The sequence below is a fragment of the Neolamprologus multifasciatus genome, chromosome 5, assembly GCF_963576455.1.
Source record: "Neolamprologus multifasciatus chromosome 5, fNeoMul1.2, whole genome shotgun sequence".
NCBI classification, from domain to species: domain Eukaryota; kingdom Metazoa; phylum Chordata; class Actinopteri; order Cichliformes; family Cichlidae; genus Neolamprologus; species Neolamprologus multifasciatus.
This window is the reverse complement of record NC_140443.1, coordinates 13,661,955-13,722,929: the sequence shown is the minus strand read 5'-3', so window position 1 is coordinate 13,722,929 and position 60,975 is coordinate 13,661,955. Positions and strand designations below refer to the sequence as shown.

Below are 60,975 nucleotides of genomic sequence, written 5' to 3'. Positions count from 1 at the left end.
GGACCTGATACTATTTATATAGTTTGTAGTTTGCAGTTTCCCATAGGAAACACCTTGTGACCAGTGCAAATAAATTATATTGGTTGTGCCTGCAAACTGGCGGTTCTCTTATTGTACAGTGAAAGAGTTCGGCTTTGTAATGATCTTGAAACCGAAGATACCCTGGGATAATGACAGTTTCAGAAATTTATGACGGCTGTCTCAAAATCTGTCTGCACAATTCAGTCTTCTGGGTCTAATCCAGGGGTTGGAGTCTATCCCACTTGTCATATGGTGAGCAGTAGGGTACATCCTGAACAACCTGCTAGTCTATAACAAGGAAACAGAGAGACAATCAATATAATCAGCATTTTTCTACCAATGATAACTTTCAGACAATTTAAACTCACAAAGTGGATTCAAACCCAGGACCTTCTTGCTCTGAGGTGTGTGTGTGTGTGTGTGTGTGTGTGTGTGTGTGTGTTTTCCTTGGAGAATTGGCTGTACCCTATCATACTTATTATTGTTAAACTTTTATTGTCATTTCTAATACAGTTTTAGCATTACTCCAGCCATCTTTGTTTCGACCCACAGTAATAGTTTTTAAACTTGAGAACATCTGTTGCTTGTTCATCTGCTTAACTTTTTGCACCTGCTGCTTCTCACAGCAAGAGCATGACTCATTCCATCTCCCATGACACCAATCGTCAGATAATCTAAACTATGACAAAGATGTCACAGTCATGGTCTGACTATTGCAAGCTGTGTTGTAGTTCAGGTTGCGTTTCATGGACCAGAAACAACTTTGTGCAGCCGATCAGGAGGGATATATCTGTGACAACCTGACACGTGATGGTTGATCTGGAAAGAGTTTTCTCTGTAAGCTCCTCATGTATTAGATTCTGAATTTTTACACATTTTCTAATCAAAGCCCAGTGGGAATAATTTAATCTCCATGCTTTGCTGAATCTGGCAAATTGTATTTGTATTTAGTTGCATTGTCAAATTATGTTTTCAGCTTGTTGATAATCAGGGCCCATGTTTTCAATGTACACGATCACAATGGGTTAGCATCAGGGTGAATAGGCAGTGCTGCAGGATTTTAACAGGATGTTTTGGTTTGACTGCGCCAGGAAAAAGAAAACAGTCGTTTTTGGATCTGTTTTCATGTTGATTTATTGTTAGTACAGTCATATATCCAAGGCTCTGACAAGAGCTCTAGACCAACATACTGGTTGTTATGTCTGACCTTTAATGCATTTCTAACTTGGCAAATTGTTCAAAATTGACTACCTGACATTACGCCTAAATCCTGACAAAAGCCCACAAAGTATTTGAGAGCTAGTTTATTTTCAGTCCATCATCAATATGCTAGTTTAAGAAAGTAGTACATCTGTTATTGTCTTCCCTTATCTTTCAAATGTACATGAAATTGGCAATCACGTAATCTTCATGATTTTAATTTTATGCTCTGGTTATGCTGGTATTTTGTGTGTGTGTGTGAGAGAGAGAGGGGGTGGGGGGGGGGGGGGAATGCAAATGAAAAACACATTGGAAAACCTTTTGCAGAACCACCATGTTTAAAATGTAGACCATTTACCATCAAATCGGGGCAGTCAACAGTATGAAAGAAGGTTGTTCCTCCTGTTGCTGTAATCATGTTTTAATTGCTCAGTTATGTTTTAAATATACTCTGTAAAAAAGGTCCTGTATCCTTAAAGGGCTGGTGTGAGTATCTCTGACCAAACATGAGAAACAGACTTCATTAGGATGGTCTTAGGGTCAAAAGTCCTCTAGTGGGCCCTTTGCTCATCCTGGAGCCTGATTAAAATTTGCTATAGAAGACCTAAATTGGCAAGTCCACCACTGGCACCTTGTGCTTTTCACAGATGAGTGTAGGTTCACTCTAAGCACATGTCACAGATGTGAAAGGGTCTGGAGAAGCCATGGAGAATGAGGCATATTGATGGATGGACACCAAGACTTCAACAGACTCAGCAATCGCAACCTGACTGCTATTAGGTGTCAGTGCTAAATGCTTTGACCCACTGTCAATTGAATTAAGCTCAGCTTTATTTACTATATAGTGCCAAATTACATCAATCATCTCAAGGTTTTTGTCAGACACTACTAGAGATGGACCGATCCGATATTACGTATCGGTATCGGTCCGATACTGACCCAAATTACTGGATCGGATATCGGCGAGAAATAAAAAATGTAATCCGATCCATTAAATATCAAAAAAGCACCTCACAAAGCTTGCTACACGGCGTAACTCGGCTGCTAACCGTAGCACGTAGCAGCAATATGAGTCACGTGATAGAGCCGCTGTGTGTATTTGTAGCCTTGCTAGCAAACCAGCATTTCATCTATGAGGAAGTTTTCCCAGAGAGAAGTAAAGCAAGTGTGTAAGTTCATCTCTGAATGTTTGTAAAGCATTCCCACCTTAAGCTTAACAACAGATATATGGAGCAACTGCCTCTCTCTCTCTCTCTCTCCTGTTACTTCAGTCATGAAACTGCTTAATGATCAGCTGATCGGCTTTTCTGTCGAGAGTCCGTCTCTCTTCTTAGTTTTTGGCCCACTTCTCACCAGAAAGAGGAAACCAGCGGCTGAACAACAGCAGCACCTTTAAGCTTGATAAGCTGTTGTTAGAATTTATTTAATATTACTTTCTACACCAGGATCTTTTTCTACGTAGCTGACGGCTGGTAACTGTGCAGGGGCGGATCTAGCAAAGTTTAGCCAGGGGGGCCGATAGGGCATGAACAGGGAAAAGGGGTCACAAAGACATACTTTTCTTTCTTGTTCTCATTTAAAATATCTAGCTTTTAATAAATAATTATCTGACTCTTACACCCAAAGTTTTAATCTGATGTAAAATACATAGAAGTCCATTACTGTATATAGTAACTGTTAAGTCTAATATACCCTAGTAAGCTATACTACTTTTTCCTTTGGGAAGATACCATCTGTGCAGTCTGCACTTCTGTTGAAGAAAGATGTTGAATCTATTTAATTATTCTTGAAAAATAATTTCTTTCTGTGCATTTTTCCCCCTGCATCAAATTAAATTTGATTACATCGATTAAGCATCATGAGCTGGAGGGTGGAGGGTGGTTCCCTATTTTTTTTTTTTGCTGGGAGTTTGCAACCCTATTAGTTAGGTTGCTTAATATTTCTGCTAAGTACTCTTTAAAATACCAGAATAGGGAGGATGGAGCAGGTTTACGTTTATTAGATTGATCAGTGTTGCTGAACTATGAAATATTTTGTTGTATTTTTTACATACAGGTATAACAGAATAGCTTTAGTGTTGTTATTTATTTAAACTTGAGTATAAACTTATACAAAATGCAGCAAGATATTAAAAAAAACGTTTTATTGATTAAAAAACACACTATATCGGATTCATATCGGTATCGGCAGATATCCAAATTTATGATATCGGTATCGGTATCGGACATAAAAAAGTGGTATCGTGCCATCTCTAGACACTACACCGGCGCAGCGGGTCATGGGGTCCTGCTCGTCATCAGCTACACAGAGCCTCATGTGGTGAGAGTATGAGGCATTTCCTGGAGTCTGAAGTAATTGATGACACTGACCAAAAAAAAAAAGTCTGGGAAATTATGTTTTGATTCATCTGATGCAACTCAGATTGTGCAGGAACTCGGTGCCCAGATCTGGGAGGAGATTCCTCCAGAACACCATTTGTTGTCTCATTTAGCGCTGATGTTGTCAGGAAAGCCTGAAGCATACAAACTACTGAGCATTGTGAGTTGGTGCAGTAGCTTGCTGCATCAGTTTTCACTTTGATTCTCTTCAAATTCTGCCCTCTGTAGATTGATCATTTTCATTTTGATCAAACTACTGTTCATCAAACTGTTGCATCCTTCCATTCCTCCACTGTGTTTGTGTGTGCAGCTGTGTTGGTGTTTGTGTATTAGCAGGACACACCCCAGATTTCCGCCTTTCGGTTTCCACACACCATTTTTTTGTAATCATGCACCTGCCTCTGGTGACTTTATTGAAGCTGCTTTTTAAGGACATTAGCTAAACATAATTTTTTGCTATATTGTTCGCAATAGTTAATGTTTCTTATCTTCTTTAACTTATGCTCAGGTTTTGTCTGGTGGACCTGTGGATAAGGAGCAACATGCAGTTATTGTTTGGAGTGAACATTTGGATTGGAGATTTTTTTAGACACTGAGGAAAGCCTGAAGAGAGACTGGGACCGTCATTACTGTCGATTTTTTTTTATTCACTGTAATTAAATGCACTAAACTTTGACCTAGAGACTGCATTTGAGTCATACTTATACCAAGAACCTTGACAAGCTCTTGTAAATTATTGATTTGAACTTAAACTTTGATATTTTTTATGACCCTTTGCCACTGACAAAGTTAAACAAAGAAAGTGTAATAGACTGTAAAGTTGTTCAGTGGCTTGTATTTTATATTGAGGCAGCATTCAAAGTATTTGTAGGTATTCACAAACAATAGTGCAAATGAATGTGAAAAACCCGGATGTCATAAAAAATCTGGATACCTTCATCTCATATTAAAGTTTTCCATGTGGTCACTTACAACAAAATTAAGACCTAATTGATTACCACAATCAATAATGCATAGTCACTCATCCTTAACTTTTTTCAGTCTAGTTAGCATTGCCATGAGCACCAGTCCAATGGTCAACAATCCAGAGCAAACACTTGTGCTCAATGTGCTTTACCAAATCTGTTGTAATGAACTAAAACACATGAAAGGGGCCAAATCTTTTCATTATAATGCATTTTAGGACAATCACCATCACTTACTATGACCTTAAAAATGAATATAAAATGGAAATATCACTTTTCATTGGCGTGAATATAATGTTCATAAAAGTAAAATTTATGGGACAGCTGTTAAATGGGTTTATGTTAAATTTCACAGGTGTACCTAACGTTCCCAGTCAGTTTGCTTTATGATGCTTTGTCAGCCTCTTTACAGAGGCTTTCCTACACAGACCAAGTTTTTTTTTTTTTTTTTTAAAAGCATCTCTCTGCTGCTCAAAACATCCTTGTAAACCCGAAAAGCCCTAATCATAATCATTATTTCATGTAAAATTACAAGTACATATTTTATAGAGTGCCACAGCATTTGGGTCATGTTTAGCTAGATATTATTGCAGTCTCTCTTTACTGGCAACAAGAAATCAAAAGGTCTTGAATCACGAAGAGCTAATTTCTATCACAATATTTTCCTTACATATCAGTTAAATATATCATATATCTTTACTCCAGCAAACAATCTAAACATGAAGCACTTCTCCTCTCATAAATCAAATTTTTATTCCTATAGCTAGGTTGCGAGTTACTGGTGAAACAACCCTCTGCTCTGTATTGAAAACGTCACTGCACCGTATTTGACACTTTGTTCTGTGAAATATTGTATTTCACAGAACTTGTTACCTCAGACTCCTCTGACTATTTTTTAACACATGTTCAGTAAGCAGGGTGCTATGCATCAACATGTTGTAAAGTGGAAGAATGAAAGCATTTCAAAATGACATTGTATTTAACACATTTACACATATTCTAAAAATCCATTGCTTGTGTTTTCTTTCTGTTTCTGTAGCTCCTCTTGTCACATGTCACAGGTCACTTTGGCCCACTATTCAGTGTGGACAAGATTCCTTTGACATTGCCCTGTGCTCATGTATAAAAATGTCTATATAGGGAATAACAGAAGCAGGAGTATGTATTTATTGGTATAGTATGTGTTTATATATGATTTAATATGTGTTTTGCCTAAATATTCTTTCTTCTGTTTCTTACTAAAGGTCACGAGAGGCAACAACAAACACATTCGACACGCAAAGTCCTGATGTCACATTTAGTGGACTTCTGCTAACAGCTTTGAATAAAAGGATCCATAAAATAGCAAACTAAGAGGAATTTATTGTGATCTGCTCTCTGTCAGTATTTCAGTATCTTTCGCCTGTCCCTTCAGAACTCAGAACTGCCTTCCAGCTGTCTGTGATAATCCTTCCTGCTCTATCCAACTTTTTTTCCAAACCAGATGCCTTAACACACACTTTAGACTAGTGGAATGCTGCAAAAATATTCTGACCCAATAAAGTCAGTCTGAGTCAAGTAATGATGGGGGAAATTCTCCTTAATAGTAATTTTGACAATTAGAAATTAAAGTATCCATAAATAAATAATATACGTTTATATATATATTTTTTTTTTCTTTTTTTGTTGTCCCATTTGGATCTTTAGCCATCAGAATTGTTGTCTTAAGGCCAAGAAAGATGCCAAGCAGATTTATTTTACCAAGTGGATCATCATATGCCATATTGGTCCATTTGATTGACATTTATTATAATTATGTATTTATTTTATTTTAGGTTACTACAAACAGGACAGACATGACTTGGGGATAGGACAGGGAGAAAGAATGAAAGAAAGAGAGGAAGAGAAAGAAAAACAGAGGGGAGAAGAGACGGTGAGAAAGGGCAGAAGAAAGAAAGAAAAACAAACAAAACACCTGGATCACCTGTATGGAGAAAAAAACCCAGAAGAGAAAACAAACAAAAAAGAGCAACATAAATACAACACCATCACAATAAACTAGCTAGCAGTAGATAACAGTAGATACTAAATATTAAACGCTATTGTGCAGCACGCAAGATAGACAGTGCACATGTTTATATTTGTAGGAGATCAGAATTTATTCCTTCCTCAAAGTTTTTTCTCCTCATGTGAATTTTATTATTATTATTTATAGCAAACTTACTTGTTTGAATTCAGTGGTGCAGATGTTGGACAAATATGTCTGAGCAATCCGGTCAATACTCACAACATGGGATTATTTATTTGAATGTATTTTTCCTCACTGTAAATTGCTTTTAGCCTTTTTAGATTTTCACAGCTTAACTACGGCAATAAAAAAAGAAAAGAAAGAAAGCTACCCGCTTAACCTGATAAAATGTTCAAGCTTACAAAATATTGTTTAACACATATGGCACCAATCACACAGAGTTACATTTTCATGCTAAAAGTACGATATAATTTACTTTTACCCTCTGAAGTATCTGGAAGTATCTGAAGTAGCTTTTTAGCTACTGTGTCCAATTTAATTAATTTCATTCAATTTATCTTTCATAGCTGTTTCAACAACAGCTGTCTCAAGGCGCTTATTTGTGTATTTATTGTAAAGTAAAGATCCTACAATATGAGCGAGAGCGAGAGACAGTGATGAGGCGCTGAGTGATGGTGAGGAGGAACAACGTCCTTTTAACTGGAAGAAACCGCTGCCTGAATCAGGTTCAGGAAAGGGCATTGCCCTGACCAACTCGGCTGAGGGGACAAAGAAGAGCACAGAGAGACAACGAACAGCAAACAGGCCAAAAACAAACAAAATGAAAGTAGAGACAAAAGTTAATGACTTGCAACTATGGCGCAGGATTGTCTGTTTTTTTTTCAAAGGCACTTTAAAAAAGTGGTTTAAAAAGAGTCATGACACTTAACCATAGAGGTGTACATGACTGGGACAATTTTTTCATCAAGTGATGTTTTAAAGAAAAAAAAAAGCCTAAAACCTATAGCTACGGTTAGACTGGACTTTTCTGGATTACAGCTACATGTGCTTTATGAATAGCGCCAGATAAAGAATTGCTTTTCTATAAGCTTTAATTTCCATCACAGAGTTCACATTAAAGAGTGGTTGTGCTTGTAATAATAATATAATAAGGGACCGTAATGTGTATGCACATTTATGTCTTTTTTGTGCACACAGTTTTAGTTGTGAATCTGCATAGTTTTATGTATCTGGTTCTTCATCTAACAAGCCTAATATTAATCTAATATTAATGTGGAACATGAGCAGAGTCTATAAAGAAAGTGATATTACTGTGCCTTTGAAGAATTAAATTGACAATTCACTTCAAGTAAGTTAGAATGAGTTTCCCCTGAAGCATATGTATGAAGCATATGCAACTCTGTAACTAATTTGGCAAGTGAAACATTATTCCACAGAGAGAAGGCAAGATAGAGAAGGAGCTGCAAGAGCACAACAGATGAAGGAATGAGGCAATGAAGATAGATATTATCAGACTGAGAGATCATAGAATCCACAAGTTGTTGTTTTTTTTTTTTTGAAAGAATGAAGAATGTATATCAAAATTAGTCTGTTATTGGCATCCAATAGCATCGGCCAATATGGAGCAATGAATATCAATGGCTGGATCCTATGGGATACTATAATTTTAAATATTGATTTCTGTATACTAACCAGTTAACTCAATATTTAAAATAAACCTATCAAAAACTGGTTTGGTTTGAATTTGGCTGATTTATGCTGATTGCGTCCTTTGAATGATCAAAATAGGAGAGTTGAAAACAGGAGACCAGGGCAGAAAAGATCAAGAATTAGAAAAGATAAAGAAAAATACCTCTTCTGAAAAAATGAAAAACAAAAAAACAAAAAACTGTACCATACAAGGTGATGGCCAGGAGCAGCTGTGGTCACTTTTGATTCATTGGAGGTTCAGGGAGGAGATGCTTTGTTTTCCCTGTTTACTTCTTTGGGCCAGATTTTCCTTCCAGTGGAAATATATGATCATCCAGGCTGACACTCTCTTGTAATCAATCATCACACGACAGCAGTTATTACTAACATCTCAATATTCCTTATTAGTCATCTCCAAAGGGAATGTGAAAAGTCATGTGTTTATCATAATGTAGCAATTACTTGGAAATCACAACATAAAGGTCCCTGGAAATATCTTTCATTCTTGCTCAACAGACGGTAATTTAAAACTGGGGGAGGACTCCACCACTGAATTTATTTCCCTCAGTAACAAAGCACAGATGATAATAAAACACTGATTAAACAAGATAATTAATGATATGCTGGTGAAGAGAAAATGCTTCTGGAGAAACCTGGGCTTTGTTTTAAATAAGATTTAATTGAACTATATATATATATATATATATATATATATATATATATATATATATATATATATATTTCAATTCATCACACAATTTTATTAAAAAAAGATTGTAGGGTTTTTACCATATACAACGCTTTGAGGTGACTGTTGTGATCTATTTATATATAAATAAAACTGAATTGAATTGAAGTGAACAGTAGGTTGAGACCATTGTACATACAGCTCAGTATAGTACATTTTTAAAAAGTTTGATAATAAAACGTGTCCAACAACCAGTATTGTCCTGTTTGCAAATACACTTAGACCTTTTGAGTCAGTAAGACATTTAGTGAAGTAATAGAAACAATGTCTATACACCCCAAAGACATGAACTCAAATAAATCAAATTCAGGATTTAGTCACTTTTTTATTAATTTACTTGTAAATGTAAATTCATACACCTTCATTTCAGAAAACAGGCATGATTTTGTAGACTGTGCGCTAAATAGAACAGAAACAATACTTTTATTTTGAAATAATTGCTTTAACATTACAAACATTTAATCCTTAGAAAGCTTAGTAAAAAATACAACCGTTTTTAACTATACTGTTGCAGTCATGTATTCATGTGAAAAATAAATTGATTATTTATGGAGAATGTAAATTCTTTTTATGCATGCTGTAAGCTCAAAGTAAAATAAAAACTTGCTTTATAACTTTTATTTGAGAGTTTCCTAGCAGTGCTGTAAGCATCACACCCTGTAAGAGTTTAGGAAAGTTCCCTGTGGTGCAATCCTCTGTGATAAAGTGCTTTCATGCAGTGAATTTTAGGGAAAATTATAAACCAAGGGGGAGGAGTGATTAACCTCTCATGGTGTTCATTGCAAGTGGTTTGCTGGAGCATAAACATTTGTTCTCTTAGCCTGGAACTGGGTTAGGCTGCCGGTGGCTATTCAGCAGCGAGGGTTACCCATTCGGCAGTAACAAACAGTTCTGAACAGTCGACACTGGCAGAAAGCACAATAATCACAGCACACGGTTCCTTGAGATTTACAGCTTCCCCACAGGGAAATACAGTTGGCAGGAGGAGGAGGCCGCTTCTTCACACCATATTTGTTCTGAAAGAAAAGGAGAGAGAGAGAAGAAGAAGAAGTTATAACATAGAAAATCATATTTTTAAAACAGGTTGCTGTAAAAAAAATTAGAAACAATATGTTTATGGAGTCGCTGAACTGTGCAGCTTATCCCCCTTTTTTCTACATGCCTGCACAGAGTAGGAGTTGCTCTGAGTCTCATTGCACATGTGCATAGTGAGAATAAAAGGCATTCTATTCTATTCTATTACAAAAAAAATCACAACAACAACAACAACAACAACATCACAACATCACAACAACAAGCACTATTAATGATATTATGTTGCTGAGTGTTTTGACTGAGAATTGTGGCATTTATTAAGTGTGTTTATAAAAGCCAGGCACAAGGACCTGAGGCAAGAGAAAAGAACTGCATCCTGACTGCCAACAGAAAACCACACAGGGTACATTTCTGCCCCTTGAGTGCACAGAAGAATGCATGAGAGGAAAAGCATCTTTGCCAGTAAGTTTTTTCCTTTCTCCTTTTCCACGAGCAAGAGGGTGTGATAAGATCTCCCTTGCTCCCTTGCTCTTGTTTACCTTTGATTCTCTGGAAGCGGGCACTGTTCTCACTGTTCTTTCATATGGTCAATTTAAAAGGTCACTCTAAATACGGACATGCCTTGATTGGTTGTATGGTTTGATCACTGACACATATAGTCACTGGTTGCAACATTCAGTCCAGCTTGTTCAGTTAATGATAGTAATCAAATCATGGTATATTATAAAACGTTTCATATGTAATATGTTGTTATAAATCTTTCTTTTAATTATTGAATTCTTTAATTTTAATTTGGTTGTTTTACCTGTATTCAAAATTGATTTGATCAACTAAATTACATAATTATTTAAACATAGTTTCCATAGCAAGTTCACTTGTGTAGGGTAGACAGTTTTCATTTTCATTACTTCACTTTAAAAACTAGTATATTAAATGAAAAACTATAATATAATATACTATAATATAATGAAGCTATATGATAAAAAGTAATGGAACCCAGTATTATATCAATACCATGGTATAATAATAATAATAATAATAATAATAATAATAATAATAATAATTTTTGCAACAACCTTTTTCTGTTTCTTTGGTTTCTTGCTCTTCTTTGCAGATTTTGGTAACTCTGGAAGAGAAAATTAAGAATTGCAATTATTAGAAAATGTATTAGAAAAGAAAAGTGTCATCAGCATAGATGAAACATGATTAGCATTGTAAAAAACACAGTTTGCAGTGTCCTTTCAAACTTACCTACAATAACCACAGGGGGTGAGTCTATTTCTAGATTTTGAGACAAAGCATTAGATGCAGCAACTCTGCTGGTGGAGAGTCTCTCATCTGGGATCATGTGGGCATAGCCGAGGAAGTAGTCTGTCGCAGCCAGAAGAAAGCAACTTAGCAGCAGTGAGATGTGCATCTTTCTGTGAAAAGAAAAACGAGTAATGGATGTCTGTTAGACAAACAGCACACCAGGAACTCACTCTGCAGGAGCGGGAGATATAGGAGAGGTGGAGGAAGATCTCAGCCTGGGCGTCTATTGTCTTGTGTAGTCTGGAAGATGAGTGGATGACGGGGTGGGTGCAGTTTTCTCTGTGGTGGGGTCGGGTGGGCTGTCCTGGGCTTTGCGGGGCCAGGCGGCGCTGCCGAACTAGGCCCCAGTCCAGAGAGGCCTGGGCCCCCCTTTCCCTGGTGGCTTGCAGAGTATCCCTTTTCCCGCTCCACCACAATCACCCACACATGCAGGGCCTTGGGGTAAAGATGTGTCACCAGGGTGCAGGGGAGGCATCCCCCGCTCTGTCCCCTTCTGGCTGCCTGTGCCTCAATTTTATCCCACAACTTAGACATTCACATTACTCACACTCTCATTACACATACATATAGGATCTTGGGGGTGGGCACGCTACACAGTATCCAAAAGACCATCAGGGTGTACAACCTGGCGTCGTTGCCCACCTCTCAATTTTAAATACATGTAGACATTGAGGGCTATCAGGAGGGGCTATGCGCTTACCTGCTGCTCTCTGGCAGGTAGCTCCATGTCCTCCTGGGTTTTAAATGCACCTTAGAACACACATGCATCAACACTACATATGAGCGGGCAGAGGGAGGTTTGGAGTCTTCACACACCCCCGTTCTCTGCGGCCTGCTGGCCGTGTGTGTGTGTGGGATGTTGTTTATTATGTTGCCCTTTTTTTCTTCTGCTTGTTCTCTCTTTTTTCTTTCTCAACAGGTGATCCCCTTTCTTTTCCCCAGTCAAGTCTATCCCGTATTTAACAAGTGAAAATAAAATAAAATAAACAATAAAAGGTGAATCAAATAGACCATTACGGCAAGGCTGGGATGGTCCATTTGGTAAAGTAAATCCGTTGGGCATCTTTCTTCGCCTTTAGACAATAATTCTGATGGCAAAAGAGCCAAACGGGACAGGCAAAAAAAAAAAAAAAAAAAAAAAAAAAAGATAAACAGCACATCTGTTTATCGGTAATTTTAGTAACTAATTTTTAAAAACATCACTAGAAAAACAGTAAATTGGCCTGATGAGAAACTTCAAATAAGCTTTCTCATCATATTTTTTAATGAAAGATATTTGTATTTAAGATATTATATTTAATACATATTTTACTGTGATAAATCTGTTTACTTTATTCTCTGCTTTATCAGTTTGTCTGCACACAAAGTAAAAACAGACAGCAAAGAAAAATGAAATGAAAGTAGCTCAAAAATGATGCTGTTCTTTGAAACACAAGTCAATCCTTAAAAGCTCCTACAATGAAATGCAAATATTTCAAGCACAGTCAATGGGTTTTTTTCTCCTTCCATTTTTTTTAGGAAATAAACAATTGTGACAATGGTACAGTGGTATTTTTTTTTAAATAAGCTAAATTTTATTAAAGCTTAAAACGTGCGTAAAAAAGTGAATGGTCACTTTGACTCTCGGGTAGACTGTGCTTCAGTTTTGGTGACTGCTTTTAGTATTTTCTCCATACTGTTGTTACTGAGCACTTAGTTGCACTCCACCTGGTCACTTTTGACATTTCAGCTGAGTGCAGTCAGGATAATCTACAGAGAACCAGTAATCAATTTTCTTATTTAGGATCGGGGGGATTTCAGCTATTCCAGCAACCACTGAATTTTTGGTCAAGCTGTCTGTCCAACAGTAGACAGGTGAATTTCAAATCAGCAGTTAGCTTCAGAAGCATGTCTTTGGACTATGGGAAGTAACCAGATAACCTTAGGGAAAGCTACACAGGCTCAGCAAAAAAAAAAAAAAAAAAAAAGGCTCCACACAGAAAGGCTTCAGCTGAGTAGGAGGTTTTTACTCTGTTACTGTATTTCAGTGTGTTTCAGATTAGCAATAAATATACATTTTACATTCCAAAATAATGTTTTTCTGTCTGTACAAAAGGTTTTGCTGTATTTTTCATACTGATCAAATACTAATTAATATAAATAACATCGTAGATACACTCTGCACAGAAAGCAACAGCTCTGGTGGGGAGTGTAATTTGAACTGTTGGGAAGGATTACTACTTTGAGGTCAGTGAGAAGGTTTAATCGGGCTCTATGTTTTTCTTCTACTTTTCTTTGTGATCATTATCTGGACTTAAATATCACAGTTTGTACATTTCTAAAGGTTTGGTGTGAGCAGTGTCTATTTTGTTTTCAGGGAAAGGCTGTAAAAATAACTTGCATGCAAATAATTGATGAGAAAAAGGAAGAAACAAGGAAATTATGAATGTTAACAGAACTTTTACACAGTACTTTAAAAGTATACATAAAATAAACCTAGACTGAATTTTGTTGTTTTGTTCATACTTATTTTTAAAGTTTTTGTACATTATAGTTGTATGTTACACCTTTTTCTGGCTTTTAATTTAGGATGACTAGAAATGTAAGAATGACCAGTAGTGCAATATGACATTATTATTATTATTATTATTATTATTATTATTATTATTATATGTAATCATATCAGTGTCACACAACCAAAACAAATCTAAATTATGAAATCTATCCTCAAAAAATCCCAAATCCCAAACAGTCTCATGAATTTTATTTTATGCATGTTATTCTTAATTTGAGATTGCCTTCCTATTTTTTTCTGTAAATGAAATCCATATCATAAATGGAAAACACCAACCAAATTCTGTGCACCATCCCAGTTACTCCTTCCTTTGGCAACTGAACAAGAAATGTCCATACCCTCTCCACTGTAGTTCACCTCTGTGCTTTAAAAGACATGGCTCTTATAACATATGCTTGAAATATTGTTCAAGACTCTGAACACTCTGAACTCTTATTGTATCCAGCATCCTCAAAACCACACCCTCCTGTAGTATCAAAGCTGAGCCAACCAATGAAAAATAAACTTTTGTAGAAGCTGAAACGCTAAGCTCAGCTAATAGTTTTATTCATCACAGACTCAAGAACTCTTCCAGCTGATTCTGCCTTGACATAAATAGCCTAGGCTGTATAAATCCCATATGTTCAGAGACCAAACCAAAATAGTTTTAAAAACAGTTTTATAGCAGTTTTTTTTATAGGGGACTTGCCTTTAATATCAGGTTGTTTTTGTACTGACTGCTAGTAGTTTATTTCGATTTATTCTCCATCACATGGTGGTTAACCTGATTTTAAAACCTGTTTTGAAAAACATCATCATTTTTATTATTATTTAATATAAATTAAACAAGTTGGGGCATATTTCCTATTTTGGTTAATTATTTCCAATACAATTTCCAAATATAATTACAAAATTGATTGTAATTAACCATCACAGGATGGTTTTCCACCTTGCCCCAGTCTAGCTTAAAATAGTCCAGGCCCAGCTTTTTTTTTCTTTTTTTTTTTTTGCATGGTAAAGGTTTAACTGACATATGTGGATGTGGTGACAAAATGTGTTCACTGACAATGGTTTTCACTACAGAATGGTGTCTGTTTTTAATGCTGTGCTTCGTGAGGGCCCCTAAATTCTTGGCAATTTTATGCTGAGAAATGTTATTCTTACATTATTGAACTATTTGACCACACAGTCTTTCACAGAGTGGCAAACCGCACCCCATCTTTACTTCTGAAACACTCTCTGAGATGCTCTTTTAATACCCATGTTTAATACTCATGTTACTAATTTGCCAGATTAGTTGTCAGATGTTCCACCAGATGTTCTCTGCATTGCACAACTTCTCCACTTTTAATTGCAATTAAATGCTGCTGGCGTCAAATTCAAGACTCGGTAGACATGTTTTTAAAACACAAAAAAAATATTTTTTTAAATTGTCCCTTATTAATATTTTACAGTGTGCTGACATTTCTGGAAACATTAAGCTCAAATAAAATAGGTGAAATCACTTCCCTTTGCTTCAATCCAGATAATCCATGCTTTTACCCACAAATGTGGATTTCTATTAGACATTGATAGCACTGAATTTACCATCAGTATATATTAAGTTATGCTTTAGGAGGTCTTACAGTAAAGTGACTTGCATTCATTATCAATATGAGGTCTGCTAATGTTCACCATAATCCTTTTCTTGCATTCCCTGCCCAAACAGCAGCTGCAAAATGATTTAATCTCTCAAAGGAGTAAGGGTTGAAAATCACGACCCTTGCCAACTAAAATTCCTGAGTACTCATTTTGTAACTAGCCAAAATATGTGGAATAAACAAACAACTAAATCAACTAAAACAATAAGATATACACAAGCATTTTTCACAAAGAAGATCTGAGTCATTAGCAACTGGGTTTACTCATGCCAGGTGAACTTGAATTCAAAGGTGACCATAATCACCGTGATATAATAAAAACACATTTTAGCACCTTCTCCCACAGATCTGATAAAAATTAATTTTAAATTGAGTACAACGTTAAGAGCTAAGCATTTCCTTTGAAAGCAGGGCAAACATAAAAGGAATGCCAAACACATACACTAAGTCAAACAGCACCTAAAACCACCTTAATATGGCTCCTTTCCTGCATCTGGATAGACTTTAGCACATCAGCTGAGGATCATGGATGCTGCTTCTCATGAGGTTTTGGAAACCACATTATAGTGCATTGAGACATTTCAAAGCGGAATGATTTAAAGAGGTGAAATGATGACAGTAAATGCCAAGGGAAGGTTAACAATCAACAAAAAATATGTACAGATGTGCAGGCAAAATATGAAGTGCAAAGTCTTTTTTCTCTCACGGCAGTATTTTGTTCTTAGAAAAAAATCATACAAGGTGATTTGTAGGCTAAGACAAGGGTGATACAAATTTATTTAATTCATAAATTCATAAAACTTTAGGAGCATATTTCAGTATGAAGTAGGTCTAATGACTTCTTAAGACATTTTGTTTATATATTTTTGTTAAAATCAAATCAGCAAATAATTGTTTATTGCAAAGGTAATCATTTATGTGGAAAGGGATTTTTTTTCCTTTCCCGACTCAGCTCGTCCAATTAAACTAAATTCAATTTTATTTATACACATGCCAAATCACAACAACAGGAGCTTTATATTGTAAGGCAGGCCCTAAAATAATACATACAGAGAAAATCCATGTCTAATGGTTTTACTTGGTCCCTATTAAGATGTTGTATTTCTCTTTCACTCACTCTCTTACTCAACATCTGAAGAGTTAGAAAATAGAAAAGCTAAAAGTTACACCCCTGATCTTGTAAGGTTAAATGTGAGGTGAAAGCTCCAGTGATTATTCATGATCCAAGTCATGACAAAAAGCCTCCAATTCCATAAATGTACCGACAGAATACATCAACATTTTCAACTCCATGAACTACAAGGATTACTTGATGAAACACCTCTAGAGAGAACTCCTGAAATAAGTAATTCAAAAGTCATGTGTATTAAAAATAGAAAAAAAGGAGGTATGTTTACAGCCAAATTCAACATGCAGTGGAAACACCACAAATCAACTAAAATTATGTTTAAGAGAGCTTTGTGAAAGTAGTTCACCTAAACAGTCAAACTCTCTCTTATGACAAGCTCAACAAATTTAAAAAAGGCAATTATGATATATCCATTGGACACAATTTTTTTTTCTTGAAAAATGCATAAATATAAATCAGCGAATGAATTAATGAATGAACAGATAAACAAACAAATTAATGGCCTTTAATTCTGGTCATCTGATATATTTGTCATGTGGTGCTGAATGGAAAGCTCCTTTAAAATTTACCTTTCATGTTGTAATGTAATGTTGCAGAATGCCAAATCGTTATTACTGCTGTTTATGTAGTTTAGATTGTGGATTCTATTCCTAAGATGTTTTAATAAAAACATTAAAAAAAATTATTATTATTATTTTTAAGAGTTCTGGATCAACCAGTCAACTGGTGCACCGGAATGGCAGCTTTACAACCCAAATTCTAATTTTAAAGAAATTTCTCAGCCTGAACATCTGTTTTGTAGAACAGCAGAGAAAAGGTGCTCTATTTGCTTTTCTCTACATTGTAACCTTTGGCTCTATTCCTAAACAGAAAAATAATCAGAGTCATGCATTAAATTGATATTTGGCAGGTGGGGGGTACTCTAGGATAAGATGTTACACTTGAGCATTGGGAAAAGAATTTAGATAAACTCATAAATAAATAAGAATAATTCCTATTGAGCAGCTGACATGTCCTGCTGCTGCTATTCCCATGTTTCCTGGTGGATTTTGACACAACTGAATTTATCAAGTTATAAGCATGTATAAGGTGATTTCTCACCTTTAGGCACTACAAAGCTGTTATGAAGGTGGAATTCAGTCAGTAAATCACCTTAAATTTGATTTGATACGCGTTGCTCTTGATGTCATTTAATTCCGACCATCAAATGTTACTGAGCAGTCCTCTCTTTTTTTGTCCTCTCTGAATGACGTTATCTCACTACTAGAAGGATTACAGTCCAAACAACACAGAAACAGTCTGTGTGTTTGCTCATATTTGTTGAGCTGAAATGAGCTGCTGCATTTGAAATTTCCTGCCATTTAAAAAAAAAAAAAAAAAAAAAAAACTTAAAAAAATACTACTTCATTTTCCTCTTTTGTAGCTGTTGTAGCGGTTCTGTTATTGGTTCCTCCACTTAGGTTCAAATCTTGTGAAGACATGTACAGATGTGAAATAATCACTCTTATCAAATGCGTTAAGCCTTTTATATGGAGTCTATTTTGAAAATATAAGCAATGGAAAGCACAGGTATTTGTGTTAAAATGTAGGGAGTAAACTACAGATACCTGAAAATTCTACCTAAACACAATAATGAATATTTGTACTTTGTTACTTCCCACCTCCCAAACGGACCTGTGTTTGAGTGTGTTTTCATTCAGCTGTGAGATGGTTTTCCATTTGGCTTTGCACACGTCTATTTATCTTCTAATTTTGTGGCACATCTCTACTTCAGGGACATAACATCTGTGTTAAAAGACACAGATGTCATAGCTGTCAAAACTGTCATACTAGACACTCAGAGAATCCAGGGTTTCCTGCATAGCCATAAACTAATTTGCTTACTCAGAGATCTACAAAGATTACCCCCACCTCAACAGGCCCATGCCCACTGTTTTCTCTCTCCTTTTGCCTCTTAAACACACGTGCACCCCATAATTGATGCCTTGTGTGCAGGACGAAGAAAGAATCATATCAGCAGAGTATTCTGTTGCTAGAAATGTTACATCATCCCAGATGATTTGTAGCTTAAGGTAGAGTAACATATAACTAACGTTTCAATGGTATTTGACTGATTATATTACAGTAAAGTAGTCCTAACTATGTCAGTTCACTTTTGACTTGCACATCAGTCAACTAACAATTACTGTTATATTACTGTCAAACCTTAATGTGGCTAGAAAAAAAAGATTTTGTTTTTTGTTGATGACTAAACTCAATTTTCTGCCTTAGATGGTCTTTTATAATTAAAAAAGCAAAGATTTTGGTTCATCTTTTGACCACATATGCACCAATACCACTTCATGATGAAAATTTTTCAAAAAAGATCCCAAATTCACACACCATGCACACATTCATACCTGAAGTATAGCATTGACAAAGTATTTTTTTTTCTTTTTTGTGTCATAGTTGGAGAAATTACAGCGTTACAGTTGCTCAGAAAAACCCTCTTGACCTCGCTGCTGTGTCACATACTGAGTGAATTATGTAATTTACGTACCACTAAGGTGACCCTTGAACACAAGGTTATGCACCTTGACAAGAAACACATTTCTTCTGCCATCACGTTCCCCCTACACGATTAGACGTGTGTTGGTAAGTGCACGTTAAGACTGAAAGGCTTAGCTGCGTAGAAAAAAATGCACACTAAGACAGGCACACAGGAATGGCTTATCTTATCAGTCGTATACCCTTCATGTTCTCTCAAATACACAAAAGAAGAGGTTTCTTTAATAATAATACCAACATATTACTATAAATAGCCAAAGAAAAAAAGGGAATATAAAACTAGAAAAACTGTGCATTAAGTTAATTGAAAAAAAGAAAATATGAGGGTAAAAATAAGGCAAGGTTCAGATTGTTTCCAATTCCAGCTACACTGGACTCTCCAAGCTAATCCAATAATTTGAGGTTTTGGATAACAAGCTCAAATTATGTCATTATAACACTACAGTAACTATGTGTTTTTTAGAGGAAAATAAATGCGTTCTTCTTTCTGTTCTCCTTTGATAATCACATTTTCTGTGGTTCAGCTGCACTAGGTACACATGTAATGTGTAACATAAAGAACGTGTTTGCCCTACCACAGCTGAATCTCCCCCGTGGGAGCCTGAATTGGATAAGCACAAAATAATAGATGGATGGATATAAAGAAACCGGGTGGTATCTTGTTCAGCTAATGTGTCCTTAAATAACTGGTTATTTCATGCTGGTGTAATAATCGTTGTTACAAATAAAAGAAAATGAAATGTAACCACGTAGAATCTGAATTGTAAGAAGTTGGATCTATTAGTGGTAATATTCTCTATAAGATCCACATGTGGTGGCACTTTTGCCTGTAAAAAAAACAGTGAAAATCAACTTAATTTAACCACACCATCAGCTCACGAACAGTTCTCACATCAAAGATGGTGAGATGTTTTTTTCTGGCCACACCGAGACAAAACATCTGACCTTCACCTCAGAGAAATCAGTTCAAGGATCATTCTCTGAGAGTTGTCTGTTCAAACACACACACACACACTCACACCCACACACACTCACTCACTCACTCATATTTTTTGAAGACACATGGTTAGGAAATTGTGGTGAAGCTGAGGGAAGAATAGCAGCACAGTGTCCCAGTGGCCTGGTTCTCATTTTGAAATAATTTTCAGTAATTTCCATCACCATGGAAGTCAGCAATAAAGTCACGGGGTTCCCTTTTAAATTGATCTGCTCTGTTGCCGAGGCTGTTGGCTCTGTTTTTCGCACACAGCCCTTTGTGCCTTTTTTCTTTTTTTTTCCCTTTTTCTTTTTTAAATCACTATTTATTTATTTTTTTAAACAAAAGGAACCATAAACAGCAGGGAAGCATAAACAGAGTTTGTTTGTTTTTTTCTATTCAAAGAAATAAAGCTGATTTTTTCAAAAAAAACAAATATCCATTTATTTGTATTTTTTAATTACAAAAAGTGTCAATACCATCAATGGCTAAATGGACAAAATCAAAAACTGTCAGTATCAACACTGAGCAAGAAATCACATTTGTTGAAATTATATTTATATTTTTACACAAGAATTTTCATTTGAATGTTTTCTTTTGCTTTAAAGAGAAAAGAAAATCCACCCAATATTTTTCTTATCCATTACAACACGTAGAGAGAAATTTCACCCATTCAGTTTTAAAAGGAAATATTAGCTTCAAATAACCCTAAAAAAAATGTCCTTTCAATGTGCCAATAAAAATCAAACTTTTAGCCTCAGTCTTAAACACAGACAGGCGTTTATAATGTTTTAGGGACAAAGGAAGGTCAGTGCCTTCAAAAACAACTCTTTAAGGCCAGCAGCGTTTTTTGTGTGTCTGTGACGTGTTTCTCATACTTTTCATAATCCTTATGTTCGCCTGCCACACTTTCAAAGTTTGAGTTTTTTACCAGATGGATTTGCTCTGACTGTCCAAGCGCCAGAATCCAAAAGAGAGATAATTTTAGATTAAAATAGTTTCTGCGCTGTGTCTAAGTTGCCCTGAACTGCAACTGTTTTACTATTTTGTTTTGTTTTTCTTTTCTTTTCTTTTTACATTTTCTAGGAGCTCCAGCTTCTAAATATGTTTTTCAGGTTTCAAAATTTGAACATTACTGGAATATAAAATATTTGTCTTTGGATTATCTGTCATCAACTATTAGGTTGTAAACAAATGCCACAGTATATACCATATGTCATTTTTATTTTTTATTTATTTTTTGTATCTTACCCTTACTTTAGGAAGCACATCACATCAAGTTTATTTTATAGTGTTACCTTGAGATAAACTTATATTAGAAATAGTCTTCCTCTTTGTTTTTGTACCAAAAACCTTTTTTGTCACTGCTCTTGTTAACGTTTACTAAGAATAAAAAATTATGTTGTCCAATGTTTAAAAAAAAAATTAGGGGGAAAAAAAGAAGTTCAAGCTTCCATGTTTTTTATTTATTTATTTATTTTTAGAGCTGCTGTTGGCAGTCAAATAGGTCAATCATCTGTGTGTTTTTGTTACTGCGGGAACAGACTATGCAGAGGTCATAATAATATTTTCAAGTGTGAAGGGATAATGAGAACAAATATCCTTTTAAGTGGAATATTTTTAACGCTCATCAACTATAACCATGAAAAGAGGAATGCGCCTTGTGCCTTTATGAAGGGTGGAGAGTATACCTTTAATTATTGATTCCAACATCAAACCAGTTTTTCATCAAATCAATGAATCAAATGCTCAGAGAAACTTTCCAGCCCTTTCCTGCAGCATTCTTCACTTTCACACTGCTGGTTCGTATGTTCAGTCTGTTTCAAATTCTCACGTTCACTAAAATATGTGCATCGAACCTCCACAGCGTTCCCATTTTTACAAGCACAGTGGGCTCATTAAAGCCGAACACTGTTGTCTGATACAGCTGGAAACATGCTGATGAAAATCTGATTACACAGAAATGTTCTAATAACTCAATAATAAAAAAAAAACATTTAAACATCAGTGACATGGAGTATTAATGAATGTGTCCATAAGAACGCTCCTGAGGTTTTCCACAGAGTTCACCTCTGGGGAATTCTGTGGGTAACTATAAATGCCATTTCACATTTCAGCTGATTTTCCAGTTAAAAATGAAAAGGTTATATTTGTTAGTACTAAAATCTGCCAGCCTTTCATGAGAATCAAATACTGACAAAACATAAAGGTGGGGCACCAAATGTGAAGTTCAGTTTATTTCGATTTTCCAAGATGTGATGCAAAGAGTATTCAAAAGTAAGCTACTTCATTTTTGCAGCGTGACTAATGCTGCAAATAATCAAATATGGATTAGATAAAATCATAAGGACTGTATCTGAAATTACTGTAAACTTCAAAAGCTGAATGTAAATGAAAATCACTAAATACTGCAAAATCCTTTACTTCTTAAAAAGTGAATAAAATTCTATTAAATCCACAGTTTCATAGGGTTTACAGTATTTTGATTACCTGTCCCCCACACATGGACATTTTAATACCTGAAAAGGATTTTTTTTTTTTTTTGCTAATAATCATCTAGGAGGTAGAATTTAAAGTACTCGACCACTTGACTAAAGTTTTGTTTCTAGATATCACTTCTATAAAATATAGAAAAGAATAAGAGTAAAAGAAAAATCCCCAGCAGACCTCATAACAAAGTTCAGGCTCTCCTATGTTCCAAGAAACAACTCTTAAAAAGGCCAAAGTTCAAAGGTCAGCTGCTGAATAATACTAGTGTGGCTCAACCTTTTGTTTGTGTTCGGACCCAGAAATCTGGGAACTGAGAGCGTTTTATCTCTCTCATCAGTGTGTGTGAGGCAGCTTTAAAAGAGAAGACGAGAGGCTTCTGGCAGATTTGGGGTATGACTTCAGGAGGATAAATCAGCCAGACAGTAGTTTTAATGTCTGTGTCTCATCTATCATCTACCATCTGGGGCTACTTTGCACTGCGTGCCTTTTATCTGTTAGTTGTTCCACAGGTAGATGTAAATTATTCTAAATGGCAAAGTGTTTGGAAAAGTGAACAACATTTTCTGATCTTCCTTTAGAATTTAAATATCTTTAAATGAAAATACTACAATATATCAGACCTTCAAGGATTTTTATAATAAGATCCTACTATTTTTTTTCCCATCATGAAATGCAGCATATTAAAGCACTGTAGCCAAGCCACTGTACTACAAACTGCTGATATTTCACGTTTCACATATCACATACCCGTGAGTTTAAAAAGCAACAGGAGTTTCATTTTACAAAGTAAATACCAACTTTATTACATTCCCACCATAGCATATTGACAGTAAGACCTAACATGTTTTGATTTCTGTTCTGTTACAGCATGCTTGAAGACATAGTTATGGAGAGAGAGAGAGAGAGAGAAAGTCACAAATTTGAAACAGAAAACTTAAAAATTGTAATATAAACTCCTGATGGTAAAGATTTAACTGCTGTGCTGTTACATCGCACATTTTATACATGCTTTCATGTTCTGCAGCACACCAACTGAAAATAAATATTTCCAACATTATTGCCAGTTAATAATACTGTCTTATGTGTAAGAAACCAGAGAACAGACACAGGTAGTATTTGTTTTCCATCTCCTGCTGCTCCATTAGGTCAAGTCGATGTAAAGAGACAGTAAGAGAAAGCAGACCAACCAGAAAACCATATCCAGCGAAAGCGTCTATGAGAAAATTCTGACGACTGCTTCTGTGTGCTTATTAAAGCTAATCAGCAGCTATAAACCTGTTTGAAGATGGCTAATTATTCAAATGTTTGGCAGCACAAGAATGTACTCAACATTACCGAATGACTGTTGCTCCCGTTTTTTAAGTAAGATTAAGCTTAAAGAAAAGACCAAAACCAACTACGTGTAAGTCTGTCTTTAGCGACTGCCACTAAAATAGGAAGGAAAAATGTATTTATTGAGGACTATATTAAGTGGTAGATTACAGCACTTTCTGGTAGCAGATCCACAAAGCAAGAAATGTATTACAAATAAAGTGTGCTTGATTTGTCATACATTTATAACAACCTGCCACCTTGTGCAAAACTGAAAAAGAGTTCCTAGACATGACAGAGACGAATAAGCGATTAGGCTCTTCTCGGTTTTATTTGATCATAGTATAGAAACATTTAAATAAAGACAAAATATAACTTTTAGTCCTTGTAATTGTGTAGGGAAATCTTCTCCTATTGAAAGGCAACATTTGTTTTTCAACACCGACTTTGCGTGAGATCTTTAATTTTAATCCCTAACCTTGAAATAATCCTATTCTCCTGGGATTATACATGGACAACACAAAAAGAGAGAGAGAAAAAAAGAAGCTTTTTCTTAATATTTTCAATTCATCTTTGTTTCTATAAGTAATATCTTTGCCTGTTGTGAAGTGTATGAATATTCACTATATTGGGAATGTCGCACCAGACAGCGTCCACTGTTGCTAGCGTGTGCTTAACAATCACTAGTCAATACTTTGTATCCAAAACAAAACTGAAACTCTTACAAAGTGTTTATTTTAAGTAAAAAAAGCAAAGCATGCAATACGTCGGTCCATCACAATAAACATCATGTACTGTCACACAGGTTCCCAGATGGCACTGGCTTTAACTTGCATTGATTGTTTATAGTTTTTTAACATACTAATTATTAGGTGCCATTTTTTAATTTATATTTTTAATATGATTAACTCAAATAATAAATTATAATGTGTTTTTTTTTTCTATTTAACAACCGTAGAAATAAAGGTAGGAGAAATTATGTTAAAAACATATGCAAGCGCTGAGACACACATATTTATATTCACTCTTTTAATGTTCTGAGCACGATCATCAGTTTCAGAATGTGTTCTTAAAATATTAGTACACTCTGCAGGTTGCAAAAATTCAGTTTAATATTTTGTAACAATAATATTTTTTTTTTTAACATGTAATCAAACATAATATAATAATAATAATAATAATAATAATAATAATAATAATAAATACATACATACATACATACATACAATAAAAAGACTATATTTCATTATACATGTGAACTGTTATGCATACATATTCTATAGGGCTATTAATGTAATGTATTTAAAAGGGGAAATGAAGTGGAGAAATTGATCCTTTACGCTATCCCAGCAGCTTAGACTCAGACCCCTGTGCAATTTTACATATTCAGTCAGCAATCTGCTGATGTGCTGTTCCTTTGGACGTTTTACTGACATTTCAAAAAGACTTTTAATGTAAATACAAGAATCATTGATTATTATTATTTTTTTATTATTATTCATTTCAGTGAATGTCTCGGAACGATGATACCTGACAGCTGCCAATAATGGAACAATACGGTATAGTCGATAGATGGAGCCCTGAGAACACTGGCGCTCTACCGGAAAACAATCGGGAAAACTGCTCGTTGTTTCAGTTATACTTCGCTACAGATCTTACTATGAACACGTGTGAAGATGTAATTCGGTCCTCAGTTACCAGTGACGACTTGATCAGCGTCAGTATTTTCGTAGTAATTTAGCATTAGTGGTCCGAAACTCTAAGTCACATCACAAAATAAATCAAAAACATTGACAACTGAGCTTGAACAGTGACTAATTTGTTTCTCATTATTGGTTCAAGATTTTGATTTCAACTATGTAACTATGTTGTGCCCATTGTATTTTACAGGCCACAGTTGGGGAAATCCTGCTAAAACAATTGGCACATGGGAGACAACATTTGAAGGATTTTTTTAACAAGCTCAACAAAGGATGACTACAGCCAAAATTCTGTTTGTGATTTAAAACATGATTGAGTTTCAAAATGATCAAAACGATCATAAAAAGCATGTTTTGAAATTTCTCATACATCAGTGATCCAGGTCTCTGAGCCTCAGATGTCTGTGTTATACTTTCGTTACCGTGTCTTTCCGGCGCTCAAACGATTTCATGGAACATTTCGAACAAAACAAGACAGGAAGAAACTCTATTTGTCTTACCTGTGTTTGCCAGGCCAGCTGTCAGATAGTATGTCACACTCTCAGTTTCTCGTTCTTTCTTGTTTCTCGTTTCTCTGCGCTCCTCTTTCCCCCCCTTTTCCCTGTCTTGCTTCACGTCTTTATTTCTCTGCTACTTTTAAGCAAGTCACCACTCTCCTTTTCTCTCCTCCCTCTCTTTTCCCACACTTCACCTCTGATTTCGTCTTTTTTTTTTTAAATATCCTTATTTTTTTTGCCTTGTTTAACTTCCCCCCTTTAGCTGTCTTGTCCGCCTTCCTCTTTTTCGCTCTGTCTGTAAAAGTTTGCCTTTTTTTTAACCAAAACGTCTTTTTATCCTGCCCTCCTCTGTTTCTTCTTTTTTCTGTTCTTAAGGAGCAATACCTTGCTGTTGATAATGAAGACATACTGGGAGGTTTGTACTGGAGGCGGGACCAGTGCTGCAGGGCTTTGGGGGATGGGAAAGGTCACATTATGCAGAGAATAGACAGATAAATGTAAAACAGACCCTCCAGTGAAGTGCTCTTATGGTAGGCGCTGTCATTATAGCCCTCTTATGCATAAAAAGCCAGTGTTTGGCCATTTGTGAAAATTTTCCTTAAATAACTTTCATCTGTTTTATCTGTCTATGATGTCCAATTTAGGAACCTGGTAATCCCCCAGCCTGTCCAGTGTACTTTTGCTTCTGGATGTAATTTTTTTGGCATTTACCGTTTCATTCGGGTCATACAATATAACCTATATCCCATTTCCAGACAACACATTAAGTCTAACTGTAAGCAGGTGCTGATTCTGTTGTGTGTTCATGCTGGAAAAGTGACAAACTCCTTTTCTCAATTCGGTCACCTCCCTCTCATCACCCCCGGCCAGTGAGGCAGAAGGTTGGTCTTCCTGAGAGAGTTCTTCCTTCCCACTGTCACCAAGCACATGCTAATAAGGGGATTCATCTGTTCATTGGGATTCTTTCTCTAATATTTGCAGTCGTCACCTTATATAATATAAAGCTTGTGACTGTTGCTGTGAGCTGGTGTTTTTTAATAAAATTGAATAAAATGACACCACTTGGCAGCCATCTTTTTAATATTTCATTTAAACTGTGTGTGTACTGAAACACCAGTCATGTCTGATTAAAGCTGCTTAAAATGATTGCTGATTTTGCCTCAAAATATATTTTAAAAAAAGCTTTGCCTGCCCAGTTCTCAGGGGGAAAAAACACAAATGTTTTGAGATGGAAAGGGACATCTCATCAGAAGCATACCACATATTTTTTTTCAAACATGGTGTAAGCAATGTTACAGCGTGAGCATGAATGGGTGCCAATGAATCAAGGTACAAAACTGATCAGATAGTGCTCCACAGTGCAAATGGATAACGATCCAAAGTATACTGGGAAAGCAATCCAAGAGTTTGTCCAAGGCAAAGAAATTGGATAGTCTTCAATGGCCAAGTCAGCTTTCACTCAATATAGCATGCTTTTCAGTTAATGAAGTTAAAATTAAAAAATTTAAAATTGAAGGCAGAAAGATCAATAAACAAGAAGCAACTAAAGGAAACTGGCATAAAGGCCTGGCGGAGCATCTCAAGGGAGGAAAAAACAGTATTTGATGATGAATCCGAGACATCAGACAGTCATTTACTGCAAAGGATTTTCATAAAATTTTCATTTTTCATCAATTTTCTGATTAATTTTGATCATCTGAAAATCATAGGATATGTTTAAAAGGGGCTGTAATTATTACATGATTTATGCAGCATTTCAATAAACACCTAAATCAAAGCCAGAAATTGCTAATAAATTTAAATTCAGGACTGTTTGAGTGGCAGTTTTCTTTCTTATCTTGTTTTTCAAAAATGAAAAGTAAAGTATCACTAAAGATAAAAAGGGGAAATATGACTGTAGCAAATCTTAATTTTTCACAACATGGTGCTAATTTATAAAGAAATCTTTGTATGTCTATGTTTTTTTTTCTTACACAATGTTTAACCTGATTTACTCAAATTAAAGTTGGTTTATTGCTTGGGACCCAAGTAAGGGCAGTGTCCAATTGAGACTAGTTTCATTTCTGGCATCTTCTAACTTCACAGGTTGTCTAGTTACTAGGCAAAAGAGGGATTTCTGACTTCATCGTCAACATCACAAGTCTCTGTGACTTTGTGATGTAACCAGGGCATAGAACACATAACTTAGTTCATATAACATAGTTTATAAACTGCTGACTCTGATGACTGCTTGTGACAATGTGCACTCAACTTGCTAATGCTGGAAGATAAATTCAGGTCCAAACTTTGTGGGCACTAAATGGATCTACAGAATTGCTTGGCTCTTGGCTCTACTTCCTTGTGGACAAAAGTTTTGGAGAATCCGATGAACAACCAAAAGAGCAATGCTACTCAATTTATTTTTTTTAGATTAATTTTGACAGTCACCATAGCCAGTGGAACCTGTAAAAAGTAGAATAAAGTACCTAAATAAAATTATTATTTTATTATATTTTTTTTTAAATACAGGCTATTTATGCCACAAAATAATATTAAAAATAAAAATAAAATTAGAAGTAAGACAGAATATAGAAGTTACTGACTGAACATTAATTTGCACTGAATGGGCTCCTTTTTAAAAATAACACTTTTTTTTTCTCTTATTTTATTTTTATTTTTATTTTTTCAGTCTACCTGAATTTCATCCATCAAATGAAGAACCCCATATTAAAACAACAAAAATGTATCTGTCCCAGTTGAAAAGACTGGCATAGTGATCAGTAAACATCACTGATCTCAAATCTTATGAGTTACTATAAATGACATTAGAAAAACACACAGAGAGGCTACATATAAAGCAGCTGTGTGCACACACAACAAGGCTTCAAAGACACATATGGCACATACCATTGTTGAGATTAAAAAATAAACAGAACAAAAAAAACCTGACCCCTGCATGCCCACATTTTGGAAATTGGGAAAACTTTGCAACACAGATGGTTTCGCCTTGAACTGAAGCCAGATTTTAATCTCCTCAGATTCAATTTCACTCAGACCAGCAGTGTTGGGCCACCCTTTGTGCTTGTAAGACACTAATTATTTCTTTTAAAGGATAAAGATCAAATCAAACCTTACCAGTTCACATCTGTCTCTCATTTTTAACAAATTATTAAACCACTTTGTTGGTGCATTAACACATTCCCAAACTGTGAGAGGTAAGGGTTTGTCAAACAGCAAGAATAACGCCAGGATAGATGAGGTGGGAGTTTGTGCATGTCTTTTCCCACTTATATCTTCATGTGGGTTCATCGCAGCCTCATTAATGGAAGGATTAATTGTCATGTGTAACTCAAATAGTGATTGTAAATATCTAATACACCACGACATAGTTCCTGATATGAATTTGCTTGATTTTTTGGTAGACGGTGGTGGTTATTGTTTTATAGATATTCAATGTAAATGTTTGGAAGTTACATAACACACACACATAACACACACCAAGAATACCTGTGTAATCAATAAATGTTATTTCACTTTGATCTGCAAAAACATTTAATTTATTAGGCATTGAGGCAGACAGATTTCATAATGTGCAGATGTCATGTTAAATTAATTAGTTCAAATCAAAATATTTGTTATTCTGTGCTAAAATCGATCAATTGCAATCTGCAGCATTAATTTCCAGTTTTATTTGCAAAATTGTTGCATTGTACTGTTAATTTTTTTAACTATAATTTTCTATCACAACTGTATCATCATTTCTGATTGGAGTAGGCTGCACTCACACAGAATATTTTGTGTGAAAGAAGAGTGATGTGATGCATGAAACGTCATGCATCACATTATATGTCTGTGTGCACTGACTCTGACCTTGGCTACTGACCTAAATTCCTAAACAGTGAATATACAGTGAATAGCCTGTGTTTCAATTTTACTCTCAATGTGGACTTAAAATCAGCCCAACGGACCCTCAGTTGCAATTAAACATGGTCCACAAGATTCTGCTAAACCTCCCTGTAACTGAATGCCTAAGCCTAACCATGTCTAGTTAATCTTGGTGGATGATACTTGCTCTAACCAGCTGATTCAAGTACCCAAGCCAAGTCATCTCTAGTTCAAAGCAATTGTTAAAATCATAAGCTAAAAGATTATTCCTGAATTACTTACAAATTAGTATTAGTCTAAAAAAAATATTCCACTTTTCACAGAAGAGTAAAAAAAATTAACTCAGAAGATAATTTAGTGGGTATCGTGAGAATTCAGTCAGTCAGCCAGTTCAATGCCTTTGACTTCTTAGTTTAACCACCTGGTCGATGGACACAGACACTCCACGAATCGAATCTTTTAGGAAGTAATTTTCTTTCTACCAACAGCTCGTGCAGCTGCCATGTCAGATTTCACATTCTCCACAGGAACAACATTCAGATCAATATTTAACAGATTGTCCAGTTGTGGAAATGCGATTGATGGAGTGTTAGGATAGAAAAAAGTGATCCCACTGTGTGATTTATATTAGGAAATGTACATGCACCTGCATGCACATGGTTCTATGTCATTTATATCTATCAACTTTTGGTAAGGATCCCACACAAAGTCTTACCATAGAGGAGACGTCAAGTTTTGCTGGGCTACTCTCCAAAAATCGCAGTGAAATGTTTAAAGTTTAGTTAAAAGATGGCTGGCTTGCTGATCGGAATCAGTCTCAGAATGACAGTCTGATTTCTGGTCACTTGGGGGGCCACAAATTTATAAACTGACTTGCCAAAAACAGTTATTGTCTTCCACAGGCATGTTATGGGATAGAGTTCAGCTAAATTAAAAAAAAATAATAATAAAAGATTCAGATGAGGACACGGCACTGAACACAGATGTGACAGCAGCTGGAAGTTCCTCTCCAAAATTTGCAAAGTGAATAAAAGGGACATGGCCTCTTATAAATAAAATAATCAAATAAAAATGATATAAAATAAACTAATCACAAGCTAAACAGGCAATGAAGCAACAAACTGTGAACAGGGCATCCACTGATCCTGAGACCCTCTGATGTGTGCTCAGGTGTAAGACCATATTTAAAAAAAAAAAAAAAAAAAACTCTTCATTAACTAAAACAGTTGGATCAATGTGATATGTGCACATTATTATACAGAAAATGTAAACACTGATCTTGGTTCTCCATTTCAATAAGCTAGGATCAAAATATGACAACATTAGATTTTTTTTTGACACTATAGTAAGTGCTCACTGAAGATTTTGGAGGTTTGGCCACCAGCTGGAACTGTGACCTCACTATGCACCAGTATTATCATTTCACATCTCCTTCAATACCAAAGGGCTGGTTCTTCCTAGCCAACATTGCATGCTTGTTTCGGCTGTCTCATTGGAAATCTCCATGTGTGTGTTTGTCAACTTCCATTGTGTGGATCACTCTTCCATCTCTCCCACTAATACTAACCCTAATGCTAAGTCCGGGATCCTCAGATCTTTATCAGTCAGTGATCTGCCCTGTGAGAAAAAGCTGACTCAGTTTAGGAAGTTCAGTTTACACGTCTGCCTGCTCACTCCTCAGGGGAACAATCAGCTGAAGGACAATTCCTTTGATGTCTCGCTTGCCTGGTATAAAATCAGTTAGGAATAAATCTTAACCTGTTCACTACTGACCTTAAGAACTGTACCTCACGTTTCCTTTTTCTGACTCTTTTGTAACCAAACTCTGTGTTAATAAATCTGTTAAACTTCTCTTGTTGGCTCTTTCTGTCTTATTGTTAAAATGTGATGGGAATAAAATCAGGATATAACATGGCCTAGCATTCCTATACTGTTTCTTTTCATTTGGTTTATTGTCACTATCCTTCATGTTAAAAATACCTAAATGCAAAATTACTTCATATTTTTGGAAATCCACACCCCACTCTAGTTTTGTGCATCCCAGTTTTTTTCTTCATGATAAACAACAGTACTGTTGTCAGCAATACTCTTTGAGTTTTGCAAAAAATAAATAAATAAGTAATGAGAGTTAAAACCATTTAAACAGTTAAAAGTCCAAAATCTATCCCCTCTTTCACATTCTCTAAAACTGTCCAGGTTTGCATCTTTGCTCACTCTCATGTCTTACGCTTGACATCCCTGGTCTAGCTAGAAATAGTAGTGTTAGTTTTTAAAAGACTGTAAACACTGTTGACTGCCTTAGAAAAGAAATATAACCGTCAGGCAATGTTCCAGCTGTACTTTCTGTCAAAAATATCTTGTCAGACAAATAAAGACAAAAACTAACTTGCGTAAATAATAATAAAATGAGTTTAGCATTCATGCAAGCAAGAACATTAAAGTAGACCTCCCACTATCCAAAGTGTTTATATTTCATTTCTCAGATGTTAGGATTTAAGTGAAAATCCACAGGAGAGGTTAAAGCTGAAAAACTAAAAGAACTACTAAAGGCCACATGCAGAGTTTTATTCTGAAGAGGAATTATTCACGAGAGTGAAAGAGCACAGAAGTCTGCCAAAATTGTCGTAACAAACGGCACAGTTATTAAATAAGGATTACAAAAGCTTTTAGTTAATGAAGAAAAAATGTATGATTACAGCGAATGATGTTGTTTATAGTTGGTCCATTCTCTGAAACCTGTGGATAGACAACACATTTGTTGGTCGTTTAAATTAAAATTGAGAGAGAGAGAGAGAAACCATTGAAACCATTAAAAGTTACTAAAAGTAACAAGAATAATCCACTCCTTGCTTTTTAGACCTTGAATCCTTGTTCTTTTCAGGTTTAAATGACATGTATGCAGGTTAAAAGCTTTCAATTTTTAAATTGTTCACATTTTCATCCAAAAAAAAAACAAAAAACGATGATGAACTTCATTTTGGGTTTTCTTTGTGAAGATACTACACTCTCTTAAATTTATGAAGAAAGAGAAGAAGCATGGCTTTACCCTGGACCTCACTTCAGTGCGGTTTGGCAGGCCAAAGAGTAATGTGTTTTTAAGTAAAAACTCTGTAACCTGGACAGTGATTAAACCATCAGACCAAGACAATGCTTCTTAGTCCAAAAATGCCATACCTAGTCCAAAAATCATGGCCATCTTCTCTAAAATTGTTACACTGCACATGAGTTTTCCCATGTTATTTTTGCTATTTTAGACATTTTTCGAATCTATTTCCATTTTTGAAGTGAGTGCATAAAAGATGCATTCAGGTTCCAGCTCCGAAAAGTGAAGTAAGACCAAAAGTGTTTGTAATGGCCAGCGGGGGGGGGGGGGGGGGGGGGGGGGGGGGGGGGCTTTCAAAAAGACATCCAGTTGTATAGTAACAGATGGCAAAGCGGCCCTTGGCTCCCTCGCTCTCTGACCTCAGTAAACACGTTCTGATCAATTGGAGGCCTACATTATTAGTTTAGGGTTTCAGTTAATTAAATATGATATTCATTTTGTAAACTATACACCCCATTAGTGTCAAAAAGGAGGATACGGCAGAGTGTGCTTTAATTAGCCCATCCTTCAAATTCTTAGTCATGTCTGTTTTTTAAAAGGCCAAGATGGAAAAAACAAAAATGCTCAGCTTGAGGCTTTAGCGGTCCTCACTAACTGGTGTCATTTTGGCCACATCAGTGTTCTAACACAGAGCTTATGGTTTCCTCATCCTATAAACTTTAGACCAATTAAATGCAGCTATGTAGGTAGTTTACCATTTCTTTGCTTTGCAGCATGTTGTGCTGGAGCCTCTCAAAATTGCAATCATTGCAAAGTGGTAAAGGTCGAACATTAAAAGTTTGAATTTCGCATGTTTTTTTTGTATACAGAGATAAAGAGCTAAATAAAACTCTCTGAAATTTAGTTGTGAATAAAGAAATAAACTATAAACTTTTACAGCTATCTAGCAAGGCTTTAAGGTTTAGATGGTTGATACTAAATATGTACGGGCCAGGTATAATGTTTTTCACTCGTGGGACCGAACATCTGGGTGATCATAAAGTTGTCACATCTTTTGATACTTTTCTTTTTTCCATTGCCAGCTTTGCTGTTGGAATTTTCCTTCAAAAGCATCTCACATCTCTCGCATTCTCCCGTTCACTGGTATACTGAGACTTTTGGCCCTTTATTATTCACTTTAAATCAGCTTTTAAAATACACGCTGGAACCGCTCTAACTGCATATTTTTGCAGCGTTTTCATATCCATGGGTCCATTTATTTAGCAGCATGGATAAGCTGCAGTGGGTCAGTGGGGATCTTTCTTTTGCTTTCTTTAATATTTATATTTGTGTGTTAAGGTTGATACAGTTCATTATGATACTGCGTGTCTTCGTATGGCATGCCAGGGTCATATTTACAGACAGAGACATCTAAAAGAAAAGTGGTTTATGCTTGCCTAGAGACCAAAACAGGATTAATATTTCATTTTTAACTTATTTATAACCATTGCAGCTGTTTGGCTTGACGTTACAGCACTTCTTTGTTGGCACGTCAAACTCAAACCAGTACCTTCTCAAGCATTTCAAACGAAAGAACTTCCAACAGCAGATACTCACTCAAAGCCACGAGAGACTGAATGTGGTAGGAACCAGGCACTCTTTCCTGTGGCTTTGAGACATTTTAATTGCTGTTTATAGATTAATTTTGAAGAACTGTAGCACCACAAAGAAATTCAGCAACATATGGTTTTGAACAAGCTGTCTGATAGGTTAGATAAGTCATGCCAGTGTTCTCATAAAGCATACCATTTTGCTTTACTGGTTGTAGCGTCGTAAGTTTTCTTTATGGTGCTGTCTGCATAGTTGCTCTGCATCCAGTAGGATGGTTTGTGACTGAAGCCAATATAAGTGTGTGTGTGTTCAGTGAGCTGCAGGACTGCATCAGTCATTCAGTCTGAACTCAGACTAGATGAAAATCACTGCCTGTTGTGAGGTTGTTTTGGACTCTATCTTTAGTTGTTGTCAGCTGTCCTATTTCTTTCAAAACACCAAACTAATAAAAGTTGAATTCGATTACTTAGCTGTAAGACAGCAATTGCACTTTGTTACCTCTGCTGCTCAGGTTCACCTTGGAATACTCAAATACAAACATATGATAATTAACGCCGTTCAGTGAGTCTGTTCTTCTAGCTGTCTTCTTAAAAAATAAATAAATGAACTAATAATGTGCATTTGTGTGTGTTTACTCAGCCTGAACAATCATATGGACTGTTTGATCCTTCTCTCTGAACAGCCTGTGCAAGCATTCCTAAAATAAACACAGTGTACTTTTCACCAGAAGCAGATGTGGCGTGGTGTTATGGGCTTTTGTGACAACCAAACAGTATGAATTATGAATGCATTATCAAACTGCACAAAAAATGTATAAATGACATGTTGGTTTATTGTGTTTACTGTTGAAAACACACATCAAAGTGAACCCTAGTTTGTTTGCGCAGTCACCGGATGGCGTCTGATTGACAGTGAGGAGGTTAATAAGGGGGAAAAGGGAAGACTTTCTACTGTGGAGAAAACCACAATTTACTCTCATTAGTGTGAGAGACCCACAAACTAAAGAAAAGACAAAAAAAAACCTGTTACTACATAGTACTGGCAGTCCGTAAGTGTCCTCTGGCTTCTGCTGGATTATGGATTTCACTTCTTACGTCACGATTTTGTACAAACATGAATATTGGTGGACATTAATTCTTTTACTTCTCCTTTGGTTCATTTTGAGCAGCAAATGTCTGAAAACCATTGACTAGGAGGCTAGAGTTCAATTATAGTCTTGCTTTTAACTCAGTGTGTTAACACAGCTTTGGTGGTTTAGGCACCAAAGGGAAGTGTTGTGAAAAGATAATCAATTTCATTTAAAAATAAGCAATATTGAAGACGTAATACAGTTATCTAGCTCGCTAGAGTTCCCTATCTAAAGCAAGCACGTGTGTGCCCAGTCACAGTCCATGAACAACAAAAGGGTTCATTCATGCTAAATCTCTTTTGAAATGTACACAAATGTGGTAGCTGCATCGCTCATGTCAGTGGGGGGGATCCTAGGTTTTCTCGTGCGTGCTAGGTGCTTGCTCAGATTTGAAGTTTAATTTTTCGCTGTAGAAATAAGTTTTCTTCCCACTCAGAGTGAACAGCGGATGCTAATGTTTTTGTCACTTTTAACATAATCTAACTCAAAATAATGTCAGTGTTTCCAAGCTTTAAACACTTCATGGTCATCCTCTCTCCTGCACTCCATATTATCCATTGTTGATACTACCACTTCTGTTGCTTCCACGGACGTCGTTCTCACAAACAAATCATGGTTCAGTAACGCAGTAACACAGCGTGCTTACGGGAAAATAGCAGTAATCTAATTACTTTTTTTGCAATAGTAATACCCTACTTTACCCGTTACTTGAAAAAAGTTATCAGATTACAGTAACACATTACTTTTAACGCGTTAATGCCCATCTCTGGTCTGCTGTAACAAAGAACTCAGTACATTTAATAAAGCAAAGAGCACTGTGTTGGACCAAAGTCACCAACTGTTCCATAGCCAAAGACCTATGCTAAAAAGACTGGGACTCTTGTTTTCACCAGTAAAACATGTCACCAGACAGATGAAATCAGCTCATATTTCTTCAGTTTTTAGAGCTCTCGTGATCTAGCCATATCTTTTGTTTTCCTACCTTAAAACAGGCCTTATAAGCATGATCAGTCTTGTCTACAGCAAGGGGAAAGAGGCTGTGTTATTATACAGCAATCTATTTTTTTTTTCCTGTTAATTCTGACCATTAATTCATGAATATTGTGTCATCTTCATGAACATGACATTCCTGGTGTTGTCTTTTAAGAACACAGATGCATCACTGAGAAACAGTTGAGGAGGTCATGGAAGTATGTGTGGACCTGTGTGAATCACTTCTTCATCCAGGAGTGTAACCTTAGATCATTCTCATCTGCTGGAAAAATAGTCTGCAGTTTGGCCTGGCCTCCTTACACAGGAGCGATTACCACACGTACCACAGCGAGATCAGCGTTATCTATCTCAGTTTCTCTGATCAAACTATGCTTTCGCCCAAAATGCCAAGAAAACTGGAGCAATGACAAACATGATGTGTATACAATCATTAATACAGAGTAATGTACAGTGCTATAAATATGCAAGACTTCCAACCATCAAATGTTACTTATCTTTGGTCCTTGCTCAGTAACGTTTCTCATCTAATAAGAGCATAAAAAAGGCTTGTTTCTCATGTACTTTGCATATAGCTGTATAGAAACCCGTGCATTGACCGAGCATTTAAAGTACTGTAGAATGACAGCTTCAGCCTGAGACTTCAGAATTATAGGCAAGGATCTGTTCAACTATGTCATCTTATGGAGACCAACCTACTGCAGAGACCTGTGAACCTGTGCAGGTGTCACTTGGAAATATTTCCCCCAGGCCACATGGCGGTATGGGAGTTGTAGCAGGATGCCCTGACGTTGTTTATCAAAGCAGGCATAAAATGTCTGTCTGAGTGGTTTGCTGAAGGGGTGGAAGAGTGTTTTTACTGTCTATGACAGCTTGGAGTTCTTTCAACCGACTGTTAGTGTAGTTGTCAGAAAAGGAAAACAGATCCTCTTTGCTGCCCTGATCAATGTCAAAAGAGCATAATTGCTCGTATTTTGGAAAGCTATGCAGCCTTCTCTGATCTTAAGGGACAATTTTTCAGATGGAAGTTATTAGCCAGCTTCTAGTATTTCATCCCCATAATCCAATGTTGATGCTCCGATGACCACCTTCTCAGCTGTTGGCAGTGGATTTCTCAAATGTGAGGAAATAAATGTGGTGACAACAGCAATATATCTCAACTGTGAACACTGTTTCCTAACTCATTTTTCAGGTCTCCATTTCTTTATTATCTTAACCACCTTAATTATGTTCAAAAGTTGACAAACTGCTGTGACTCTGCATTGTGACTATAGCAAATTTAAAGGCTAAGTGTTTGTTAATCTCCTGCCTTGTCCTTCTACAAATTCAGTTCATATTCCTCTACATTAGCAATTAAAGATATTTAATATTGGCCTTTAAAGATGCCGGAAGAGAGATGGATCTGCATCGGGTTGTTGCCACTATTACCACAAAATAATGAGTGGCAATAGTGGCAAAGATTTTCACTGCTTCCTCTGAGAAAAAATTAGTAACATTTTCAATAGATTTTTTTCAATAAATTGGCTTTATGACAAAGTCTGGTTGGAGGCCTAGACTGAAAAATTATGTTTTGACAGATGAAGCAGTATGTTATGGTCTAATAATGAACAGTTTTCTCTCCTTCTGCAAGCTTTCCATCTTTCTGGTAGAAGTTAATCTTGATTTCATCTGTCCAAAGAATTGTTTGCAGAATTTTCCAGGCTTTTTTAGATATTCTTTTATTTTTTTGGCCAAGCCAAGTGCAGCGTTGTACCCAGGGGTGTACATATTGATCTAAAGCCCCCTGTGATTCCATTCATGAAGTTATGATAATGATATTGCTACCTCCTCATGAGTGTTGATGGCTCTGTGAGATGTTATAAAGGTATTTTTCTTCATTAATCATTTAATTGTCCTTTGTGATCTTTCAGGCCTTTTGATGTTGCTGAGGAGACCAGTGCATTCCTTCTTTTTGAGAACCTGCCAGATTGTTGCTCCTAAAGTTTTTGCTATCTCTTTGATAGGTTTGTCTTGTTTTTTCAGCCTAATGAAGGCCTTCTCCACTTGCATCAACATCTATTTGGCCCAAAGTCCAAAACGTCTTTTTCTCAGATCTTTTATCCACCCAATCTGTCATGGAATAATGAGGCCACAGGGTTTACCTGGCCCTGAAACTGCTCATCACTCAATGCTAAAATTACTGTGCATAAACATGGCTTTAATTCTTAAACAGTACATTCAATGCTTGCTTTAAAAATCTTGAATTAAAGCTGAAAGTCTGCACTTTGCTTTGAGGTGACTGTGTTGTGATTTGGCGGCTACATACTAGAAACTGAACTGAAAATTGACTTTTATGTATTTTTAAAAAATCCACCGTGATGTTGTTTAGAGGCAAAATTACAAAACTTGTGTCATTCCCAAAGATATATGGACTAATTGTATTCCCCAACCTCTCATCTAAGCACTGTTGTTATATTTTTCCAATATTCTTAATTTCTAAGCAGCCAGTGGATGTTTTCTTTTTTGCTTGTTAGCAATTACTGAAAAAGTCAGTTCTGGTATCCTTGAATATTTTATGTCCATTTTTTAACTTGCGATGGTGTATCAGAGCCACTCTTGGCAAGAAACAGAAAATTGGCCTACTGAGGCAAAGTAGTAAATTCTTGAGAAAACAAAGAAATAATAAATTCTCTGATATTAAAGTTACAAATTGGTGGGAGAAAAACTAGGAAAAAATAGCAGACGCACTTAATTTCTCTTTACTAGGTTGACTCCACTTATCATCCCACTGACACCTTTGAAAAGGAAGTGCCACGTACAAACTTTCATGAGAAGCTGCAACAGTACACAGAGGGCCTTATTCTTGGTCAGTACCACATTCACAGGTATGTCGCTTTAAAATCCTAATGAGTGAGAAAGAATTGTGGTACTAAGGTAGAATCATAAGTGCTTGCATATTGCATCTCGTGCAAAGTATAATTTGGTAAATGCTCCCTTGCAGCCATAATTATGTCAAGTGGCGGTGTCTGTGATGTGATGAGGTTGATTCAGTCTTGCACAGTGAAGTGATGGTGTCCTTGAAGGGGAAAAAAAACCTCTCCCACACACTTCTGAGAATTGTACCGCTCTCCCCTGGCTATGATTTTTTTCCCCTTGGTCCAGGAAAGGCCCTAAGATGCAATTATAGATCACTCCACTTCCATTTTGATTATTTATTTGATACAGTTACCATTTGTCCCGGGTATGTAAACTATGTATGTAACTCAGATTGCATGGTAGCTTCAGAGAAGCTACCATGCAATTAGGCTTAATAGCACACACATTTACTAAACGAAAGCCTCTAATGTGCTATTTACGGTTATTAGGGCTAATGACTGACACATTTCCACCAACAAATACTGATGTTTCAGCTGATGGCAAAATAAAGTGTAAATGAAAACCATATTGGTGTGTGGAAGACAGGCTTCTGCTGGCTCTGGTGGTCAATTAAAACTATAACCACATGGAAATGCAGTGAAACCTCAACCAGCGCAAACAGTGAAGATAAAGAAACGAGCTTTCGTTTAAGGAAAAATAGTTAGCATTTACTTAAAATATGACAAACAAGAGATTTAATGATTACCTGCATTATTATAGATCAAATGAAAGGGCAAAATCAGCAGCAGCTGCAACATTAAAGTGATTTGCACATCAATAAACCAATAAATATGATTCTGAAAAGTCTCGTTCCACATAATGGGGACATTTACTTTAGTACTTTTATTAAAATCTTTAAAATATTTTATTTAAATATTTTTAATACAACATGTCCACTATTAAGCTACAGTCAGATTATTACTTTTTCTCTTGTAAACAATCTAAATGCTTTTTTCACCAGTTCTCTACACAAATTTCTGATTAAACATTTTTGTCTCCAGCTGTGTTCTTGGTCCCCTTGAGTCAAACCAATTTTAAAAATTCCTGGAAACACCCATGTTGTTCAGCTGGAGAAACTTGAAAAAACAAACTCATCAGATGGTGCAGGATGGAAATACAGCCACAAATTTTATGAGATTATGTTACTGAGATAATATGTGCAGTGCGATACCTGTGTATAATTACATGTTACATTTGTATGTAAATGTTCTTTTGTCGTAGTGTGAAGAACCTGACTGCAAAAGTGAAGAGAAAATGCTTCTTTTAAAAGACTTAGTATTTCTTCTGAGTAAGGCTGTTAAATTCAGTGCAGATAATGGGGATTTCTCCATGAGTAACTGTTACAGTGGATTTTCATCAGTAGGTTGAAAGTTGGCCCTCATATGATGACACCTTGGTGTAAGAGCACCTTTCCACACTATAGAATACAAAACAGGTGTGGCTGTGTCTTCAGTCTGAAGAAGAAAGAGCAGCTTATCACAGCATGACAGTTACTTTTAAAAATGAAATATGGTCTGAAATTCTCACTCTAGTCACTTCTCTCTGTAGTTTTCTCACATGGGTGATGCAGAGCTGCTTTAGACACTGCCCATGTGAACAATTCTAACTCACCTCAGGCTTACAAGGTGGCGATATGTCGTGCAAACCTAAACATTTGGGTAACTTATCAAGCATTGTGTCTCAATTAAGCTTGTGATAGATTTACCCAGGTATCCACTTTAAAGGTTCAATATCCTGGAAAAGTATTTCAGTTAAGTTTTGTGGCTTTTTATAGACCTTAAAGTATGACAACAGTTACATTATATATAAAATCTCCAGTCCCACAAAACCATACTGTGTCCAAGTTTGACAAATATTTTTAGAAAATCTTATATTTTAATCTAAGTTTAGTATTTGTGGTGCTTGCTATTTGTCCTTAGTTTCCTCAGTGCTGTGTTTAGTAGTTACTCTGTGCATTACTTCCTGTTCTGTTTTATGTAGAATCTGTGTTTGATGTTGAGTTCGACTCCTTCCTTCCTCCCTTTGATTATCTAATTGTCTTCTCCTGTTTCTTGTCATCCAGCTTTGTTCAGTCCCCAATTAGCCTTGAACCACAAATGAGTTCAACATACCCAGACTATCTTTCTATTATCTGCATTTACTTGCCCTAATGGGTTTCTCTTATCTGGCTTAAAGCCATTATAGATTCTCAGGTAGGTGAATATGTGTTCTATGTTGAAAATGTATAAATGTTTCAATCAATCAGCCACTTATATGGATCATATTGTGTGGAAGAGTCATATGACTCATAAAACACTTTAATGAGAGCATCCACAGAGCCTGAAGCAGAAAGCCTGTCTTGAGAGAGAAGTTGATACCCGCTATCATCGACTGATATTTACGGTTTTGTTGAGATATTAGGAGACTAAACACACAATAGCAACACAGCTGTTCCAGAGAAATCAAGGTTATTCAGTGTCTGTAGTAAGGAAAGAACTGCACAGTAGTTTAGTATTTAAGGCGCTGTATGAATTTGTGTGCATTTAAGCACTTTGGTCAATAAATCAGGAAAAGACCTTCACGTCTATATTAAGTCCTAAATAATTTGAAGCCTTGAAAAAAGCCAGCAATTGCAGAAATGCAATCTATGCAACTCAACAGTCACAATTCTACCTAAACACGAGAGAATCTGATTGCTTATAACTGAATTTTTTATTAAATTAATGTTTAAAGACTTTTTTTTTATTCTATCTTGTGAAGGCTTGTTGGCAGTTAGTAAATAATAATCATAAAAACAGACTCCAAATGAAGGCTTAGACTCTACGGAGATTTGGTATAAGGCCTTTAAGGATAAACAGGTGTCCTGGAAAATGGAAGCGTATTGAACAATAGCATTGTTGTAAAATTGTTTGATTTCAATTGCAAATGGATTTCACTGTACTCCTAAAGGTTGACCCAGATAGCTGCCCAACAGGGTCTGGTTGTGTCTGAGCTTTCTTCCTGATGAAGGAGAGTTTCTCTTCTCAGGGTTTGCTTAAGAGGAAATTACTGGGCTTTTTTCTTTGACACTATAAGGTCTTGACCTTACTATATAAAATGCACTGGTATGACACATGTTGTGAATTGATGCTATATGAATACAACTGAAGACAACTGAAATATTCACTTTAGTTATTGAAGCCCATATTGAAATTGTCTTTTAGCTTAGGGAGGTAGGCAAGGCCCTGACCTTAATTAAGAAAGCATGGGTCTAAATTTGTCTGTTTTCTAACAGCACTTTTAAAGGCTAAAAACCCTTTGGGGACTGTGTGAGAGAGAGAGAGCTATTTGGGGTTATTGCCCTGTTTTCTACGATTTGTAAAAATCGTAAAATGTTGTTTATCTCTGTTCTATCCAAAATGTTGAAACTTTGAAATGCCACTACATTGTATGTTTGCTGCAACTTTGACATCTGGACTGTGGTCAGAAAATTGCAACACTGCCTAAAATAGGATAGTTTGTGGAAAGCACTACTGTTAGTTAAACTAAGGCTATGGATGAACTCTTTGTCCATGGAGTGACACAAGATGAAGTCACAAGAGCTTGTTCTTCTGAGATCCATCTGTTTCTCTTCTGTCAGTGAAATATGAAGCTATAAACAAGGGTTTTGGCACCTAAATTTCATTCACAGGAAGCTGGTTCATTTGGAACATTTTCTGTTGCCTCCCAAGCTAGCTTTGTTACTCATCAAATGTGTGATTATAAGGATTTTAAGGAAAAGGTCTCAGCGCAGACAACAGATTTCATCAGTGTCAGTGTTTCCACAAACAAAGGGGATTAAAGTGGAGTCTTTTTACAGGCGCATGGGCTACAGACCTCCTCTGGGATTGTTTAAAAGTACCAACTTAATACCTTTGCCTTCAAAACACCAGACATCTAATCATCATCTATGTTTTTCCCACATGTAATCCTCGCAACAATATTAGTGTGCTTACTTTTCATTAGTGTACTCCAGTGCCATTACAGAATCATGGGCATTCATTTTAATGAGATGTAGAACTATTAAAGGTCCTAACCTTTCTTAGAAGTCAAATGAGGGTAAGCTTTTCAGTTTGTTTTATTGTTGTTGTTCAGGTTTTATTACTTTGTCACATTTGCTTTACAGATCAAATATATACACTGAACATTGTTTTGGTCTCCTTTGTTGATGAGAACTTTTAATCTGTATAGGATGGTTGTCATTACTGAGGGTTTGTGCTGGACATGGTTTCAATTAAAGCTGAAATATGAATCTTTTTTTTAAATTGGTTTTTCTGTACACAGTGGTTTTAGTACTGTGCTATTCATGCACATCTAAGCAAATGCTTAGGGACGGCAGTTTGATGTGCTGGTGGATGTGTTGGTTGATAATGGTATGCTGATTAATACCACTATGTTAAAAACTATATGGGAAACTTCATTATTTGTAAATCTCCACACCCCAACCCCAAAACACAGAATAGGTGGTGTGTTTTTAATAGCGGTTCCTCTTCGATCAGGTTTACCGGTCACTCACTCTTCAAATCATGTTCCCAGACATCTTACCCATTCGTGACTCAGGTAACCTGACCTTGAAGTTTCCTTCAAGGTTGAATGCTAATATGTACAAGAATGAACCAGGTTTCACTGGCGATTAAAATGATCCGACGAAGACTGACGTTCAGCTGCTTCCTTAAGAAGAATTATGAAGTCATCAATTGCAGGCATGTGATGACCCACAGGTGTGTGGAAGCCAGAAGGCGATAACTGAGGCAGAGTCTTGACAAAACACTTAAACTAGTACACATGCACACGCACGCGCACACAAACACACACACTCACACACACACACACACACACACACACACAGATACTGGGAAAGGAGAGAGGAGGGAACAGAGAACTTAAAACACAATGCATATAGAAAAAGGCAGGTTCACACAATGAGGACTGAGGGGACCATGACACCAAGTCCACAATCATTTCACAAAACCAAACATACTTTTCCAATTTCCCTGCTTGCAGGACTAATAACCTCTCTCAATTTTTTAATTTCAATGCTAATTTTATGCCATGAATAATTGAATCAATACCTAGAAGTAATAATTTTGTAAAAATAAGCAATATTATTGCAGATTAAGCTATTCAGCAATATGTAAGGTAGAGAAGATTACATTTTACCTTTTTCTTTTTTTGGCAGACCAGTAAAATGCTGATGTTTGATCAGTGTGGGAAAAATGTTACATCAGATGTGGCATGGAGACAAGAAAAAAGAAAACCACCAAAACAAAGAAAGAGCAAAAACACAGCAATGCTGTAGCTAGAGGGTAATGATGCAACACAATCTGAGGTTAGAATATAACAATGTAAGGGCTGTAGTTAAGGTCACAAGTAGTATCTAAATATATAAATCCCCCCTGTTTGAAGCATTTAAAGGCAGTCTTTCCCATGAATTTGAATATATTCATTTGAAGCTTTGTCTCTGCAAGGTAGTAAGCCCCAAATGCTGCAAGGGGCCAAGAACAACTCCTAAATATTTTTTTTTAAGTTTCAGAGAACAGTCAAACTGAAGTATGTCACTGACAGTCAGGTTTAACTTTTTCCGCATGGTGAGAGAAACCAGGCTTCTGCATTATGCTTCAACTTGGACTCAAAACTCAAGAAGCTCCTTTAATTGAATACCGATTGCAGAAATGATTGATACAGTAATAAAATGCATTAACAAATTGTGGAACAATTTTAGAAAAGTACTCCTAAATGTAAAATTGCTTTCACTATCTTATTGTGTACAATATATAATTTCATCAAAAGATTCACATCTAATCTGAATTCAGATTTGAAGAAATCTCTGTGTGTGAAGAACAAGGCTAAAAATCAGTATTAAATGACTGTCAGGTGGCACTGCTTTAAAAACAGGCACGATTCTGTCATGGAAATCATTACGTGGGCTCTTCACATTGCCATCGGCAAATGTAGGTTAAAGCTCTATCATGCAAAGAAAATGCCTTGATGCATGCTTAATCATCCGGGTAAGGAAATCCCAAAAAGTTGATTCTGTTGGATTAGCTCTGTCACCAAATGGGTTTTTGTTGTCTTTCTGAAAGGTTTTAATTTGATTATGTGTGACAAAGGAGCTTGCAAAGAAAAGCGTCTGGACTTCTTTAAGTTACTTGAAGATGTTTCACCTCTCATCCGAGAGGCTTCTTCAGTTCTAAGGTCAAATGGTGGAGAGTCCCAGAACATCGAAGTTTACCGGAAGCCCACACACACGGACCAGTACCTCCTGTTTGACTCCCATCACCCTCTGGAACACAAACTTGGAGTAATTAGGACCCTACACCACCGGGCAGAACATGTTCCCTCTAAGCCTGAAGGGAAAAAGAAGGAACACACACATGTAAAGGCAGCACTCAAAACGTGCGGCTATCCTAAATGGGCATTCTTAAAGTCAGCAAAGAGGCACAGAAAAGAAGATCAGACACCAGCGAGGGAGGATAAGAAGGACAAACACAACAACATTGTCATCCCCTATGTAGCCGGTGTATCAGAGAAACTCAGGAGGGTTTTCTCCAAGCATGACATCCCGGTGCATTTCAGACCCAGCAACACACTCAGACAAAAACTGGTTCACCCGAAAGACAAAACGCCAAAACACAGACTTAACAATGTGGTGTATGCTGTACAGTGCAGCGAGGAATGCCCAGACCTCTACATTGGAGAGACCAAACAGCCACTTCACAAGCGCATGGCACAACACAGAAGAGCCACCTCCACAGGACAAGATTCAGCTGTCCATCTGCATCTTAAGGACAAAGGACACTCTTTCGAGGATGCCAATGTTCACATTTTGGACAGAGAAGACAGATAGTTTGAAAGAGGAGTGAAAGAAGCCATCTATGTCCACTGTGAGTGACCATCTTTGAACAGAGGCGGTGGTTTACGACACCAACTCTCTGCCATCTACAATCCAGTTTTGAGATCCCTTCCCAGACGCCTTAACGCCCACTCACATCCTGGGCCATCTGACCTCAGGAATTCGCATGATAAGGTGGGGCCGGGTTTCACAATGAACTCACCCGAAACTCTGGCTGATTGGGACCCACACCCAGTTCCACACCTTGGCTCAGGCGATTAGAGGATCATCAGGGGGTCCTTTTGTCCCTCTGTGGGGGGACACTCCCACCAGGTTTATATCTGGGACTCTCCACCATTTGACCTTAGAACTGAAGAAGCCTCTCGGATGAGAGGTGAAATGTCTTCAAGTAACTTAAAGAAGTCCAGACGCTTTTCTTTGCAAGCTCCTTTGACTACGATGACCTGGATGACTGAGAACCTTCACAGACATTATGTGTGACATCTAACAAAGATATAACTCACATCTATCCCTTTATATAGGGAACAAAAATGTGTCTCTTGATTTGAACAGGTTGCAGTCCTCAGCATTGGTACTTCCTCAGTGAACATTTATACCAACCAAGTTTAGAGGAAAATATTATTTTGTTCTTGGCCTGTTCTTTTAAGCCATGTGGTTATTGTGCAACCATCTCGAGAGTCTCTCTGGGTTCTTTATGTCTTCAGCTGTAATGTAGATGATAACTATAAAAGCTTCTGTGTTTGTATTGTGTTGAACTGAAATACAATATTTTAACAGCTTTTTAAAATATAGCAAATATGGCAAATATAGCATCTTTTCATTTACATTTATTTTTACACTGTTTATTTGTCTGGTACTTACAAAATTAATTCAAAGAACAAATAATTTCACTGGGTAGTGATGTTAATGTTAATAAATAAGCTGACATGATGCAAAACTAGTTCAAAATGTCATTGTACTAACTGGCTTCATTCACACCCACTAAAGTGTTTTCTAACAGTATTTTACAACAGACGTTTTCTGCTTTCCCTGAACAACAATAAAGCAAGACCCGCAGATTTCACGAACAACACAGCTGTTTAAATCATTAGCTTGCAGCTACATCGATAATAATAATGAAAATAATAATAACAATAAAAAGAGAAGCATTAGGATGGAACCTAAGAGTGTAAAGAAAGTTCTTTTTAGGGTTTCTTTCTTTCTTTCATTGCTTTAAGGCCAATATTTCTTTTTTTAAGTATATATTGTAATTCTTTTTCCTTTAACTACTGCGTCAGATAACAGTAACAAAAACAATCCACTAATGAAAAATAACAGACAGCTTCTGACCTCGACCCACTGAGACTGAGACAAAAAGCTAAACATTCCTTCAGCTGCAAGATTTTTGAGGTTTTCTTGCCTGCGTTACCTATTTCAAGGCCTCGGGTACTTCAACTGGATTCAAATCTGGGGTTTTTTTCCCCACTGGTGTTAGGAGTTGGTGGGGTTTCTCTGGTGTGGTGTCACGGGGTCTGCTTCTGTTTTCAGCTCAGGTAGGCGGGGTGGTGTGTCACGGGATGCTGACACACCGGCGGTGCATCAGACGTCATTTGATGGAGCGTTACTTAGGAGCAGCGCGACTGACATCTGGTGTCGGAGTATTGCCACCTCCTCGAGTGGTAACGTGTTTAATTCTCCGCGGTGTGCATTACGGCCAACCTATGTCTGGGATTTTGTTTGCTTACCTGTTGTCTTGTATCCTCAGCCGGATCCATCACCCGCTTACCTATCAGCTGTTTGTGAAGCCGCATTTCCGGGATCACTACGGAGATCAATTACAGCGTTTCTCCCACATCCCGAGAATCCCCGCCCGAGCCCGTACAGCCAGTGTGACAAGTGAGCTCTCCAACTCTCCCCATGTTTGTTGCTGTTTCTTACCGGTGGTTTGGCATCTCCCTCTAAAGTTTCGTTTTTCTTTTTCTTATAGATCCACCCTGCGTGCGCGGGTAACCCCTTTCCCTCCGAATACGTGTCAGCGTCCTCCCCTGGTTTCCCTCTGTTTGTCCCTCTGTATAATTTCATATCATTTTGACACCACAAATAAAGAGCACTCCTTGCATTTTCTGCGCTTCTGTGTGTTCTGCCATAGAGTCCGTTCACTCAGCATAACAACTGGCCAGTCCGTAACAGTTGACTTCTTTTTTCTGAGCCATTCCTTGTTGGATACACAAGTTTGTTTAGGATCAATCTTACATAGAGACATCCACATTTATTTTGTTTTTTTGTAGTCACATTTAAGCCAGTCAGATGCTGAATTATGAGGACTCATATCATTCCCTTTAGACTTTAAACAGACACTAGTGCCTCTCTGTTGGCATGCCTGTTGATAAGCTAGAGAATTGATTCACATGTGGTGTGCCTTTTGCTGGTTTGTTAAAAAAAAAACGAGACCGCACAGCTATCATTAAAAAAAATAACAGAAAAATTGTGTTTTCTTAGTCTTTTTGGCTGCCAAAAGAATGTTTCTGTTAAAGCTTGAGAATTTGCAAGCCAAAGTGTTTTGCAATACATGCTTTTATCCTTCTGGAAGTGATATGATTAGCTCTACTAACAGTAATTCTGGAGCAAACTGTGACTACGTTTTGAAACACAATTCCAACATCCCTGAATCACAAATAATGATTGATTTGTTTGTGCCAATTTTTCCCCTTATGTAGATCAAAATCTTATAATGATGAAAAGTTCATTGAGGACCTGAATTTTACACCCCTAACTACAGGGTGGGCCATTTATATGGATACACTGTAATAAAATGGGAATGGTTGGTGATATTAAAATCCTGTTTGTGGCACATTAGTATATGTGAAGGGGGAAACTCCTCAAGATGGGTGGTGACCATGGAGGCCATTTAGAAGTCGGCCATCTTGGATACAACTTTTGTTTTTTCAATAAGAAAAGGGCCATGTGACACATCAAACTTATTGGTAATGTCACAAGAAAAACAATGATGTGCTTGGTTTCAACGCAACTTTATTCTTTCATGAGTTATTTACAAGTTTCTCTTTATTCACAGCCATTGACATGTCGAAGAGGTTAACACGTGAGGAGCGGATCAAAATTGTGTTGATATCTGGTGAACGCAGTAACCGGGTCATTGCGGCAGATTTCAATGCAAGACACCCTACGAGACCACCCATCTCCCATGCTACAGTTGGCAAACTGATTGCTAAGTTTCATGAAACTGGTTCAGTGTTGGATTTGCCAAAATGTGGACGCAAGAAAACTGTCACTAATGAAGAAACATCAGTGGCTGTCCTAGCTTCATTCAGCAAGAGCCCACAGCGTAGCAAGAGCCCACAGCGTAGCACTCGCCGCATGTCACTGGAGAGTGACATTAGTCGAACATCCCTTCGGCGGATATTAGCTACTCACGAATGGCACCCTTACAAACTCCAGCTACTGCAGCATCTCAACGAGGATGACCCAGATCGGCGCACAGAATTTGCAGAATGGGCAAAACAAAAATTGGAACAGGACCCTCAGTTCACGCAGAAGATTTTGTTCAGTGATGAGGCAAACTTTTATGTGAATGGTGAAGTTAACAAACAAAACCACCGCTATTGGTCTGACACTAACCCACATTAGATGGATCCCTCCAAGACTGTTGGAACAACAAAAGTGATGGTTTGGTGTGGTATATGGGGTACAACGATAGTGGGTCCATTCTTCATCAATGGAAACCTTAAGGCCACTGGATATTTGAAATTGCTACATGATGATGTGTTTCCCTCTTTATGCACTGAAGCTGGCACATTCCCTGAGTTTTTCCAGCAAGATGGTGCACCACCACATTATGGGTGCCAGGTCCGAGCATTCCTAGATGAACAGTTTCCTGGAAAGTGGATTGGTCATCGTGGGCCAGTTGAATGGCCCCCAAGGTCTCCTGATCTGACCCCCTTAGACTTTTATCTTTGGGGTCATCTGAAGGCAATTGTCTATGGTGTGAAGATATGAGATGTGCAGTACCTGAAACTACGAATACTGGATGCCTGTGCTGGCATTTCTCCTGCGGTGTTGCTATCAGTGTGTGAAGAGAGGGAGAAGAGGGTTGCATTGACAATTCAACACAATGGGCAGCACATTGGACACATTTTATAAGTGGTCAGAAACTTGTAAATAACTCATGAAAGAATAAAGTTATGTTGAAACCAAGCACATCATTGTTTTTCTTGTGACATTACCAATAAGTTTGATGTGTCACATGGCCCTCTTCCTATTGAAAAAACAAAAGTTGTATCCAACATGGGCGACTTCTAAATGGCCACCATGGTCACCACCCATCTTGAGGAGTTTGCCCCCTCACATATGCTAATGTCCCACAAACAGGACTTTAATATCACCAACCATTCCCATTTTATTACGGTGTATCCATATAAATGGCCCACCCTGTACATCATCATCTTCAAGTACTACTTATTATGCCAGTTTTTATACTATGGTATAATAGTGCAACCTAACTAAACTGACTTCTTTGTCAAAATTCTTGTATACATAGAAAAAAACAAAAAGGCCATCATAGGAGTGCACCCTTCTCCAAGGTTAATACCCTACATACCAGTAGCCCTGACATCACATCTGATGAAGACCCTCGAGAGGTTAGTTCTAAACCATCTGCGCCTCCCTGGTGAGGTCTTCATGGATCCGCTGCAGTTTACATCGGGGTGGAGGGACACCATCATGTACCTCCTGCACCGAGCTCTGATCATGTTCTTTTGATTTCTCCAGTGCTTTCAACAGCATCCAGCCACGAATTCTGAGGACAAGCTGGAGCTATCTGGAGTAGACCACAACATGTCCCAGTGGATACTGGACTACCTCACAGGACGCCCACAGTATGTGAGAACACAGGGCTGTGTCCTCTGATACGCTGGTCTGCAGCACGGGGGCCCCAGAGGGAATTGTGCTGGCGATCGTTCCTCTTCACCTTCTGCACTGCAGACTTCTCCATCAACTCCAGATAAACCTACAGATGTTCTCTGATGACTCTGCTATAGTCGGCCTCATCACAGGTGTGGACGACTCAGTGGACTCTGGACGTTGTGTACTGGTGCAGCAGAACCACCTGCTGATCACTGCAGGAAAACCAAGAAGTTGGTGGTGACTTGAGGGATTGTTGTTTGTGATTTGGCGCTATATAAATAAAATTGAATTGAATTGAATTGAATTGACTTCTGGAGACGCAGACCCACCACACTGACATTGGTGAACATCCAGGGAGTGGACATTGAGATAGTGGACTCTTATAGGTACCTGGGTGATTCACCTGAATAGTAAAACTGGACTGGAGCCACAAACACTGAGGCTCTTTACAGGAAGGGTCAGAGCAGACTCTACCTGCTGAGGTGGCTGAGGTCATTTAGAGTCGAGGGAGCGCTTTTAAAGATCTTCTATGACTCCCTGGGTGGCATCCGTCATTTTTACAGTGTTGTATGTTGGAGCTCTGCAGTTTATCGGCGATTGAGAAGAAGAGGTTGGATAAACTCATCAGGTATCAGACTGTACAATCAAAACTGCTCCGAACAAACACAGACATTTACATCAGCGCTGTAATTTGCACTAATCCACCGAACAACTACTACTGTTATAAATTGCACATATTTTTCTCAGTTTATATTAATAAAACCTATACTTTCATCTTAATAACTGTACAGTACTCGGTTTTTTTGTAACTATTGTCCATGATGTAAATATTTTTTTCTGTAAAAATTGTGTGTGTTTCTGTTCTATGTCTTGTCCTGTTTGCATATGTGCTTTTCTTCTGCTGCTGTTACATGGGGACATGGGGGCACTTCCCAAAGTCTGACATGCATAGGTCAAAGTGTGACCTGCGGTATCCTCTTTAGTTCATGCTGGTTACCACGAGTGCTGCAGAAGAACTCGACTGTTAGCCAGATACTTAAACTGAAATTACATCTCAATAACTTGGGTGTTAACTCATTCATTACCAAACTGTATGAAATGATGTGACTCATAGTTATAGTATATACGACTGGAAAGGCCTTGGGTCTCAAAGTCTGCCCATAAGCTGACGCTTGCATATCAAATGCTAACCCTATTCTAGAAATGAAAAGGAAAATTTATTTTGTGTGCGTGCGTGTTTTTCCAAGATTTCCAACTGTGTGTGTTTTGCCAAGATATCTGAGAATATGATCGATCAAGACACACAGCAGGTTTGAATGTTCATCAGCGGGACTTGTCATTTCACTGAAGTACACAGTTATGACATTTGATCACAATAATTAATTGCAGAATTTGAAACTCCTGGAAAATCCATCACATTTCTCATTTCATTTTGGCAACAATATGGTCCAATATAACATGAGAAATAGTTTGACCTAACTTACTTTTTTCTGAGGTCTTTTTGAAGGGAAATGTCAGTACCCTGATGAAGTCACAACATGACTTCTTGAAGCTTAACACTTAAAGAAGCTTTCATAGCTAAAAGATTTTGCACTACACCTCGCTTCCAAATATGGTAACTGGTTTAAAAAAAAAAACACTGAGGCAGTGGTGTAAATGTTGTTTACTTTAAAATGATGCACTTATTTTTTTTGTACACTGTATTGCCAAAAGTATTCACTCACACCATCCAAATCATTGAATCCAGATGTTCTTTTACTTCCATGGCCACAAGTGTATAAGATCAACCTAGGCATGCAGACTGCTTTTACAAACATTTGTGAAACACTGGGTCACTCTCAGAAGCTCAGAAGCGAGTTCAGTCAGATGCAATGGTGTAAAGTCCGCTGGATTCTAGAGCAGTGTACATGCGTTCTCTGGATTAACAAATTATGATTTGGCAGTTGCCAGGACAGCGGTACTGGTCTGACTGCATGTCCAAAGTGTAAAAGTTTGGAGGAGAACTGGATTATGGTGTTTGGTTGTTTTTCAGGAGTTGGGCTCAGGCCTTTAGTTTGACGTAAAAGAATTCTTGATGTTTAAGCACATCAAGAGCTTATGGATAATTTCATGTTCCAAACATTAAGGGGAACAGTTTGTGGGATGACACCATCCTGTTCCAAAATGACTTCCCAGTAGTGCAAAGCAAGGTTTTATAAAGGACATGGATGAGTGAGTTTGGTGTGGAAGAATTTGACTGGCATGCACAGTCCAGTCATTTAGCTGATACAACACCTTTGGGATGAATTAGAGTGGTTGTTGGAGCAGAAGGCCAGCTGAGGGCTTCTGCTTCAGCCTCAGTGTCTAAGTGACAAGAAGAATGGTCAGAAATTCCCATAAAACACACTGCCTAACTGGTGAAAAGCGGTTCTGGAAAAATTGAGGATGTTATTAACTGGGACAACATTGAATCCAATCCAATCCAAATAAACTCAATTACCAACCCTCAAGGAGCTTTATATTGTAAGGTAGAGACAGTACAATAATCCATCATATTAAACCATAGGGATTGTAAATGAGGACTGAGTAAATATGACCCTTACAAAACTAATTTCACTGAAACTGAATTGCATAGTGACTTAAGCAAACAGAAAATAGATGTACTTACTGTAACCTTAACATTTATTATCAAAAACACACACATCTTCACATGCTGTCTTGCCAACAACTTACAGCCATACCATTCTAAGCATCCTGGATCTTGTCTAAGTGCTATGTGGGGTTAGGCTTTGTTTAGCCTTTGATGGGAGGACTGCCTGCATATACCAGGTGATTACAGCTCAGGGGGTTCGAGAAGGTCATCTAATGGCAAGGTTGGTCTGGATGCCAAAAGTGGCCTTGGGCAAGATACTCAAGTGCTATATAAGAGCCATTTTTGTGCATGTATTCGCATTTCCAAACAACACACACAAAATCCTGTTTCTTCATACATCATTATGTGAGTGTGTTTAACAGAGCAGATGAGGTGGTTGGAAGTTATGCTGCTCTGCGCTTTGTCAGATTACTACCAGCAGCTTCTAGGAAAAACAAAACCATATGATTATTTTTTTTAAAGTATTATGACTGCACAGAAAACCTGCTAAGCTTAGTCTCATGTGAACGACTGGACACAAAAATGTACAATGGTCCGTAGAGCTTATCCTCTTTTAGACACAACATTATTCAAAGTAAGAAAACACAACCACATATGGAAATAGGACCGCAAAAACAGGAACCTGCTGCTAGTCAAGCCAGCAAACATGGTTGAAACCATGTTATCTCAGGCAAAGCCAAGATTCTACTAGAAACAGACCAGTTATAGGTATTATTGCTCATACAAAGACATATTGATCACATTTGTGATATGTAGCGCCCCTTCTACATATTACTCAGAGACAGCAGTAAAGGCTGGTCTCCTACGGTGAGTCATGGTGCTTGAAACCTCTGACTCCATTCCCTAATCTCCCCAACATACACACATACACGCATCCACGAAGACATGTTCCAGCTTAAGAAGAGTTCCTGCTGTAACAAGACAAAACTAAGTTTCTGTTGGAATAAGGACATTAATGTGCCATATGAGCAGTTTAAGTACTTTTGTATATTTGCCTGTTCGTTTATCTGGAAGGTTTGATTTGTTGTTCTGAACAATATATAAATGTATGTATAAGAGTAATTGTTTTGTGGCTTCACAAGAACAAATTAGGGGCCAGGATGTTGGAGCCAAGTCCATGCCATATTTAAGTATTTGTCAAGATCTTTAAGTTCTATTATAATCTTGATCATTTTATGTTTTAATGTAATCGGCTGTGCTCCATAAATTAATCCTGCTTTGTTAGTCTGTTGTTGTAAAGTGTTTGATAAGTGTCGTTTAAGGGGTTGGTATTTGGCCCGCATGCGGAGGGGTGTGGGTAAAAGGTTAGCTAAGCGAGCAGGATGTGGAGCAACAGTTTTTTGACCGTCGCCGTTTTAATGTTATTTTTTGTTGTATCATAAAGGGAAAGCTCCCACCAGAGGCATTTGTTTTGTACCTTTCGGTTTATAAGGAAAATAAATGTTTTGCCCCTTTTTTCCTTCGTCTCGTTTTGCTAGGCAATTCCGAGCTAGTTAACAACAGCACGAGTCAGAAACTTTACATCCTGCAGAAACGGCAAAGACAGACCGAAGGTTGCCGTTACATTAGTCAAAAAACTGCTCCGAAAGTGAGAGGAATTACGCACACGTCACCGGCGCACAGAGTAAATCGGCGCGGCGCGGCAAGGAAAAACTGGAAAACGGGACGTGAAAGAGGATGCGCTTCAGTCTTCCCGGTGTTTTCCGGATCCTTTCGGCAGTAAGAAAACCCCGCATCTGAAAAGTAAGAGGCTGTGCCTGCTTTACGGTTTGTGAAAATTCCTGCATGGTTAAATCGTACATGGCCTGTGTAAAGGATTAATTGGCATTGAAAGGTTATATGGCAGCGCAATTAATATGGAGCAACAGGAAAAAAGAGTTTCCAAGCCAACCTTTAAAGCACAAGAGGAAAAGCTTCAGCATCTTAAAGTGACAAGGAAACCAAGTTGGGTTATCTTACTAGAAAGATAAAAGAGATTGAGGAGCTTATGGAGATGAAGGCAATTTTGAGGAAGTGTCTGTTAAATAGCCACTGACTTCTCAAAAATGTATATTGAGTTTTGTGAAAACAACGATGCAGTTAAAAATTCACTTGACTGAGTCAGAACTTCTTCATGATCAGACACAGGTGGTATGAGCCCAAAGGCTAGCTATTTTGAGGAAGTTTTGTGGAGAAAGTCGAGAGATGGTTACAAAGAGTGGAAATGCAAGCAGATGAAGCAAGAATGGTTGATGCTGAAGTTGAGCCTGCAGACAGTGCTTCAGCGATATCGTCCAGACGCAGTAAAGCACATCGAAGCAGTCGAACCTTCTTCTGCTGTGTCTTCGACCACATATTCTGCCAGGCTAAAGATTGAGGCAGAAAGGGCTGCTCTGGTAGCGCGTGCTGAGGCATTAAAGCAAAAGATGGAGATTGACAGACAAGAAGCTGTTCTTAAGGCAAAAAGGGAGGAATGGGAGTTGCAAACAGCTATTGCTGCGGCTAATGCAAAGCTTGAGGTGCTGACTGTGAAGGAGCCAGCCTATAACACTTCTGCTGACTTGGTCAACAAAATGGCTACCTGCCAAAGAGCTCCGGGCCAAAATATTGGGGCCAGTTTTGGTTTGGTTCAGCCAGAACATGGAGATGTTGGTCGAGAATGTGAGTCAGAGGTAATGGAGGGCTCAGAAAGGAGTAGCAGGCTTCCTCATTCAATGAATAAGAAGGATAATAGCCAGTCTATTACTAGTCAAGGCAGGATGGCTGATGTTAAAGACTTATTGGATGTCATGAAGCGACAAAACGACATTACAGAGCTCCTAGTAAAACAACAGAAAGCATCCACTCTCCCTCCGTTGGATGTTCCAGTATTCAGTGGGGATCCACTGGAGTTTGGGTTTTTTATGAAAGCGTTCGAGCATGGGATTGAGGAAAGGACAGACAGCAATAGAGATAGGTTGCGCTTCCTGGAGCAGTTCACCCAAGGGAGACCCAAGGTTCTTGTTCGTAGCTGTTCGCACATGTATCCTGACAGGGGCTACGCTGAAGCCAAGAGGCTTCTGCGCAAGCATTTTGGGGATGAATATACTATTGCCTCAGCCTACATTGAAAGAGCTCTAAAATGGCCTGTAATCAAGCCAGAGGATGGTGATGCACTGATGGAGTTTGCTATGTTCCTCACTAGTTGCTGTAACACAGTAGACAGCATGGAGTACATTGAGGAGATGGATAGCCCTTCTAATATGAGAACAGTCCATCTCCAAGTCTTCCTTTTAAATTAAGGGAAAGGTGGAGGGGTTTCGCCTGTGACATTCAAGAACGTACAGCAATGAGAGCTAGATTCGCTGATCTGGTCAGTTTTGTAGAGAAGCAGGCAAAGATCGCTTCTCACCCATTGTTTGGTAACATTCAGGACACCACTTTGTCTAGAGACAAGGGCAAAGCAAAGGTATTCAAAGAGAATGCTCTGAAATTCAAGGAGAGGGAAAGCATCTTTGCTACTAATACGGCACCTGTGTCAAACAGTGCGGAGCAGACAAAGAGGGAAAGGGAAAATGTAGGCTCTGCAGGTGGAAGACAGTGTCTTTTCTGTCATAAGGGAGGACATAACCTCAGTACCTGCAGACTCCTCAAGCAAAAGCCTCACAGAGAAAGACTTGATTTTCTCAAATCAAAGAGCTTGTGTTTTGGTTGCCTGTCACAGGGGCATCTGAGCAAAGGCTGCCAGCAAAGACACACATGTGAGACTTGTTCTCAGAAACATCCCACCATTCTGCATAAGGAGCAGTACTCTTCTCCTGATAGTGACAGTAAAAGTATCAGAGAACCAACAGCAAGTTTTCTCCAGCAGCAGGCAGTGAAACATGCGGTTGTACCCGGGGCTGGCGAAGCAGTCTGTGCACTTCAATTGTGCCTGTGAAGGTCAGATGTTCAAGGAGCAACACAACAGTTGAATCATACGCGTTCTTAGACCCAGGAAGCACTGGAACCTTTTGTACAGATGAGCTGATGAGGGATTTACAGGTCACAGGGAAAAAGTCCAACATTCTGCTCCGCACCATGGGAAAGGAAGCGACAATCAGTACTCATGTCGTTAAGGGTCTCGAGGTCAGTGGTTTGGATGAGGACAACTTTTTGAAGATTCCCCAGGTTTTCACACAGGCAGAGATTCCAGTGACAAAGGAGAACATTCCACAACAAAGTGATGTGGACGGATGGCCTTATTTGAAGGAGGTTCAGCTCAAGCAGATTGATGGAAAAATTGGTATGTTAATAGGCACGAATGTACCAAAGGCGCTTGAGCCCTGGAAGGTTATCAACAGTGAGGGCAACGGCCCATGTGCTGTAAAAACTGCACTAGGCTGGACGATTAATGGACCTCTGCTAAGAGAACAGGGTATTGCTCAAGGAGCTGTTGAGTGGCCACCGGTGATGGTGAACAGGATATCGGTGACAAAGCTAGAGGAGCTCTCGCAGCAGCAAATGAAGTATGACTTCCCTGAGCATGAGTTATCTGAGAAAATGGAAATGTCAGCCAGAGACAGACAATTTATGGAGTCTGTGTCACTGTCAGTGAAGCAGGTTCATGGTCACTACACCATTGGCCTCCCTTTAAAGAATAAGGCGGCTGCATTTCCAAACAACCGTGTTGTGGCGGTACAAAGAGCAGAAGGCCTGAAACGGAGGCTGTTAAGAGACAGTGAGTTTCATCAAGAGTACACAAAGTTTATGACAGAGACACTGGAAAGGGGCTATGCCGAAGAAGTTCCTGTGGCAGAAACTTGTAAAAGTGGTAGCAGAATATGGTATCTCCCACATCATGGGTCTACCACCCAACCAAGCACAAGTTGAGAGTGGTATTTGACTGTGCATCCACGTATCAAGGCATGTCACTGAACTCACAGCTGTTGCAGGGGCCAGACTTAACCCATTCCCTCATAGGTGTTTTGATGAGGTTCAGGCAGGAGCCAGTTGCCTTCATGTCTGATATTGAAGGCATGTTTCATCAAGTCAGGGTTCCCGCTGAAGATGCTGATCTGCTGAGATTCTTGTGGTGGCCACATGGAGATCTTGGTGAAGGCCTCAAGGAATACAGAATGGTAGTCCACTTGTTCGGTGCAACTTCTTCACCAAGCTGTGCATGCTACGCGCTGCAAAGGTGTGCTGAGGACAATCAGGCGAGGTTCAACCATATTGCAACGAACTCTGTTCTAAGGAACTTTTATGTGGATGATTGCCTGAAATCTGTCGGCACTGAAGAGCAGGCAATCTCACTGATTCGGGACCTCAGGGCTTTGTGCGCTGCAGGAGGTTTCAAGCTCACTAAGTGGATTTCCAACAGCAGAGCGGTGCTTGCGTCTATACCTGAGGATGACAGGGCCAAAGAAGTCAAGGAGCTCGATCTTGAAAGGGACTGCCTCCCTATTGAAAGAGCTTTAGGGTTCAGTGGTGCGTGGAGTCTGACACGCTGAAATTCAGAGTTCTGGTTGAGAGCAAACCACTCACAAGGAGAGGACTGCTTTCGATGGTGAGCACCATATATGACCCACTTGGGATTTTATCCCCTCTGATCTTGCCAGTGAAGCACATCCTGCAAGAGCTAAGCAGAACAAAGCATGCATGGGATGATTTCATGCCAGAAGCTCTGTCTCTGCAGTGGCAACAATGGGTCAGCAGTTTGCACCACTTAGCTAGGTTTGAGGTAGACAGATGTGTGAGACCAGTCAACCTTGGCAAGATCTCTTCAGCTCGACTTCATCACTTTGCTGACGCAAGTGAAAGGGGGTATGGCATAGCCACATACCTGGTTTCAAAAAACAATCTGAACCAGCCACATAGTGCTTTCATTATTGGTAAAGCCAGGGTTACACCATTGAAGCCAGTGACCATACCACGACTCGAGCTTACTGCTGCAGTGGTGGCAGCAAAGATGGACAGGATGGTAAGAGCCGAACTGGAGTTGGAGTTGGAGGAGTCTGTCTTTTGGACGGACAGCACGTCGGTGATTAAGTACCTCAAGAATGAAACAGCGAGGTTTCGTACGTTTGTTGCCAATAGAGTTGCTGCCATTAAGGATAGATCGGCTGTCTCTCAGTGGAGATATGTGAACACCTCGGCCAATCCTGCAGACTTTGCTTCCAGAGGGCTCAGTGTTGGTGCCTTTCTCAAGGCAAAGACATGGATCACAGGTCCAGATTTCATTATGAAACCAGAAATGGAGTGGCCAGAAATGCCAGACAGTGTATGCCAGCCAATCTGTAATGACCCAGAAGTCAAAGAAGCATCTGTATATGCTCTTGTGGTTGAAGAAGCTGCAGACGCCACCTCTCAGCTCATTCATCATTACTCAAGCTGGCGTCGGGTTAAAAGAGCCGTTTCATGGGTCCTGAGATTAAACGGTGTGCTGAAGCTTCTTGCTCAAAGGAGGAAGGATTTAAAAGCGAATCTCTATGATGGAAGGTTGGAGGTAGGAAGACGAAGGTCGGAGCAGGAGAAGCAAATGACACACTTCAAGGCTAACCTTCCCATCTTGCCACTTTCTGTGAGTGACATGGCTGAGGCAGAAGTGGAGATCGTGCGCTTCAGTCAAGGGCAGCGGTTTGGCGAAGAGATTGCCAAGCTGCAACAAGGAAAGACAGTGTCAAAGGATAGCCCTCTTTGTCAGTTGTCGCCAATTGTACAGGATGGCATTCTGAGAGTGGGTGGCAGATTGAGCAGATCTAGTATGCAAGAGGAGTTAAAACACCCTGCAATCTTGGCTAAGGATCAGCATATAGCCACTCTCATTCTCAGATCTACTCACGAGGATCTTGGACATTGTGGCAGGAATCATGTCCTATCAAAGGTACGGCAGAAGTACTGGATACTAAGATCTCATGCTGCTGTCCGGAAAATTTTGTCCCGGTGCGTCGTCTGCAGACGGCATC

General features: G+C 38.0%; 1 protein-coding gene and 1 long non-coding RNA gene across 2 annotated transcripts; one reads left to right on the top strand and one right to left on the bottom strand.

Moving 5' to 3' along the window:
- Positions 1 to 9,071: 9,071 nt before the first annotated feature.
- Positions 9,072 to 26,582, bottom strand: asip1 (agouti signaling protein 1). The gene is made up of 4 exons (XM_085160287.1): positions 26,182 to 26,582; positions 11,296 to 11,465; positions 11,121 to 11,170; positions 9,072 to 10,025 (listed from the first exon to the last, which is right to left on the bottom strand). The coding sequence occupies exons 2-4, from the start codon at positions 11,459 to 11,461 to the stop codon at positions 9,861 to 9,863; spliced, it is 381 nt and encodes a 126-aa protein (XP_085016413.1). The 5' UTR covers positions 11,462 to 11,465; positions 26,182 to 26,582; the 3' UTR covers positions 9,072 to 9,860.
- Positions 26,583 to 48,006: 21,424 nt separating this feature from the next.
- On the top strand, positions 48,007 to 48,688 carry LOC146518178 (uncharacterized). The gene is made up of 3 exons (XR_014874006.1): positions 48,007 to 48,197; positions 48,284 to 48,414; positions 48,506 to 48,688. It is a non-coding gene; the product is annotated as an uncharacterized LOC146518178 (long non-coding RNA).
- Positions 48,689 to 60,975: the final 12,287 nt, after the last annotated feature.

Excerpts from the sequence above, each read along its gene's own strand:
- asip1 (XM_085160287.1), bottom strand. The coding sequence starts at position 11,461 with ATGCACATCTCACTGCTGCTAAGTTGCTTTCTTCTGGCTGCGACAGAC. Across the intron at positions 11,171-11,295 it reads ACCCCCTGTGGTTATTGTAG|AGTTACCAAAATCTGCAAAG; the intron begins GTAAGTTTGAAA and ends TTTCTCTTCCAG. Across the intron at positions 10,026-11,120 it reads AACCAAAGAAACAGAAAAAG|AACAAATATGGTGTGAAGAA; the intron begins GTTGTTGCAAAA and ends CTTTTCTTTCAG.